This window comes from Lepus europaeus, chromosome 16, assembly GCF_033115175.1.
Source record: "Lepus europaeus isolate LE1 chromosome 16, mLepTim1.pri, whole genome shotgun sequence".
Classification (NCBI taxonomy): Eukaryota; Metazoa; Chordata; class Mammalia; order Lagomorpha; family Leporidae; genus Lepus; species Lepus europaeus.
In genome coordinates this window covers 9,937,763-10,000,555 of record NC_084842.1, presented here as the reverse complement: position 1 = coordinate 10,000,555, position 62,793 = coordinate 9,937,763, and the positions used below count along the sequence as shown (strand labels likewise).

The 62,793-nt window shown below is 48.0% G+C and overlaps 4 protein-coding genes and 1 non-coding gene across 6 annotated transcripts; 3 read left to right on the top strand and 2 right to left on the bottom strand.

Annotated features, from left to right (window-relative positions):
• Positions 1 to 2,132: 2,132 nt before the first annotated feature.
• Positions 2,133 to 13,342, top strand: MAK16 (MAK16 homolog). The gene is made up of 10 exons (XM_062213657.1): positions 2,133 to 2,217; positions 4,157 to 4,206; positions 4,297 to 4,406; positions 4,513 to 4,577; positions 5,143 to 5,294; positions 6,674 to 6,728; positions 9,720 to 9,794; positions 10,529 to 10,642; positions 11,015 to 11,080; positions 11,213 to 13,342. Exons 1-10 carry the CDS (start codon positions 2,203 to 2,205, stop codon positions 11,411 to 11,413), a joined length of 903 nt encoding a protein of 300 aa, XP_062069641.1. The 5' UTR covers positions 2,133 to 2,202; the 3' UTR covers positions 11,414 to 13,342.
• On the bottom strand, positions 11,892 to 22,120 carry TTI2 (TELO2 interacting protein 2). 2 transcript variants are annotated; one of them, XM_062213655.1, is made up of 7 exons: positions 21,114 to 22,120; positions 19,666 to 19,852; positions 18,079 to 18,171; positions 15,949 to 16,136; positions 15,729 to 15,872; positions 12,666 to 12,828; positions 11,892 to 11,996 (listed from the first exon to the last, which is right to left on the bottom strand). In XM_062213655.1, exons 1-7 carry the CDS (start codon positions 21,710 to 21,712, stop codon positions 11,892 to 11,894), a joined length of 1,479 nt encoding a protein of 492 aa, XP_062069639.1. In that variant the 5' UTR covers positions 21,713 to 22,120. The 2 variants fall into 2 exon arrangements, with proteins under 2 accessions (XP_062069639.1, XP_062069640.1); XM_062213656.1 differs by having other exon boundaries at positions 15,949 to 16,130; positions 18,112 to 18,171.
• Positions 22,121 to 22,427: 307 nt separating this feature from the next.
• On the top strand, positions 22,428 to 22,534 carry LOC133775517 (small nucleolar RNA U13). Its single transcript, XR_009868260.1, has one exon. It is a non-coding gene; the product is annotated as a small nucleolar RNA U13 (small nucleolar RNA).
• A 19,639-nt stretch (positions 22,535 to 42,173) lies between these two features.
• RNF122 (ring finger protein 122) lies at positions 42,174 to 58,576 on the bottom strand. Its single transcript, XM_062213549.1, has 6 exons — positions 58,254 to 58,576; positions 51,238 to 51,394; positions 44,785 to 44,830; positions 44,509 to 44,550; positions 43,447 to 43,529; positions 42,174 to 43,203 (listed from the first exon to the last, which is right to left on the bottom strand). Exons 1-6 carry the CDS (start codon positions 58,276 to 58,278, stop codon positions 43,089 to 43,091), a joined length of 468 nt encoding a protein of 155 aa, XP_062069533.1. The 5' UTR covers positions 58,279 to 58,576; the 3' UTR covers positions 42,174 to 43,088.
• Positions 58,518 to 59,837, top strand: LOC133775486 (skin secretory protein xP2-like). The gene is made up of 3 exons (XM_062213824.1): positions 58,518 to 58,571; positions 58,670 to 59,107; positions 59,250 to 59,837. The coding sequence occupies exons 1-3, from the start codon at positions 58,518 to 58,520 to the stop codon at positions 59,454 to 59,456; spliced, it is 699 nt and encodes a 232-aa protein (XP_062069808.1). The 3' UTR covers positions 59,457 to 59,837.
• The last annotated feature ends 2,956 nt before the right edge of the window (positions 59,838 to 62,793 follow it).

Sequence of the window (62,793 nt, the reverse complement as noted above, 5' to 3'; positions counted from 1 at the left end):
GGCGTCGGCATCCCATTTGTGCACCGGTTCTAATCCCAGCTGCTCCTCTTTCAATTCAGCTCTCTGCTGTGGTCTGGGAAAGCAGTGGAGGATGGCCCAAGTCCTTGGGCCCCTGCACCTACGTGAGAGACCTGAAAGAGGCTCCTGTCTCCTGGCTTTGGATTGGCACAGCTCTGGCCATTGCAGCCAATTGGGGAGTGAACCAGCGGATGGAAAACCAACCTCTCTCTCTCTCTCTCTGCCTCTGCCTTTCAAATAAATAATCTTTAAAAAAAGAAGAAGAAGAAAAAGAATAGAGATCCTGAGTGCCATTTACCTAGCTTCCCTCAGGGTAACATCTTGCAGAAGTCTAGTACAATGACCCAAGAAGGGTATTGACATTTGTGCTATTATGATACATGAGCTTCATCTACAGCCACACCTGTTTCCCTCTTGGCTCCATCCCTTCCTTAGACACAATCATTAGTCCATTCTCCATTTCTACAATTTTGTCTTTCAAGAATGTTACATAGGAGCTTGCTCTGTGGTGTAGAAGATTAAGCGTCCTCCTACAGTGTAGGCATTCACTCCCCAAATGACCCCAGTGGCCAGGGTTGGGCCAGACATAAGCCAGGAGCCAGGAGCTTCATTCAGGTCTCTCACATGGGTTCAGGGGCCCAAGCACTTAGGCCATCTTCCACTGCTTTACCAGGCACATTAGCAGGGAGCTGGATCAAAAGTGGAGCAGCCAGGACTCTGACCAGCAACCATATAGGATGAGGGCATCGCAGGCGGGTACTCAACCCACTAAGCCAAAGTGCCAGCCCATTTTCAAGATTTTTTAGAAGTTTTAGATGTTTAATGAGGATCTGCTTTAGTATGGATTTCCTTGGGGTTTTCCACACCAATGACCCAACTTAGGCATCATTCATCCACTCTCCACTAATCTGCAATTCCACTGTGTCACACACCATGGTTTCTGGTTCTCTATTCTGGTCTGCTCGTTAATAGGAAACTAAGACAGTGGTGTGGTCAGAACAATCACAACTACCTTTTCCAAGCCAATTTTTTAACTTTTTAAAAATTAATTTATTTGACAGATAGAGTTAGACAGTGAGAGAGAGAGAGAGAGAGAGAGAGAAAGGTCTTCCTCCCGTTGGTTCACCCCCTAAATGGCCGCTACAGCCGTAGCTACGCCGATCTGAAGCCAGGAGCCAGGTGCTTTCTCCTGGTCTCCCACGCAGGTGCAGGGCCCAAGCACTTGGGCCATCCTCCACTGCCCTCCCGGGCCACAGCAGAGAGTTGGACTGGAAGAGGAGCACCCGGGACTAGAACCCGGCGCCCACATGGGATTCCGGTGCCACAGGCCGATGATCAGCCAAGTGAGCCACGGTGCTGGCCCTCGAAGCCAGTTTTAACAACTATGTATTTAACGTGCCTCTGGTCCTCACATAGCTCCACTTTTCCAAACGGGGCAGCTGGTGATAAATGGTAATTTGCCTGGATTTAATGCATAGCAGTGGCCTTTTATAATCTAAATTCAGCTCTGTGCTACATCAGCGGTTCTCAATCATGGTTTTCGCCTGCATGTGGCAAAAAAAAAGTTATTTATGATGTCTTGGATCATTTCTTAACATGATAGGCATTCAAGTTAAAAGTTTGTCCTTATCAGGAGCCTGTGCCTTTGTCCTCCTTTGGTATTCACATGGCCTTTCTTTTTGTAAAACCACATAACCTGCAGTACAGGTTTTCTTTCTCCGCTAGCGAAATAAAAAGTAGTAAGGCGTTGTTGACCCTTGAGATTTTTAAAGAAATGTTATCTGACCAGTAAACGCCAAAAATCAGGCCCCAGCGCCGCAGCAAACACGAGTCTCTGGAAGGCAGAGAGTAAGGGTCCCAGGCTAGAAAAGACGGACTCGAAACCCAACTGAGGCCCGCACACTCGCGCCCAGCCCGGCCGGTGCGGCGCCTCGCCCGGGCTCTCCCCCGACCAACACTGCGGGGACGGCGCCGGGCCGAGCGACGTCAGAGTGCACCTGCCCGCCCCGCCCCAGCACGGCGAGGCGCACGCGCAACTTAGACCGCCAGGGGCCGCTGCGCACCGCCCGGAGTCTCGGAGTTTCTCGCGATGGCAGAGGTCGGGCTTTCCGGAAGTGATTCCCCGGAAGGCGTGTGCGTGCTTCCCGGATCCGGCCAGGCGCCGCACGCTGAGCGGCCGCCGCCATGCAGTCGGATGATGTGAGTCTTATCCCGTTGCTCTGCCACCGCCGGGGTTTGCGTGGGTTGTTATTTTTTTACCCATTTAAGGAGATACTCGGGTGGTCCGTGCGCTTCCTGAACCCCAGATTTGATAATTGGGGTCCTCGTGCTTGTCCACCCCTGGTCTCCAGGGTTTCAGGGGCCAGCACGGAGCCACCTGAATCCACGGGGCCGGCGTTTCCAGTGCGTGGTGCCCGGCCGTGAAGGACTCCGTGCCTTGCCAGCTGCCGTAGGGCTCCTCGGGGCTTTGGGGGCGGCGGGCTGAGCGCCAGGGGAGTATGGCGAAAGTTAGACTTCCGAGTTACGGACACTCTCCTGCGAGTGCACGTTCGCCTTTCGTTCCGCCTTTCCTGTGGCGGGTTTTCATTCACATCTGCTCTTCTGTGCGCCCGAGTCGTCATTTTGCAGGCTTCCGATATTAAGTTCTTTGCTTACAGTGTGTCAGGCTTTGTAGGGGTCACTGGGACTTCGGTGTTAAGGAGCAGGACCAAGTACTCTTGCGGGGGAATCGGAGAGTGGAAAGCGAGGAAGTGGGTGCTTGCCGGCTGCAGTGCCGTGAGGGAAGGGAGACGTGGCGTGTGGTTCAGAGGCCACTTCAGGGAGAGTCTGGGAACAGAGTTGGAGCTGAGATGGGAACAACCATCCAGGCAGCACTCTCACGCGCCTCTCCGTGGCTCTTTGACTGTTATTCTGTGATGCTTTGTTTATGTACCTGGTCCCCTAGTTAGATAAAACTTCTAGGACTGTTCTACAGGAGCGGGCATTGTGGTGCAGCAAAGTAAGCACCCCACTTGGGATGCCTCAGCCAGCTTCCCACTGATGGGTGATGGCGCAAGTGCTTGGGCCTCTGCCTCCCAGAGGAGACCCAGATGGAGCTCTGGGCTCCTCGATGCTGCAGACATCTAGGGAGTGAACCAGCACATGAAAGGTCTCTTAATCTTACTATCCCTTCATTCAACAAATACTTGAGTATCTACTGTGTGTCAGGAGATGTCAGTGTCTTAATAAGCTAAGTATGGGGCCATATGGATATGGGCTTGAGTCCCGGCTGCTCCACTTCCAGTCCAGCTCCCTGCTAATGTGCCTGGGAAAGCAGTGGAAGATGGCCCAAATGCTTGGGCCCCTGCACCAAGAAGTTCCTGGCTCCTGGCTTTGGACGGGCCCAGCTCTGCCCATTGCAGCCATTTGGGAGTGAACCAGCAAATGGAAGATAGCTCCCCTCAACCCCCCAGTTCTGCCTTTCAAATAAAATAAACACATCTTAAAGAAAAGTTACATATATAATTAATGCTGATTGAATAAAGAGTACATTAGTGGAGAAAAAATAGATAATTTTCCTTGCCCTCAAAGAAACAAAGTTGTGGTATGTATATCCAAACATTAGTACTGTGCTGCCTTTAACAATGGTTAATGAACATTCTAAGTGAAAAAGGGAAATTGCTAGGTATATATAATATCATTTTTGTTAAAGATATACACATAGACATAAGCATTTCTTCCTTATTCTTTAATTCCTCTTTTTAAATTTTATTTATTTGAGAGAGTTACAGAGAGAAAGTCTTCCATATGCTGGTTCACTCCCCAAATAGCTGCAACGGCCAGAGCTGGGTGGATCCGAAGCCGGGAGCCTGGAGCTTCCTCCAGTCTCCCACATGGGTGCAGGGACTCAGGGATGTTGGACGATCTTCTACTGCTTTCCCAGGCACATCAGCAGGGAGCTGGATCAGAAGTGGAGCAGCTGGGGCTTGAACTGGCGCCCGTTTGGGATGTCAGGACTGCAGGCCAGAGCTTCAGCCCGTTGCACCACAGTGCTGGCCCTGTCCTTAATTCCTCTTAAGGCAGGTGCCTTGTCTTTTTGAATAAATGTAGCAACTGTTCCATCAGAGCAACTGAAATGGGCTTTCACTTTGTCTCACAGGTTATCTGGGATACACTAGGAAACAGGCAATTTTGTTCCTTCAAAATAAGGTGAGTAGATTTGGGAACACACACTACAATTTCTTGCATTCCCTCCTTGGTGACCACCTTGTAATCTTTGTTTTGTTCCTCCCGTTCTAGAACCAAGACTCAGGGCTTTTGCAGAAATGAATACAGCCTGACTGGACTGTGCAACCGGTCATCCTGCCCCCTGGCAAACAGTCAGTATGCCACCATCAAAGAAGAGAAAGGTAACTCCCTAGGTTTAGCTCCCGTGAGAACTACTCAGCAGCTTTTAAAAAGATGTTTCTTAGTCTCTTGGTAAACATAGTAACGATGTTTCACTTTACTCTTCAGGACAGTGCTACTTGTATATGAAGGTGATAGAACGAGCAGCTTTTCCAAGGCGTATGTGGGAACGGGTAAGACTTAAGGCAGAACTACAGTGACTGTTGATTTCAAGATCAGAAGTGCCACGTGCTTTTCCCGCTTCCTTGGCTATCTCCAGGTTAAACTTTCGAAGCCACCCTCCTTAGGGCTGAGAACTGTCCCTAACAGTGAAGACCTAGTAAGTCATTTACCCTTGCCCCTTAAACTTCCTTTTTCTTTTCTTTCTTTCTTTTTTTCTTTTTTTTTTTTTTTTTTTTTTGACAGGCAGAGTGGACAGTGAGAGAGAGACAGAGAGAAAGGTCTTCCTTTTGCCGTTGGTTCACCCTCCAATGGCCACTGCGGCCGGCGCACCGCACTGATCCGAAGCCAGGAGCCAGGTGCTTCTCCTGGTCTCCCATGCAGGTGTAGGGCCCAAGCACTTGGGCCATCCTCCACTGCACTCCCGGGCCATAGCAGAGGGCTGGCCTGGAAGTGGGGCAACCAGGACAGAATTAGACGCCCCAACCGGGACTAGAACCCGGTGTGCTGTCACCGCAGGCGGAGGATTAGCCTATTGAGCCACGGCGCTGGCCTAAACTTCCTTTTTCTGTTTGGTAGGTTCGGCTCAGTAAGAACTATGAGAAAGCACTGGAGCAAATAGACGAAAATCTCATCTACTGGCCCCGTTTCATTCGACACAAATGTAAGCAGAGATTCACCAAGATAACCCAGTACCTAATTCGAATTAGAAAACTTACACTAAAACGACAGTAAGTATTTGGATTGTTATTTTTACGTCTTGTCTTTCATAGCTTCATAACCTCTAATAATGTTTTCTAAGAAATTCAACTTTGTGTAATTTATTTGACGAGCAGAGGGACAGACAAGGAGAGTCAGAGAGAGGTCCTCTATCCACTGGTTCACTCCCCAAATAGCAGCAGTGGCCAGGGCTGGTCCAGGGCAGAGCCAGGAGCCTGGAACTCCTTCTGAGTCTCCACAGAGTAGCAGGAGCCCAAAAACTTCGGCCATCAGCTGCTGCTTTCCCAGGTGCATGAGCAGGGAGCCGGATGGGAAGCAGAATAGGCAGGGTTTGACCCTGCACACCAGCACTTTTTCAGTATTGCAAGCAGTGAGTTCAGCTGCTGCACCATAACAATGGCTCCTTGTAGGCTTTTATAAATAGTAGAGTACAATTTGGTTGTCTTCCTCCCTGCCTAAAAATCTGCTTCAGAAAATTTCCTCAGCTCAGAGAATCTTAACATTACAGATCGAAAATTACCCAAAAATATAAATAGGGATGTAAAAACTTTAATCCGGATTTATTGAAACTTATTTTAACAAGTGATATGAAACTAGCTGAATTAATAGATTCCATTTTTAAGGAGTGTTAGTCCCTAATGCTTCTTTTTTTTTAAAGATTTATTTATTTGAAAGAGTTGGTGGGGGTGGGGGGAAGAGAGTCTCATTCCATCCACAGGTTCACTGCCCAGTTGGCCACAACGGCCAGAGCTGCACTGATCTGAAGCCAGGAGCCAGAAGCTTCTTCCTGGTCTCCCATGCGATGCAGGGTCCCAAGGACTTGGGCCATCTTCTACTGCTTTCCCAGGCCATAGCAGAGATGGGATCAGAAGTAGAGCAGCCCAGGCTGGCGCCGCGGCTCACTAGGCTAATCCTTCACCGCCAGCACTCCAGGTCCTAGTCCCGGTTGGGGCACTGGATTCTGTCCTGGCTGCTCCTCTTCCAGTCCAGCTCTCTGCTGTAGCCTGAGAAGGCAGTGGAGGATGGCCCAAGTGCTTGGGCCCTGCACTCGCATGGGAGACCAGAAGCACCTGGCTCCTGGCTTCGGATTGGCGCAGCGTGCTGGCCGTGGCGGCCATTTGGGGGGTGAACCAACGGAAGAAAGACCTTTCTCTCTGTCTCTCTCTCTCACTGTCTAACTCTGCCTGTCAAAAAAAAAAAAAAAAAAAAGTCTGATTTGTAAGATTAAATTTCTAGAAATTTCCAAGTACATTTGTTATATATATAGCTGAATCCTACAGAACTGATACCGCTCTTTTTTCATTACCTTTTAAAAGGAGCACATTCCTTTTAAATGGAACATATAACACCTGAGCTTGCATTTTCTGATAATGTGTTTTATTTCCTGTAGGAGGAAACTTGTTCCTTTGAGTAAGAAGGTGGAACGTAGGGAGAAAAGAAGAGAGGTAACTTACTCCGTTATTCATTGCTTCTGTATTTTCACTGGGGAGGGCTATGCAGGTAGGGTTCTAAGATTTGGTCACCATCATCTGTGTAGACGGTCAGGTCCGGACAGTGTTCGCTAATGGATAACAGTGTTAATTGCCCAAAAGCATCTGATTTTATCTTAAGATTATGACTTTGAAGTCAGGTTATAACCTGGGTGCTTTGGAGATATACGTAATCAAGGGCAGAAAAAATATCGTAAGTTGAAGTCTGTATCTCCTTAAATGAAATTCTTGAGGTCAGATGTTACAGAATTCAAATTCTGCCTCTCACACATATTACCCTCAGCAGAGTTTGAGCATTCTAATCAAATACAGTAGTATTTCTGAAGTAAAATATAATGTTCACACAAGTATGTTTTTCTTTAATGCTTTTAAGTAGCCTCATATCTGTTACAGTCATAGCTGCTAATTTGAGTTTGGGAATATTAAAAGTTCTGGTAAAGAACTGGAAACTCTGTTTTGATCTAGGACTGTTTGCTTCTTTGTAGTAAACTAGATAGTTTGTTAGTAAAGTAATAAATATATAATGTTGGTAATAATATTATCCATTGAAAATATACTGTAGTCAGCGATCTCCAACCTCTGTCCCAGAGCAGTCTGCCTCACTTACCCCTCACTCAACCTGAATTTTCTTATGCTTCAAAACCCAGAATCAGCTGTTCCTGATAAGTTCGAATTTTTAGCCACTCTCGGTATTTGCTTTGCTTGCCTCCCTTTCACCAATAGGTGTTTATTTACCAGGTAGTTTGTCATATTGTGCTAAGAGATAGCTTTAATAATCTTTGATGCTTTGTTCTCATTATATACAGGGTTTTGTATCTCAAATCTATCTTTACTATTGACTTTCAAACTTCTTTGATTTATTTACCTCATCAATATTTTTGAACACGCACCCCCTCAATATTATACTTTGTACACTTTCATGTTATATATATTATAAATAGTAGTTTGTGGTGTAGCAAAACACAGTTCTCATTCTTAGCTGGGTATACATTTGTCTTTAAAGGCTCTCCTAACAAAGACATCTCAGAGAGAAGTCAGGTTAGATTGCATTAAATATGTGCTATTAGCTTTTCATTCTCCTCCACGTGTTAGCACAGGCTTTAGTTCAAGTACAGTTAGTTTACATATTCTGATTGTCAAATAGTGTTCTTACAACCGTTTCAGAAGAAATTAATTTTTCTATTTTTACCAATGAGGTTGAAGCCCTCTGAAAAACACAGGTGTATAAGATTTTTACAATTTTTCAGTTGGAAAAGTGTTTCCAAATTTTTAAAGTGTGTGGTTGCAGTTTTTACAGAGGACATGCCTTCAGCAATGCCACACATGGATATAATCTACTTTGCTTTTTAAGATATTCAGAACTTTGTTTTTTAAGATTTATTTGTTTGCAAAGCAGAGTTAGAGAGGGGGAAAGATAGAGAAATTTTCCATCTGCTGGTTCACTCCCCAAATGGCTGCAACAGGTAGGGCTGGGCCATACCAAAGCCAGATGCCAGGAGCTTTATCCTGGTCTCCCAAGTACTTGGGCCATCTTCTGCTGCCTTCTAGGCACATTAGCAGGGAGCTGGATACAAAGTAGAGCAGCCAGGACTCAACCTGTGCCCATATGGGATACTGACATTGCAGGAGGCAGCTAAATAATAAAATGTTGCCTTTGTCTTGAAGAATATATATTAAGTAAGTGTATTTACTCTTTAAAAACCATTAGATCACAGCATACCTTTATAACTAGTCTGTACTTGCCAAATGTGTCATCAGGAAGTCCACTTAAGCAACCACACATGAAGAGTTATATGCTGGAATAGTATAAATAAAGGAGCGAGACCACCACTTTTCAATATATCTTGCTCAATATATGTGACATTATATGTTTTATGGAGTCAAGGCACCAGTGAGTGTATGCATGGGAATGTTACTTAATGTACGAAATATAAACACACACACACGTTTTGAGCATTTTCGTCTTACACCTCTGTGGATCACTCTGGATGTGATTGCACACTTCAGAGAATAACGTAGGTCCCTGTGGCCTCATAACTGATCCAGGTGTCGCCAGTCTACCCAGATTGTGATTCACCACACTGTGTAGGTTGATCATTTGAACACAGCTTCCATATGTTAGCGTTTAAAACCCTCTCTGACTGTCAAATTAAAACAAAATCTGAGACTAGAGAAGGAGGGTGAAGTTAGATTTTCCTGTTTTAGTGGCGAGTTGCTACAGGTTCATATCATGGATCAGATGTTATGAGATCATTGGAGGCACAGATATTCATCTGTATTTCTATCAACCACGTGGAGTCTCACATGGTTTTAGAAAATATAACTGGATGAAGCTCTCTGCTCCCTTTCCTCAGCTTTTATAAAGTTTTATTTCAGGGTTGTTAATTTTCGGAGATACTTAAATGCTTCCCATATAGGTACCAGGGACCTAGGTTCTTGAGTCATCATCTGCTACCCCCCAAGGTGGTTTCTGGGGTGGGGGTTGTGGCATTGTGGGTTAAGCTACCACTTGGGATATACTCACAGGCAATTCCACATCAGAGTGCCAGTAAGAGTCTTGGCTATTCTGCTTCTGAGCCAGCTCCCTGCTAATGTACCTGAGAAAGCAGGCTCAAGTACCTGGGTCCCTGCCACACATTTAGGAGACCCTATAGAGTTCCTGACTCCTGGCTTATGCCTGGACCAGCCCTGGCTGTCATGGCCATTTTCAGGAGTGACCCAGCATGGAAAATCCCTTTGTCTCTCCCTCTTGACTCTGCCCAAGAGGAAAAGCCAGGACTGAAACCCAGGTACTCCAGTATGAAATGCAGGCATCTAAGCAGTATCTTAACTGCTCCACCAAATGCCCATCTCTATATCATCCTTAAAAAAAAGGGGGGGGGGAGGGGTTCTTTTTATGGACTAACCACTAATGAAATAAATGGGTTTGTTTTTTGTCTGTTACAGGAAAAGGCATTAATAGCTGCTCAGTTGGACAATGCCATTGAAAAAGAATTACTGGAAAGACTGAAACAAGATACGGTGAGAGAGCTAGTAGCTTTGGGGTACACATTTTACTTTTTCAGTTGGTACTATGATGCTAGGAAATGTGAGAACTGTATTTTATACTTAAAGATTCTAGAATGACCCCCCCATTCTTATATTTTTCTTCAGAATAAGTACAGGCCTGGCCTCCTCATTTTAATTAATTAATGCAAGTGGATAAAATGCCATGGTTTCCCTTGCTAATCCAGTCACTCTAAGAAAGCTTTCCCTTTTTGCCATTAATTATTCCCAGTTCTTGTTCCTGTTCCCAAATGCAGCAATTCCAGATGTATAAAAGCCTTAGGGTTTAGCTCCTCCTACATACCACTCCAGTCTTTTAAAGTTCTTTAAAATTATTTTTATTCTTTTTTAAAAAATTAGCTTCAAAATTTACATAGACAACATGATCGGAATATAGTTTTTCCTTATTTCAGCCTTGTCAGAAAAATTCATTTGTTTCAATGTATGGGTTTTATAGACTACTATCATCAGATTCCATCCTCCATAGAAGTGATCTATTTGATTTTATCTAGTGGTTGTTTCAGATCTCAAAAATAGACTTTAAGACACTGCCAGCTCTGAGTTTATAAATAATGTAGAACTACAGCTCAGTAAGCTAAATATTCTCACTTAAATCACTGAGGAAAAAAATAATGTGCTCGTAGCACAGTGGAACTTCAAGTGTTGATGTCCAGATGTGATGAAAGGTCATTTGTGTTCATATTCTCCAGTATGGCGACATCTACAACTTCCCCATTCATGCCTTCGACAAAGCCCTAGAACAACAGGAGGCAGAGAGTGACTCTTCAGATGAGGAAAAAGATGATGAAGATGATGATGACGACGTAAGTTTTTGGTTTGGTTTTGTCAAACAGTAACTAATAAAACGGGATATATTTTATGTCATTGAGAGACCCTTAACCAAAACTAATTTGATCATCTTTTTTCTGATACGCATATTTTTATTTGGCAGTGGCTGCCTTGTTCTGTAGGTGAAACCAACAAACTAAAAACAGTTTTAATCTTACTGAGTGGCATTCTAAAATTTCTCCTACAAGGTTCAAGTCACTGCTTGTGTATAGATTTTAACCAACTAAAATAAAGATGTGAAGTCTTTTAAATTCAGAAGTATTAAACCTGGGAGTAACTAAACCTTGGTGGCATACCAGATGTCTACAGTGCTGTATTTTGAACCTAACAGTCATGCTTTATTTTAGGATGTGGGAAAAAGAGAATTTGTGGAAGATGAGGAGGTAGACGAGAGTGACATAAGTGACTTTGAGGTGAGTTCTATATAGAGGGTTTCTGAGCATACAGAACTAATTTCTAGTTTGTTCTACCTTGAGGGAATAACTAGGGGAGTTTGAAGAAAGCTAGCATTTCCTTTCTTTTTGACCCTTTCTCTCCCTCTACAGGATATGGATAAATTGGATGCCAGCAGCGATGAAGACCAGGATGGTAAATCCTCCAGTGAAGAGGAAGAAAAGTCCTTTAATGCAAAACACAAAGGCAAAACACCCTTGAAAGGACCTCTGCGGAGAAAACGAGCCTATGTGGAGATAGAGTACGAGCAGGAAACAGAGCCTACGGCCAAGGCCAAAACCACAACCACCTGAAGTCCCCTAGGCAGTTAGGAAACAGGACTGAACTGCTGAGCTTTTATCTTAAACACACTTCCAGTTTTTGTTCTTCATATTGTACATAACACAATATTTGTGTTTTTAATATTTATGCCGCTTAAGTGGGCAAGACATCTGTAGTCAGTGGAAGAATGCCTTAATTTGGGAACAGAGTATTTTTATAGCATATGTGTTGAATAACAGTTCAAGCCCACAAAGCTTAAAAGATCAGTTCTTGAAGCTGGGCTGAGACTGTGAGTGTAAATAGCTCGAGATGTTCAATGCTGAATTCCTTAGTGTCGTTCTTCCTGCCACAGCAGGACTTCCATTTCCTCTTGTTCTCTTTTCCCTAGTCCTCTGGGGGTACAAGGAAACAAAAAAGGAAGAAGAGCCTCTGACTTACAATGTTCAGTATAAGAGGCTCCATTTGTGCCATATGAGATAGGAAGGAAATCCTTTCCTCTTGAGAAACATCTTAAGTCCCATGGTAGTGAGCACCTTCGGGAGCCTGCTGCACTTTTCTGAGGCAGCTTACCACCTTGCTGTCTTCACAGCTTTGGAGAATCTTGGCCAGGAGATCCTAAAACATGAAACCAAACAGGTTTTGACTTGTTCTCCCACTCCAACCCCTTTTACCTGGAGTTCTTGGTTCTTAACACTCAAGAAGGAAAGTGTAGGTGTTACTTTAAAGCTTAACTGTCCAAGACTTAAAGAACTAGGATGAAATCTGATAAAACAGCAAACCCTGCACTAGCTCCAAATATCTGTAGTCATGATGCCTTCAGTCTTTGAATTAGTTCTCATAGCCCACCCCTTGGCTTCAAGGCCTGGCTCTACCCTAGTCCAGCTCCCTGCCACCAACGTGGGAGACTTACATCAAGCCCTGGCTGTTGCAGGCATTTGTTATTACTCCTTGGTGGCTTATAGGTTATTTCTCCATTTTAAATTCAGAAGACTAGAACAGAATGTATTTTTTACCACCTCTTTATCATGATGCTTTTGCCCATTATCTCTTATCTTAACTGCAGTGACATCTCCTGATCCTCTTTGTCTAAATGGTTCTGAATAACTATAAAAAATAAAGTATTTTATCAAAGTCTACTGAGGCTAGAGGGCACAAAGGTAGAGACCTAAAACCCTCTTGTGTTCATTTCCTGACTTGGTCAGGCTCATGAACAATAAACCACAATACATCACAGGAATTACCTAATGGGGCCCAACTGAAACCAAGCTGCAGCCTCTGTCTTACCTTCACCTGTCCTTGAGAGCAGTGGTCCAGGGTAATCAGGCAGTCTGTGGCCTCCTGCAGCAAGGCATTCTTAACAGGTTCAGGTGTAAGGGTTGGGTCCCTTGCTACATCGCATATGAGTTTCAAGAGAGCCTTCAGAAAGACCACAAGTCTGCATGGAATTCTGGAATCAAGAAAAAAAAACATAGAGCTAGAAACCGAATGAGAGCAGACTCCAGATTTCTTAATGTCATTTCCACAGCTCGCTGGCTGTATACTGGCCTCCCCAGCAATACCCTTCCTTCCAGAAGCTCAGTTCTCCTGTAAGGAAACAGCTACCTCATCAACTGAAAAGGAAATCCAAATTCTTCCTTACTAAAGGAAATCAGAAATAATGCGATGGAAGGGTTAGTGTTGTGGCTTAGTGGATAAAGCCAGAGTATGGTGTTGGCATCCCATGTGGCCATCATTTCATGTCCCAGCTACTTCACTTCCAATCCAGCTTCCTGTTAATGGCCTGGGAAAAGCAGCAGCAGGTGGCCCAAGTGCTTGGGCCCCTTCTACCCATGTAGGAGACAAGTGAAGTTTCTGGCTCCTGGCTTTGGCCTGGCCCAGTGCAGGCTGTTAGACCATCTAGGGAGTGAACCAGCAAAAGGAATGTCTCCTTTGGTAACTTTTTTTTTTTTTTTTTTTTGAAAGCCAGTTACACAGAGAGAAAGGTCTTCCTTCCATTGGTTCACCCCCCAAATGGCCGCTACGGCCAGTATGCTGCGCCGATCCGAAGCCAGGAGCCAGGTGCTTCCTCCTGGTCTCCCATGCGGGAGCAGGGCCCAAGGACTTGGGCCATCCTCCACTGCCTTCCTGGGCCACAGCAGAGAGCTGGACTGGAAGAGGAGCAACCAGGACTAGAACCTGGAGTGCTGGCGCCGCAGGCAGAGGATTAGCCTAGTGAGCGACGGCGCCAGCCATCCCTCAGTAACTCTTTCAGAATAAATAATGCAAGGGAGATAAGCTTGGCTTCTGGGATGGGAAAATGATTCATTTCAGATCCTACTTTGCCATCAGTTAAGCCCAGCTTATTTCCAATTACTAACTTTTCTAAAGGTTTTCATTCCCTTGAAAGAAGAGTTCTGGAAATGGATAGTGATGATGGTTGTGTAACATCATGACTTGTACACTTGAAAATAGCAAATTTTAACACAGTTTTTACTGCAATAAAAAACTTAAAGCTGGAAAATCATTTAACTTATGTTAAAACACAGTAAGCTGTATTTCTTGGCAAAAATGTTGGAGGGAAAAGTTTTCATTACTTCATCTAAAAATATTTGGCATTTTCCTGTGGTTGCTATGCCTTTCAGCATTCCATCTGTTATTCAATTTACAATCTGCTCTTTTCATGTGCTCTGCTCCCTCACACAAAGACAAAAAGACTAACCTCTCAACATTTATTCACCTCTTCCTTCGACTTGCAGCCTTGGTCTCTGTTATTTATAGGCCTGACAGAATTTTTTTTTAAATATTTATTTATTGATTTGAAAGGTGGAGTTACAGAGAGGGAGAAGCAGAGAACTCTTCCATCCACTGGTTCACTTCCCAGATGCTTGCAGCAGCTGGAGCTGTGCTGATCCAAAGCCAGGAGCTTGTTCCAGGTCTCCCATGCAGGTGCAGGGGCCCAAGGACATGGCTCATCTTCTGCTCTCCCAGGCCATAGCAGAGAGCTGGATTGGATTGGATTGGAGCAGCTGGGCGCTCCAACTGGAGCAGCTCGAACTGATGCCCATATGGGATGCCTGCACTACAGGCGGTGGCTTTACCCACTATGCCACAGCGCCAGCCCCTGACACAAATATTAATTCGTTTCATTCATCCATTCTATTCTGGTCCATTCATTCTTCAAGTATTTGTGTACCTAACACCAGGTACTGAGTATACCTTGGGAGACTAACAGATATAGTCTTGCATTCTCCTGGAGGTTACAGTTCAGTAAGGAGAAATATGGTAAGCAAACAAATGCATTCTAGTTACAAATATGACTAAGGGAAAGACCCAGGAGCAAATGTCACTCTGGGTTCCTTGTACAAATATAAAAGTGAAAAAATAGGAACCAGAAGATATTAAACATTGCTGGGGGAAGGGACTCTAGCTGAATTAAATTCACAATTAATTCAAGAAAGAAATCCTTTTCTGACTCAACAGTCTGCGCTCCAGTATAACCCTGACAACTACCTCAAGCCACAGCTGGAATTCCTTCTGGGCAAGCATAGCCTACATTAACATTCTCCTGAGCACCGCTCTGCAGATGTTAGATGATGTGCTATGAAGTACTGCATTCTCAATTACATCAAGGAGCATTTAGATGAACAAAAGCTTGTCTTTATTGTAGCACTTCTCTGAGGTCTTATATCCTAATATACCTTATAAATCTAGAAAGCTATACAACTTGTAAGTCTCCCCAACTTAGATATCATTCATAATAGAGTACCTGGGTGGATGTTCTTCAGAACACCAATCTAAGCCATCCATCGGATATTGGAGTTTAAAAGGAAAGAACTGGGGGCCGGCACTGTGGTAGTCAGTTAAGCCTCTGCCTGCAGCGCTGGCATCCCATATAGGTGCCTATTTGAGTCCCACTGCTCCTCTTCTGAGCCAGCTCTCTGCTAATGGCCTGGGAAAACAATGGAAGATGGCCCAAGTGGTTGAGCCTCTGTGCCCACATGCTAGACCCAGAAGAACCTCCTGACTCCTGGCTTCAGATTGGCCCAGCTCCAGCCATTGCTACCATTACATTTGGGAAGTGAAACAGCGGATGGAAGACCTCTGTCTTTCACACACTCTGTTCATAACTCTGCCTCTCCAATCAATCAATCAATAATAATAAAAAAAATCATTGGTATCAGAAACATTCAAATGAGTATTTGAAATAAGTAAATATTTCTAATGCCATTTTCTCTGTTCAAAGTCTACAGCTGTGTAAAAATGGGAGGTATTCAAATATATACCATATTTGTACTGAATGTGTATCTAGACAAATTCTAAAGAGAAAATTGGCTGAGTTTTGCTCCATGGTCTGCTTGATTACTATACCTGGGCCACGTGTACTGCATGAGAAGTTTTAGGGTTTCTAATATCTTCAATCTAGCCTCTTCCTCTGGTCCATCATAAACCTCCAGATAACCAATAATGACTCGCTCCAGCCTTTTCATGTGCCGGACAGTTAGGATCCCCAACCTGAAACCGAAAGAGAAAATAAGATACCAGCAGTGAAGCAGGGGAGTACGGCCAGAGCAGCAGCTCGGAGACTCACCTCTGGACAAACGCTGGCAGGTTTCTAGCATAGGTCCTGCGTAAGAGAATGCGGTGCTCTGGCTCCATGTGGGTCAGGATCAGCTGCAGGACCTCATCACAGTGTGTGGTGGGTCGTGCTGCATCTCCCTTCCAGTGCAGGCCTTTCTCAAGGACAGGGAATAAATCCAGCAGACACAGGAGCACAGCCTGGGAAGAGGGAACCGGAAAACAGTGTATCGTTCACCTATCTGCATTCTTAACACTCCTTATTTTTCTAAAGACTTTGATAATCTTCTGTCCTCGGGGTCCATGCCATAGAACTGTAAAAGACACTACCAAGTTAAGTGCAGATCACTTGGTATTTTCAAACACTCTGTATTCTTGATCTCCATCTGATAGTCCCAACTGAATACTTTCTCCTCAGGACTACTCTACTCATTTGTAGAATGAGAAGAATGGCAAAGCTGGGACCTTAATCCAGACTTGAGGAATCAGTCTACTGTCACTAAGACATTAAGTCTAAGTCTTAGTGATATATGATGTTTACCTGTGCTTGCTTCTGAACAGGGTCTAGATGGTACAAATCTGCATCAAGTTTGACCACCCTATCTGAAGTTTCAGTGTGTGGGTACTTCATTCTAGCTCTCCTGGGAGCTCTCGTTTTTCTCTTCGTGTTCTGGGTTTCTTAAAATCTCTTTCCTCTACGGTCTTCAGAACCTAACCTTTTTAACTGTTAGCCCCTGCATTCTCAGTACTCCATTAAAAAGGAAAAGAGAGGTAGCAGGGCAGAATAAGGGGAGAAGTAGGGAAGGTGTAAAAACAGTGTAGTGGTTAAGATGCCATGCGGGATGCCTGTGTCCATATTGGACTGAATGGCTTCAAGTCCTGGCTCTGCTAATTCCAGCTTTCTGTTAATGTATACCCTGGGAGGCAACAGGTGATGGCTTGAATACTTGGGTTCCTGCCACCCACGAGAGACTTAGTTTGAATTCCTGGTTTCTGGCTTTAGCCTGGCATAGCCCTAGCTATTGTGGACATTTGGGGAGTAAGTCAGCTAATGGACAACCTCTTCCTGTTTGTCTCCCTTTCAAAAAAATTAATACATAAAAAAGAAACAGGTTTATACCTCTAATTTTATATAACTTGATGGTTCTGACTTCAGAATAGTCTTCACTTTCCTATGAAATTCCTGTTCTGGGCTGGTGCTGTGGCATAGCAGGTTAAACTGCCATCTGCAGTGCTGGCATCCCATGTGGACGCCAGTTCAAGTCTCAGCTGCTCTACTTCCGATCCAGCTCCCTGCTAATGTGCCTGGGAAAGCAGCAACAGATGGCCCAAGTGGTTGGGCCTCTGTACCCATGTGGAAGACCTGGAAGAAGCTCCTATCTCCTGGCTTTTTGGCCTTGCCCAGCCCTGGCCTTTGCAGCCATTTTGAGAATGAACCAGCAGATGCAAGATCAATCTCTCTGTAACTCAGCCTTTCAAATAAAATAAATAAATCTTAAAGAAAAAAGAAATAAAAATTCCTATCCATCCTTCATAAGCAAGAAACACCCCTTTGCCAAAGGCTCATGAGACCCCACACCACCCCCAGCCTGCTTAGCAGTTACTGCTGGACACTTGCTGCACTCGGTACAAACCTCTTCACTGCAGCCTCACTCAGTGCTGCACCTCTACATACAGACATATATGTACATCTGATCACATATTTCAAAAACATCTCTCCAGAGGGTTTCTGAAACCCACAGACCCACACTGACTTATCCTCAGAACCACATGGCCACTGGCACTCAGGAGGTACTCATTGTCTTTTGGATGAAGCAATAAATGACACTAAAATATCAACATACAAAGAGTTTCAAGTGTGTGTTAACGTAAGGCAGCACAGAAAGAAACACATTTAACTTAATAAAAATGGAACTTTTTCTGACATAAAGCTACCCCCACGTGATGCAGAAGTGTCACTGACCCTCTTGGAGCCAAAACCCAAGAATGTGCCCGCCTGCTGACTGCTGAGATAGTTGTAGCTAGCACAGCCATCAGTCCTCACTTTCACTTTCCTGGTCTCTCACTCTCCTGTTCACACAATGCCACCCTGTGCTCACGCTCAGGGAACCCAAACACAGCTAGGAGCAGATCTTACAGTCACCTGGATGAGGCTGTGCTCCGGCGTGTACAGGTGGTTGAAAAGGGCATGGTATAGCACCTGGGCTCTGTTATACTGGAACAGATCGGCAGCTGGCTGCAATGAGATAAATTTCCAATTAAAAGTGTCTCAAGACTGGCAAACGTTCAGAACTTCTGAAACTGGATTACACAGGTACATGGAGTCATTACACGCTCTCTACTTGTTTGTGTGTGTACATACATTTTTAAAAATTACTTACTTAAAAGAGGGAAAGACAGAGCAAGCTCTTATCTGCCCATTCGCTCCCCAAATGGCCACGATGGCTGAGGGGCCAAAGCCAACAGCCAGGAATTCAATCCAGGTCTCCCACATGGGTGGCAGGAATCCAAACACTTGAGCCATCACTGCTGCTGCCCAAGGTCCACATTAGCTGGGAGTTGAGCCCAGGCATCCTAACCATCTTAACTGCTGGGCCAAATATCCACCCCTACAGGTAGATTTTAACAGTTCATAATACAAAGTCTAAAAAACAAACTTTCCTCCAGGCCACTGTTGTGACATAGTGGGTAAAGCCACCACCAGCAACACTGGCATCTCATATGGGCACCAGTGCATGCCCTGGCTGATTCACTTCTAATCCAGCTCCCTGCTCATGGCCTGTGAAAAGCAATGGAGGATGGCTCAAGTGCTTGGGCTCCTGCCACCCACATGGGAGACCCAGATGAAGTTTGTGGCTACTGGCTTCAGCCTAGCCCAGTCCTGGCCATTGCAGCCACATGGAGAGTAAGCCAGCAATGGAAGATTTCTCTTTGTCTCTTTCTCTCCGTAACTCTTTCAAATAAACAAACAAATCTTTAAAAAAAAAAAAAAAAACACCCACAATTTCCTTTAGTGATAGCTTGCACATTAGAATACTGGAATATAATCAAGTTTTGATTTTTTACCTTTCTAAAGTCAAATGTTAATCATTGAAGGTTTGATTGTTCAGTTTGATAATTATTCATGCCTTCCTGTTTCTCCTATAATTATGCTATTAGTATACAACCTATAAGAGGGCCCCAGTATTGTGATGTGGTGTGGTGGCTAAAGCTGCTATCTTCCATGCCAGCACCCCATATCAGAGTGTCATTTCAACCCATGGGTCTACTTTTTCCAATCCAGCCATTTGCAGAGAACCAGTGGATAGAAAATCTCTGTCTCTGTTTCTCCCTCTGTCACTCTTCCTTTCAAATAAATAGATGAATAAATCTTTCAAAAAAATTTTTATTTATAAAAACAAATTTCATATATTTCATATATATAGTTTTAAGAGCATACTGATACTTTCCACCATACCTTTCCTTCCTCCCTTCCTCCCTCCCTCCCTCCCTCATCCCTACCCAAATAAATCTTTATAGTACCTATGAGATACAATTTCTAACAGGTTGGCAGAAGGAAAATAGAAAGAGAAAATATATAAATAAGTTATCTTAATGACTTAACAGTGTCATCAGAATGCCAGTTCATAAAAGAAAGAAGCATAAGGAAAAATAAAGCAGTGATATCATGAATGGGGACCAGCCATGTCTGTCCCATCAGCACAGATGACAGTGGGCAGGGGTTTCTTACCACGTTGAGCACAATGTGATGCAGGCAGTGGACACCCAGGATTTTGTTCTCAGTTTGATAATCATCGGAGATTAGCAGTGACGGGGGAAGCACCCTTTCCAAATGTTGGTTCAGCCAGGGTCGGGTGACCTGCTGCAGAGTCCAGAAGAAAACATGTTTGGTGGCTGGATTATTCTTCCAGGATTCCCTACATGGACATATGAAACCACATTAAATGACATGACATGTTAAGTAACAAAGAAATCTAACCAGTTCAAATAAATAGATTACTTTCTTGTCTTTGAAAAAAATACATCCCTCTTAAGATAACTCTGGATTTTTTAGCATACAATTTAATATTTGAATTAAAATGACTTACACTAAGTACACTGAACAATCATTTCAGGGCTCTGAGGCTAACGCTTATCCAATGAAGCTTCATAAAGGACCTGTGGTGGTGGCTGCAGTGACGATGTGTTAAGCATAAACAGAAGCAAATGAGGCCGGCATTGTGAATTAACTAGTTCTGCATCCCAGATGGGCATAGGTTTGAGTTCTGGCTGCTCCACTTCCAGTCCAGCTCCCTGCTCATGCACCCCAGAAAGCAGCAGAGGATAACCCAAGTCTTTAGGGCCCCTGCACCTACGCGGGAGATCCGGATGAAACTCCTGGCTCCTGGCTCTGGCCTGGCACAGCCCCAGCCATCGCAGCCATTTGGGGAGTAAACCAGAAGATGGAAGACCTCTCTCTCTCTCTCTCTCTCTCTCTCACTCTCTGTCACTCCCTTTCCCTGTCTGTAACTCTTCCTCTCAAATAAATAAATCTTAAAAAAAAAAAAAGTAAAGGAAATCTCTCAGTATTATCTTCGTTTTAAAGGAGCAAATGAATCAATATTTGAGCACTAATCTATAGCTTATAAACTGAGTGTACACACAGGTTAAGCCTCAAAAGAACAACTATGCAGTAGGCATAGTATCCTTGTAACTGAGACTGGTTTTTCTCGGAGCATTGAAAAGAAACACCCGACTCAAAACCAAGCATTCCCACTCCAAGTTCCTGGTAAAATGACAGTTCTGAACATTTTCCCTCCTCACTCCAGTTCTCCAAACAAGAGGAAACTCACAGAAAGACATCTCAAACATCGCTTCCCTATGTAGCACCCATCGCTGTGTAACAACTGGTGATGATAATGTCAAGACCCTTAAAATTTAAATTAAAATCACAAGTTCAACTTCCCACCTGCACCCCCGCCTACCTTCAGAAATAAACGAACAGGAAAGAATTCCCCATTTTCCAAGGCAGCTCTCACGAGGGCTGGAGAAAGCGCAAGAAAACTCCACCTGAAGCCCGGTCCCCATCTCGGATCTGCCAACAGCGAGCGCCGCCCTGACCCACTCTGAGCCTTGGGGGTTCCCTTAAATCCTAGCATGCCCGGACGCGAGGCTGGGGTTGCGGCCGGCCGTACTCACTTGTTCAGGTCGGCTTTGAGAAGGCCCAGGATCCCGGCGAACCTGCCCTTGTCGTCTTCACGCTCTCCGCGCAGGAACCCCGCCACGGAGCCGCACTCGGTCGCGCCAAGCAGCGAGGCCAGCACCTCCCCGGCCACGTGGCGGGACCTCGGGCTGCTCCACGGTCGCTCCGCGCTGTGCGTGACGGCAAACACGTAGATGGGTGCCGCCAAGTGCCGCAGGCCGGCCCTGCCCGCGGGGGACCCCGGCGAGCGCCTGGCGGCCTCCGCTTTCCCCAAGAGCTTCAGGAACACCAGCCCGACCCGCGCCGCTCTCTCGGCCACCCCTGGGCCCGCCTCGTCCTTGCGTGGGGCTGCACACTTCTCCAGGGCTTGCGCCACCTGCGCCAGCACCCCGTGCAGCGCCCCGCCACCGCCCTCCAACAAGCGCTCACACGCCGGGGCTTCCAGGAGCGCGCTGAGCTCCGCCAGGGCCCCCTCGCTGTTGTCGGCCCGCCGTGCCTCCTGGCCGGTGAGACGGGGCAAGATCCTGGAGAAAGCCTGTGCGAGGGCGGCGGGGGAGCCGTCCTCGGGCGAGGCCGGCCCGGATGGCGGCTCCATTCCGCCCACCGCAGCCCGACCCGCTCCGCAGGGAGGGAGCGCGCTGCAGGCCGCAAAAGACTAAGACAAAATCCGAGAAGACGACCAGACGTCCTGGGGAAGCGACGAGTCTGACGGGGATACGAAAAAAAGAGAAGGGGAAGGGAGCCGGAGAGGAGCGGAGGCGCCTCTGGTACTAGGAGGCGCACTTATAGCCGGAAGTGGAGGCTGCGCTGGTCTTCCTGGTCACTCAAAAGGGGGCGCGGGGGGGGGGAGGGACAAAAACTAAAGAAACCAAGTAATCAACTGCCGAGCCCTAACAGGAACGCCACCTCCGGTCCCTGCCGCCTTTCCCGCCCAAGGCCTGGGCCTGGCAAGATCCGGACCGGGCTAACACTGTTGCCGCAAAGCACAGGCTAGCTGTGCCGCAAACTGCCGCAACACTACGTCACTTCCCGACGTGCGGTCGTAAAGCAAATGAAGATCCGGGTTCGGGATCGACCTGCAATAGGTGGGGCTGTAAGTGAATATATTTGCATAGAAAATAAGGCGTGCTAATTTTTGCTTCTGGTTTTATTTTTAGAGTAGAAACGAGAATGATCACGAATACCAATGTGAGTTTAAAGGTATACTGAGTTTTCTGTGTCAATGCGCTTTCTGTCGCCATTCCGTGAGTCACTCTCTGTGTAAAATGAGTGGCGCATGCTTGGGGCTTTTTAACAATTACTCGCTTTCGATCCTTTTCGTAGTTCATAAGCGTGATGATTGGGTTGTTCACGCGGTTGCGTGAGATGTGCCACCCTCGAAACCTTGTTACGACGCCGGCACATGACCCGTCTGACGTGAACTCTGAGGATCTTTACGCTATGGGTGATGTTGGAAGCTTAGCAGTCGTGAAGATGGATGTTCTGGTGTGGTCTGCAGGTGGCCCCGGGAGCTCGTTCTCTGCCGGCACCAGTCAGGAGGTGGCCACTTAGGGGCCAGGGGGACTTGCAGTACTTTGTTCCACCTCCAAGTGCACGCAGTCTGGGTAAACCGCTGTGTGCGCGATATCCAATCCTTGCCCTTGGGCAAGAGTTGAGTAACCCCACATATGGGCGCCGGTTCGAGTCCCGGCTGCTCCACTTCTGACTTCGGATCGGCGCAGCCCTGACCATTGTGGCCAATTAGGGTGTGAACCCATGGATGGAGGACCTCTCCCTTCTCAGCCTCCCCTTCTCTCTGTGTAACTCTGACTTGCAAATAAACAAATCTTTTTTAAAAATCTTTACTGGTGGTGATTGGGGGTCTAGATGCCCCGTAGGACTGTTGGGAGTGATGAAGGAACTAGCTATACTTAAACTGCTGGGAACAGTGAGCGCGGGCGACACCTCCTGGGTTAGCTTAGCTTCCTATTTCCAGGGTAGCCCTGTGGTCACCCTCCCCTAGGCCTCCTTCCTTTGGCTCTCCCTTCTCTGACCTATTGGGGGCACTCAAGATCTCTCTCTCTCTCTCTCTCTCTCTCTCTTTAAGGTTTATTTATTTGAAAGTCAGAGTTACGAACAGAGAGAGAAGGAGAGGCAGAGAGAAAAAACGAGAGGTCTTCCATCTGCTGGTTCGCCCCCCCAAGTGGCCGCAATGGTTGGAGCTGCGCGGATCAGGAGCCTCCACCCCCTCCACCCGGGTCTCCCATGCGGGTGCAGGGGGCCCAAGGACGTGGGCCATCTTCTGCTTTCCCAGGCCATAGCAGAGAGCTGGATTGGAAGTGGAGCAGCCGGGACTAGAACCGGCGCCCTTATGGGATGCGGTTTTACCTGCTACGGTGGCAGCTTTACCTGCTACGCCACAGCGCCGCCCCTGCATTCGGATTTTCAATGTCAACCACTGATAAGTGTCTTCTAAAGGATGCCCTGCTATAAAGGCCCCAGGGCAGCAAGCTGCCAATCGGTAGACAATGACTGTACAGCCTTCCCTGTTCTCTGTGCGGCCCTGTGCTCAGCGGATCCGGGCTCTCACCGCGATGTGAGGAAAGGACGTGTGTTGTAGCAAGCACCGGAGCTGCACTGTTTCCTGAAAGCAGACACCATGTGCGTCAGGATGGCCAGTGCGTGGCACCATCAGACAAGCAGGAGCCGGCTGTGGAAGCCGCACGCCGAGGGAAAGGAACCGAGGGAAGGAAGCAGCCATGAAAATTAAACTTCTCTGTTAATAAAGGCATAAGGCTACAGACTGCTTTATGGTTTTGGAATCATGTAAATGTTTTATATTATAAATTTCTTTTAAAAATAAGCATTTAGGGGAAGAAAGAAATCCATATATAGATTCACTGTCATCTCCACAGAGAAAAATAAGATACTGACTTTATTATTCGGGTTTTTAATTTTGTTTTGTTTTTAAGATTTATTTGAGAGGCCGGTGTTGTGGTGTCGCAGGTAAAGCTGCTACTTGCAGCTCCGGCATCCCATATGGGTGCCCGTTCAAGTTCTGACTGCTCCACTTCTGATCCAGCTCCCTACTAATGGCCTGGGAAAGCAGCAGAAGATGGCCCAAACGCTTGGGCCCCTGCACCCACTTGGGAGACCCTGATGAAACCCCTGGCTCCTAGCTCTGATCTGGCCCAGCCCTGGCCATTGCAGCCATTTGGGGAGTGAGCCAGCAGATCAAAGACTTCTCTCTGGCTCTGCCTCTCCCTCTTGGTAATTTTGCCTTTCAAATAAACAAATAAAATCTTTAAAAAAAAAAAAACAAAACAATAAAAGATTCATGTGAAAGGCAAAGGGAGTTACAGAGAGAAAGAGGAAGAGACACAGAGAAAGATCTTCCATTAGTGAGTTCATTCCCCAGATGGCTGCAACAGCCAGGGGAAGCCAGGGTCTTGGAACTCATCAGGGTCTTCCACATATACTTGGGACGTCTTCTGCTGCTTGGTACATATGCATCTTAGCCAGGGGCTGGATGGAATTCAGAGCAGCTGGGACTCAAACTGCTGCTCTGATTGGAGACGCTCACATCACAAGGGCCGCTGAACCTGAGACACTGGCCCTGAAACTGACTTTAAAACTCATAAGCTTGACACTTATATCCTTGGTATGAGATGTCCTAAGGACAAAATAAATAAATAAAAGGCAAGTAAATGACAGCATTAATAATTGTATTGTCAGTAATAATACTGGTACTGTTAAATAGATGTATAGTACATATTATATAATATATATGTATACAAAATAGCAAGTAAATATCTTTATATCATTAGAACTCAGGGTTATTAGTTAAAGAAAGGAGATACATGTGCCAAAGCAGTGAAAGTAGATATAAATTTTATAATCTGAGATTTGAATGGGCAAGGTCAGTCTGAATTCCTCATTAATTTTTATCATTGTGTAAATATGTATGAGTTACATCTAGCAGTGTCCACTAAAAAGAGCAAGAAGCATGGGCTGAGCATGGGCCAGGCACTGTGGCACAGCGGGTTAAGCCTAGGTTTGGGCCAACTACACCCCGTGTCAGGGTGCCTAGTGCGAATGCCAGCTACTTTTTTTTTTTAAGATTTATTTATTTATTTATTTGAAAGGCAGAGTTACAGAGAGGCAGAGGCAGAGAGAGAGAGCAGTCTTCCATCTGCTGGTTCACTCCCCAGATGGCTGCAACAGCCATCTGAGCTGTGCCACCAGGAGCCAGGTGCTTCTTCTGGGTCTCCTATGCAGGTGCAGAGGCCCAAGGACTTGGGCCATCTTCCACTGCTTTCCCAGGCCTTAGCAGAGAGCTGGATCGAAAGTGGAGCAGCTGGGACTCAAACCAGTGCCCATATGGGATGCTGGCACTGCAGGCAGTGGCTTTACTTGATATGCCACAGCACGAGTCCCTACCCACACCCACCCCCCAACTACTCTTTCAATCCAACTTTCTGTTGATGTACCTGAGAGGCCCAAGTACTTGGGTTCCTACCCAGGGAGACAGGAGACCCAGATGGAGTTCTGGCTCTTGGCTTCAGCTCAACCTAACCCCAGCTGATGTGGACACTTGGGGAGTGAACAGCAGATTGGAAGATTCTCTCTCTCTCTCTCTCCCCCCCCCCTTCTCCTCCCCCCCCTTCTCTCTTTTTTTTCAAATAAATGAATAAATCTTAAAAGAAAAAATCAGGAAACAATGGCACAAGCACTTCTAGTTTCCAAATTCATAGTCTAAGTGCCATTTTCCACTAAAAGAGCCAGAAATCCTTTAGGAAATGAATCAATTTCCGAGCTGGGGCAGAATTTGTACAAGATGAGCCTGCGGCATTGTGTTATGCCAGAAGGCACGGTAGCTATCAAATACTACTGAGATTATGTCAAACGAACTGGAGTCAAGATGAAACAATTTAAGCATGAAAAAGAATCATGATTGTCACGAAGTGCAACACATCAAATATGCAACAAATCAATGAATTCATAGTGATACCAAAAAGAAAATACCTCCTTTTTCACCTCTACATCAACTAATGAATTAGCTTGATTTTGAAAATTGGTAAAGAAAAGGACAAAATTAAGCATTTATCCTGCTGGATTTGTCAATGTTCCCAAATAGTCTGTAAGGATAAGGAATGCAACAGTACTGGTAGAATTAGAAAGTCACTACCCATACCTCTTATAGCATTGGAACAAAGCAATCATCATCCACAGCTGTGAAAATTAACAGAAAAGATTGATGGGAAACTTTTTTAAAAAAGATATTGATTTGAAAGGTAGAGAAAGAAGGAGAGACAGAGAGAGAGCTAGCGTCCATTTGCTGGTTCACTCCCCAGATGGCCTCAATGACCAGGGCTGGGCCAGGCTGAAGCCAGGAGCCAGGAGCTTTATCAGGGTCTCCTATGTGGTTGCAGGGGCCCAAGCACTTGGGCCGTTTTCTGCTACTTTCCCAGGCACATTAGCAGGGAGCTGGTTGGAAGTGCAGCAGCCAGGACTCAAACCGCTGCCCATAAGGGATGCTGGCATCATAGGTAGCAGCTTAACCCACTATGCCATAACGCTGCCCAGGGATAACTATTAATAGTTATGTGGGTTCTAAGGTTTTGTAAATTTGGTCTCTCCTAGGTAAACGTGATTACCTGGAATTACACAATTTTGTGTCAGTATTGTGTGGATTGGTAATATTATAGGTGATATGATGATATGATTTGGATATTATTTTGGGGGTTCCCTTAAAGGTCCAGTGTTCAAAGTTTGATCCCCAGAGGCCAGTGTTGTGGCATAGCAGGTAAATCTGCCTCCTTGAACACCAGCATCCCATATGGACACTAGTTCCAGTCCTGGCTGCTCCACTTCCGATCCAGCTCCCTGCTGATGCATCTGGAAAAGCAGCAGATGACGGCGCAAGTGTTTGGGTCCTGGACCCATGTGGGAGACCAAGATGGGGCTCCTGGCTCCTGGATTCCGTCTTGCCTAGCCCTGGCTATCTTTCCCTCTCTCTCTCTCTCTGTAACTGTGCCTTTCAAATAAATAAAAATAAATCTCAAAAAAAAAAAAAGATAAAGTTGATTTCCAGAGTGGTATTTTTGGGAGACATTGGAAGCTTTAGGGGTCGGGACCTATTGGGAGGTTCTTATATTCTTCAGTGTCTGTGCCCGCAGGAAGTAGTTCTCAAGACCTTGTTGCTATGAAACTCCGAGTTTCTCTCTGCTTCCTGGCTTCCCGTGTGACCTTTCCTCCTCTCAACTCCACCATCATGACCTGTGGCCCTTACAAGGCCAAACCCATGGGACTGCAAGGTCTTGGACTTGAACCTACAAAACTACAAGCTAAAGAAACCTTCTCTCCTTATAGTTAGATACCTTGGGTACTTTGTTATAGAGATAACAAGTTGATTAACATTTTTTAAAGCTATTTGTTAGAAAAGCAATTCTCAAATTTTTGGTCTCAAGACCCCTAATAATGTTAAAAATTATTGAGGCATACTCCCTAGAATGACTAGAATTGAAAACACTGAAAATAACAAATCTGGACAAGGATGTGGGGAAATTTGAAGTGTAAAATGGTACATGCAATGTGGAAAACAACTTGACAATGTCTCAACAAATTAAACAGAGTTAAGCGTATGATCCAGTGATTCTGTTCCTAACTCTGCAGTCAAGAGAACTAAAAGCATCTTTTCATATAAAAACTTTGACGTCAGTGTTCCCAACAGCTCTACTCATGGCAGCCGGTAGAGGTAACCCTGAAGCCCGCCAACTGATGCATGCAAAATGTGGTGTGTACCTGCTATGGAATATTACTGAGTCGTAAAACGGAATAAGGTTCTGAGACACACAGCAGCATGGATCAGCCTTGAAGATATTGTGCTAAAGGAGATACGCTGCCTGTTGTGTGATTCCACTTGCGGGAAATGTCCAGAGTAGACAAATCAGTAGTCAGAATGTAGATTAGTGGTTTTAGGAAATGAGGGGAAGGAGAATTGGGAGAGACTGCTGATGGGTGTGGGGTTTCCTTTTAGGGTAATGTGAATTCTCTAGAATTAGCTAATGGCAGTTGCCCACTGTTGCAAATACACTAAGATCTACTGAGTGGTACACTTTAAAATGGTGCTTCTTATGGTTTGTGAATTAAATTTCAATTTAAAACAATTTTAAAAGAGCATTGAGGACCACGAAGAGATTTCCTTTATTTAAGATAGGTATTTAGATACACTCTTTTCTATATTAGAAATTGGGGTATTCCTTCCTTAGAGCCCCACTGCTGACTGGGAGGCAGTAGGTTTCCGACAAATAAGTATTGCCTTGTTAAAAAAAATTTAAAACATAAAATTTTAAAGTACTCACTTAGGGACCAGCAATGTGATATAGTCAGCAAAGCCACCACCTGCAAACCCAGCATCCCATGTGAGTGCCAGTTTGAGTCCTGCCTGCTCCACTTCCGATCCAGCACTCTGCTAATGGCCTAAGAAAAGCAGTAAAAGATGACCTAAGTGTTTGGGTCACTGCTACCCTCAGGGGAGACCTGGATGAAGCAGAGCAACAGAGAGAGAAGGAAGAATGTGTGTGTGTGTGTGTGTGTGTGGGAGAGAGAGAGAGGGAGAGAGAGAGAGAGGGAGAGAGAGAGAGGGAGAGAGAGAGAGAGAGAGAGCCTGCATCTGCTGATCCATTTCCTGAATGGCCACAACAGCTGGGGCTGGGCCAGGCCAAAGCCAGGAGCCAGGAACTCCATTCTTGTCTCCCACATCCACTGCAGGGATCCAACTACTTGGACCATCTCCTGCTGCCTTCCCAGGCACATTAGCAGGGAACTGGATCAGAGTGGAGCAGACAAGACTCTAACCAGCACTCTGATAAGGGATGCCCACGTGGCAGGTAGTGGCTCAACCCACTGTACCCCAATACGGACCCCATAATGGAGAGACCATATAAAAGATAGAGGACGAGTGTTCTCCCTACCTCCCTGCTTGCTGGCTGGCCATGTGGTAGTTCCTCCATTACAGCCTCTGCCAGATGCCAGGCTATTGTGGCTGCCTGAACTTGGACTCTGAACCTCCAACGGCAAGCAGCTGAAATGAGCTTCATTCCCTCCTAAGCTGCTCCTCTCAGGTTTCGTAGTGAAAACAATAAAAGGCTGACAAATACATTGCTCCTATTTTAATCAACGATTACATCACTGAGTGATCGACTGTGGGGTAGTCAATAGTAGGGAAAACCAAGGTGGAGAGTGATGAATTGGCTAGAGTTCTGGCCTTTGACAGGTTTTCATTTACTGGGAACACAGTGATACACAGGAGCCATGGGAAAGAGCTATGATGAAGGCATTTGACAAATAATCTCCCACAGTTAGTAAGCCCCCAGACACTGCTCCGAGCCTTGCACAGGTTTCTTCCTCACAGCAGCTGCCTTAGGTCTCTGATTCTAAAATAGCTCCACTCTTTTTTTTGTGAACCTCTCAGTTATACAATCCTGAAACATGGCTTCCCCTGTACACCTTATGAATGGCACTCAGCAGAGGCCCAGGCGGGGACCTCAGAGAACCTCCAGTGCCTAGGAGAGCCAAACATAGTGGCAATACTCCTCCTGTCTCCACTCAGTCCACGTGACTTCAATTCATGGAATTGGAGGCATTCTTACCAAAATGTGCTTTCCAGTCTTTATCTCTTCCTTCAGTTTTTGGAAAGTAATCTGGCAACGTCTCTTAAAAGAATAAACCAATTCAATGGCATCTCTAGTCCTGAGACCAGCTGTGCCCTGGGTGAGCCTTCACCCTGGGGAACTTCTCCAGCCATGTTATTTTATGTATTTGAGAGAGAGAGAGAGATTGGGCTCACATCCGGTGATTCACTCTCTAAATGTCCACAATGATCAGAACTGAGCTGAAGCCAAGAACTCAGTCCACGTGGGTGGCAGAAACCCAAGCATTTGAGTCATCAACACTGCCTCCCTCTGCATTAGCAGGAAGCTGGAGCCAAGAGCAGGTTACAATGGAGCCCAGGCACTCTAATATGGAGTGTGGGCTTCTGAACTGTCAGGCAAATGCCCACCCTGCAACCATGTTGGCTTAAAAGAATGACATGGAGCTTTAAAAAAAAAAAAAAAAAAAGGAACTTTCACTCCACAACTGGTTATTTGATCATTATGAAATACAGCTTGTACAGGAAAAGCAGGAAACATGCTTATTTCTTCTCCTTTATTTACTGATTTTTAGATTAATGAATTTAGTGCCTTAGCAACTTGTGATGAATACCTGGTATTTTGGTGTTGTTCTTGTTCTTTCCTATGATTTAAAGACATTTTATAATTGTTATGAGCTTCATTCCTTTTCAGACTCAACTTGTCCCATCTTTGGCTTATGGGAGTCTTTTCTTTTGGCCCCTGGGTTTCAGTAGTCTTGGATTCTTGCTTTCTACAGCAGAAAGCTCAAGTCAGCGTTTCTCCAAAAAGCCCTTCTGGGTAAAAGCTACCACCTGAACAGAGAGAGACCACTGGTCCTGAGATTTTATAGATCTAAGTCTTCTAGGCCGAATCAGTCTACCTGGTGGGCACATCTGGAAAATGGGTATTTTTCATAAAGAGAAAAGAAATCATGACTTCATGTTGATATTTCCAACTCAGAGTTAAGATTTTAGGCTTTTATTTCTTTAATATGAGATATAAAATCTCTTGGTTTCTAATAATTACTTCTCATAATTATTTGATTTATCTTTAAATATACACATGTATGTATTAAACTAGCAATAGTGTCACTACTAAGCATAAGATTACTGAAAGTAGTTTAAGATTTCTTTGCCATTCTTTATTTTTTAAAAAAATTGAGAGAGCTATTGTCTCCTGATTCAGGCCTCAAATGCCTGCAGTGGTTGGTTCAGGGCCAGGGCCAAAGCCAAGAGATGAAAACTCAACCCAGACCTTTCCCATAAGTGGCAGGAACCCAATTAACTGAGCCATCACTAAACTGCCTCCCTGCACTAGCAGGCACCTGAAGTCAGGAGCTGGAGTTGGAACTCTAACTCAGGTTCTGACAAGGGATGTGGTTATCTTAACTGCTAGGCTAAATGCCCCTCCCCCCTCACTCTTCTTTTTGGTCTTCAGCATGTACCTAGTAAGATGACAACTTGACCAGGTTAAGGAAAACCTAGATAGTTGATAAAGCATTATTTCAGGGTATGTCTTGTGTTTCTGAAAGAAATTGGCACATGAATTGGGGAACCAAGGATGGAAGATGAATCTCACTCAGTGGGAGCATAGACCATAGAAACCAGTGGAGGGTCTAGAAAGAACCAAAAGGCAAGGAAAAATGAACTCATTGTTCTCTTCTGGCATTGGGGTATCGGTTTTCTCCTGCCCTTGTACATCAGAACTCCAGATTTTGGGACCTTTGAAGTCTGGAACTTCCACAAGTGGCCCTCTGGGTTTCCAGGCCTTTGGACACAGGCTGATTTATGCCATTGGTTGTACAGCTTTTAGTGGCAGATGGCAGGACTTCCCAGCCTCTCTAATCACATGGGTTTTCTGAAAAAGTTCATGGAAAATGCATGTAATGAAAATAACATGCATGGGTTCAAAAATTTCTGCATCAGGGTAAACTTATCTTCCAATTCCATTTTCCATGAACTTTATGAAGTGCCTTTGTATTTCTATATCCTAGGATTCTGTTTCGTTGACTAATATGATAACTATATGACCTAATTCTCATTTGAGGTTATTCAGATTCACTTGTTTTTGCTTCTTTTCAATTTTTAGGAATGGCTGTTTTCTTCCTCCTCATTCACTTTCTAACATAATCAATTCTTCCTCCACCCTACTAATCTGGCAAAGCTGCTCTTGCTCAGGCCACCGATGGCCTCTTTATTGCCAGATTCAGTGGACGTTTTCATAACCTTCTTATTTACTTATTTACATTTGACCTGATCGAGACCTCCTCTTTTCTTGCTTGTGGTGGACCCACTTGTTGCTCATTCCCCTTCTACACCTCCATCATGCCTCCTTTCCCAGGTCCTCTGCTTCCTCCTGGTCTTGAAAGGTCATGGCTCCTTGGGCTTTGTCTTGGAATCTCTCCTCATTATCCACCCTTCTCTCCTGAGAAGGTGACCTCATGCCTCCCACGGCCTTCAATATCACCTGTATGTTCAGCCCCTACTTTGGGTCTCTTGTCCATACCCATTGCTAAACTTCATAATCGTATGTCCAGATTCTTACATAGTATCTCCTTTCATATGCCTCATATGTAAATTTACCATGTCTAAGTTTAAGTCTTAATCTTCCCCTCTAAAGTGTTTTCTTCCGGAAGTTTCTCATTCTCATTGAACAACCCTTTCATCCCCCTAGTTATCCAAAACCTGAATGTCATCATCACTAATTCTCTCCTTCTCCGTAGGCAATCTGTCAACACATCCTTTCGATTTTGTCTCCGAAATATATTTTGAATTTTTCCTTTTCTGGTGCTAATATCACTGTCTCAGCTCAAGTCCACTTCACCTGAACTGCTCCAATAGCCTTCTAAGTGTCCTCTCCTTCTTGTCCACATTTCCATTTCCATTAAAAACTTAACTGAGATAATGACATTTCTCTGCTGAAGTCCAAGTATCATAAATTAAAACTTCTTACTATGGCAACTGAACTTTATATTATAGGCCCTGCCCTGTGTCCCACTGACCTCATCCTTTTTTTCTAAAATTTATTTATCTATTTTTTAAAAGATTAATTTTGGCCGGCGCCGTGGTTCAACAGGCTAATCCTCCACCTTGAGGCGCCGGCACACCGGGTTCTAGTCCCGGTCGGGGCACCGGATTCTGTCCCGGTTGCCCCTCTTCTAGTCCAGCTCTTTGCTATGGCCCGGGAGTGCAATGGAGGGTGGCCCAAGTCCTTGGGCCCTGCACCCCATGGGAGACCAGGAGAAGCACCTGGCTCCTGCCTTCGGATCAACGCGGTGCGCCGGCCACAGCACGCCGGCTGCGGCGGCCATTGGAGGATGAACCAACGGCAAAAGGAAGACCTTTCTCTCTGTCTCTCTTTCTCTCACTGTCCACTCTGTCAAAGAATAAAAAAAAAGATTTATTTCTTTATTTATTTGAAAGAGTTATACAGAGGGAGAAGGAGAAGCAGAGAGAGAGAGAGAGAGAGAGAGAGAGAGGTCTTCCATCTGCTGGTTCACTCCCCAAATGGCCCCAGTGGCTGAATCTGTGCCCATCCAAAGCCAGGAGCCAGGAGCTTCTTCTGAGTCTCCCACGCAGGTGCAGGGGCCCAAGGACTTAGCCATCTTCTACCACTTTCCCAGGCCATAGCAGTGGAAGTGATTGGAAGTGGAGCAGCCAGAACTCAAACTGGTGCCCATCTGGGATGCTGGCACTGCAGGCGGTGGCTCTCATACTATGCCTTAGCACTGGCCCTTATTTTTAATTTGAAAGGCAGAGAGAGACCTTCCACCAGCTGATTCACTCCCCAAATGCCTGCAATAGCCAGGGCTGGGCCAGGCTGAAGCCAAGAACCAAAGAATTCAATCTTGGTCCCCTGTACAGATGGCAGGGACTCAAGTACTTTAGCCATCACTGCTACTTCCCAGGGTATACATTAACAGGGAGGTGGAATTGAGAGCAGAGTTGGGATTCAAACCTAGGCATCCCAAGCAGCATTTTAACTGCTACACCAGATGCTGGTCCCTGACCTCATCTTATACTTTCCCTCACCTGCTCTCACTCAGCTCTTCCCACACTAGATGTGTTTTCCAAACATCCAAGCTCTACTCTGCCTCTAAATTTTTATGCTCTTTTATCTAGTCTCTTCTCACTTTGGTCATTCTTTTGGTCTCAGTTTAAATACCTCTAGGTCAGAAAGGTGTTTGTGGCCACTCCTCCCCCTTCCTGTTTAATTTATTTTTAAAAGATCTATCTATTTATTTAAAGGCAGAGTGATAGAGAGAGGAGGAAGGGAGAGAAAGGGGAGGGAGAGGGAAAGAGAGAGTGAGAGAGAATCTTTCTTCTGCTGTTTCATTCCCCAAATGCCTATAATATCCAGGACTTGGTCAGACTGAAGCCAGGAGCTCAGGATTTCATGCAAGTCTCCCATGTGAGTGGCAGGAACCAAAGTACTTGCACCATCTTCTGCTGCCTCCCAGGGTATGCATTAGCAGGAAGGCGGATTGGAAGCCGAGTAACCAGGACTCAAACTGGCACTCCAATATGGGATGCAGGCATTTCAACCAGTGGCTTAACATGCTGCACAACATTCATCCCCTCCCTGTTTAATTTATGTAGGCCCTGCCTACCTTATGGTGGTGCCTGCTTGTGTGTGTATGTGTTTATCTCTCCCAGCAAACTGTAAACATCTTGGGAGCAGGCACAATTTCGGTCTTGTCCATTGGCACGGTGGCTGGCACAAACTAGCACGTCCTGGCACATACCAACTCAGTATGTTGACTATTGAATTCATTTGAAAAGTTTGGACTCTAGGTACAGTTATCTATATCAGACTTGGCTGTAAATGGCATAGTCAGTGGATATCAGCTGCGCTCAAAGAAGTGAAGTAAACCGTGTGACAAAGTACACGCCCTACAAAGACTAGCTGTGTTAATTAGGATGGTGATGATAAGGGAAGGTGGGAAAACACAAGCTTTCTTGTTTCTTACAGACTTTCTTTCACGTCCTCCTTTGGCTGCACAGCCCCCTATGACTTTAAGACAAAAATAGCCCATAGTTAATATGACCTTCAGTCTTTCACAGACGTTTTTTGTGTGCTCTTCTTAAGCACGCCCAGAGGCAGGTACTATTATCTCCATTTTACAGAGTAGACAAATGAGGCTTAGAGAGAGTGCAGCACAAGGCTGGGGTCTCCCAGCTAATTAGAAGCAGAGCTGGGTTTACCACCCATTCTTTGGATTCCAAAGCTGGCTTTGTTTATTCTCCTGTACAAATTAATCTCATAATGAGCCATAGAAGGGAAAGTCTCCGTGTTTTCCTAAAACACGGCCATGTTTCAGCACAGCCTCTCGCCAGAGAACCTTTTGTTTCCCGAATACTGGGCCCTTCTCCTTTTAAAACTGGTAACTATGAACAAAACTCATTCATTCCAAGCTGTTCTTTCTTCGTCTGTGCTAGTTTCGTGCCTTTCTGTTTGTAAGCAAGACTTCCAAGAAATTACTTCTGCTTGCTGCCTTCCACAGGCACAACTCACTTTAAGAAAAAGCTATTTTTATATGCAGATGTTAGTGCCTCAAAGTCTATAAATTAAAAAGTGCAGAAATCCTTACATCCTGTTTGAAAGAACGCTTTAGTCATTAAGAGACACCACATAGAGTTCCTTTGAATAATGAAATCAATGAAATCCCCTGGGCATGTTGAAGGCAATTATGCAATTCAGTGTGCACAACTTGCAGAAAGCATAAAGCAGCGACTCCTGTCACTCATTAGCCTGGCAGTGGAGCCTGCATTTCTCAAGGTTCTCAAACTGGACGTGTATGTTTCAGATCTTGCAAACCTGCAATGAGTTTGCGGGGTTACGGTCTTTGCTATGTCACCAGCGTATAATAATAACAATCTGCTTTTTGCTCGAACGATGAAGTCAAGGGTATGGCTTCCTACCCATGAGGAAACACAAGTCTGCTCCCCCCTCCCCTCGCGGTTGGCAGACTTCCTTTCAAAAAGGTTGCTTAAAGTGGTGCTTAAAAGATAATTCTAGCTTGCTAAATTTAGGGTGTGGAAAACACCCAAAATGAGACTATCCCATGGGTAATTATGCAAGATGTTAATATGTGCAGTAAGGGGAGCATGCCCTACCCTCCTGAAGCCTCCCTCCATCTCTTTGTCTTGACACACAACATGTAATTTTGCAAGGTTAAAAGTTAACTGAGACAGCGAAGAACTCTTTACCGCTGTCACCGCACTTTCAATGTAAAATGATTTCATGCCCGAGTTACTCGCAGAGCACCCTGAAGTCAGAGCAGCTCTTCAACATTTATCAGCAAGTCATCAGCTTACCTGCACACTCAAGGCAGATTTCTGGTAATCCTCAGTTCACCAACCAAAACAAGCTGTGTATAAAAGTGGATAGAAGGGGCTGGCGCTGTGGTGTAGCGGGAGAAGCCGCTGTCTGCAGTGCTGGCATCCCATATGGTCGCCGGTTCAAGTCCCAACTGCTCCACTTCTGATCCCACTCTCTGCTATGGCCTGGGAAAGCAGTAGAAGATGGCCCAAGTGCTTGGGCTCCTGCACCTTCATGGGAGACCCGGAAGAAGCTCCTGGCTCCTGGCTTCAGATTGGCGCAGCTCCAGCTGTTGTGTGATCATCTGGGGAGTGAACCAGTGGATGGAGGAAGACCTTTCTCCTCCCCCCTCCTTTGCCTCTGCCTCTCTGTAACTCTGCCTTTCAAATAAATAATTAAATCTTAAAAAATAAAAAGTGTACTGGTGTCTGAAGCCTGCTTTGGAATGTGTGTGTGTGTGTGTGTGGTTTGTTTGTTTGTTTGTTTGTTTGTTTGTTTTTTTTGACAGGCAGAGTGGACAGTGAGAGAGAGACAGAGAGAAAGGTCTTCCTTTTGCCGTTGGTTCACCCTCCAATGGCCACCGCGGCCGGCGCGCTGCGGCCGGTGCACCACACTGATCCGATGGCAGGAGCCAGGTGCTTCTCCTGGTCTCCCATGGGGTGCAGGGCCCAAGGACTTGGGCCATCCTCCACTGCACTCCTGGGCCACAGCAGAGAGCTGGCCTGGAAGAGGGGCAACCGGGACAGAATCCAGTGCCCCGATCAGGACTAGAACCCGGTGTGCCGGCGCCACTAGGCGGAGGATTAGCCTATTGAGCCGCGGCGCCGGCCTGGAATGTGTTTTTAAAAACCCCACATTGGTTGAGGGTAGTATGTGGTAAATAGAGCAAAATGTTCATGGCAGGATTCTGGTGGCTTGTTCTCCAGCACTTCATTTGCAAAGGGTGAAGATGGTGGATCCCAAGATTAGTGGGGACCCGCCCTTTAACTCTTAGGTAGCACCAGAGGTTGTACCAGTGGGGGCAGCTGTGCAGCACCTGGACAAATGGGGCCCTGGACCCTTCAGGCTCCACATATCAGACCAGGCACCAGGGACAATAGACAGGGGGTCTTTTGGGCCCAGAGGAGACAGAGTTTAATGGTTCAATAGTGTGTGCAGGGTGGGTGTTTAGCCTAGTGGTTAGAACATCTACGTCCTATATCAGAGTGCCTGGGTTTGATTCTCAGCTCTAGCGCCTGACTCTAGTGTTCCTGCAGTAATGAGGCTCAGATAGTCAGTGTGATCTCACCTGCCCCCGGAATTTGGGCAAAGGACTTCAGCAGAAGATTCACCTGTCAATGAGAGACAGTCACAGGCACTCAAGATGCCCAGAGAGACAGAAAAGAGTGAAGGGTCAGAAGGCAGAGGTTTGGTCTTATCTTGGGGGAATGCTACAGCAGAATTAGGGAGAAATAAAGAGCCCTGGGGAGAACTGGAAAAGCCTTCCCTGATGGAAGAGAAGGGGCACGGGGGCTTAATGCTTCAAGGCACCAAGTCTGCCTCTCTGGCAGTCAGGGAGTTTCAAATTCTGCCCAGTGGGAGCTCATTCTCGTTGCAGTGACCCATTTTGCAAAGCATGGTTCCACGTTAGAGTTCTATAAAAGTCATACACTGGTAGTGCCAGTTCAAGTCCCAGCTGTTCCACTTCCTACCCAGTTCCCTGCTAATGTGCCCTGGGAAGGCAGTGGATGATGGCCTGAGTACGAGGGACCCTGCACATATGTGGGAGACCCGGAAGAAACTCTTGGCTTTGGATTGTCCCAGCTCCCAGCCATTTGGAGAGTGAATAGTGGATGGAGGACCTCTCTGTCTCTCTTTGTAACTTGCCTTTCAAATAAATGAATAAATCAAAAAAAAAAAAGAAAGAGAGAAAGAGAGAAAGAGAGAAAGAAAGAAAGAAAGAGAAAGAAAGAAAGAAAGGAAGAAAGAAAGAAAGAAAGAAAGAAAGAAAGAAATCCACTGTGGCGTTAAACACCCCTAGATAATGCAAGCACACAAATCATTTGGCAATTACCTGGGCTTTGTCTTCCCGGACGGACACAGCAGCCCAGGGGTTAACAGCACCTGGGGCTTTCTAGTGTCTTCACCGAGATCTGTTTCCAAAGCTGCAGGGGTGGCAAGGCCAAGCTTGAACTTAGATCCTCACGGCCTTGGTTTGTGCCTTGTTCCTGATTGTTATTATCGTTGTCATTGGGGGTGAGCCTTGTGCTTTTCTCAACATGTTTTCCCCTAATCTAACACTCAGAGAGGTATATTCTGAAGAAAAAGCAAAATGTCTTTGGTGGGAGAAACTCTGCAGGTTAAGTGCTCATTATCTTTGCAATGACTGAAGGGTGTTTGGCTGCCACAGATAAGATCATTGAGGTTGGAAGCCTGGTGTGTAGGATGCTTACCCAGCTTCCTTCAGGTGTTTACCCTTTGAAACACGCTCAGGATGCAAATTCTTCAATAATGAGAATAGCGCCAGGGTTGAGGTAGCTGCCTATGAACACTGGGAGAAGGTAACTTTCTCTGCTCTCAGATGTCCTCAGGTTAAAGTCCGATCTAGAGTAATTTCTTGTTGAACATTTTATCAGCTTCCTGGCCCCACACAGAACTTACCTAACCCCCAGCTTTCCCCCACAACGACATACTAAATTGTTAGCAGCGTCTGACCCCAAACAAGCTGGTGCTTCTGTGGCTTTGCCTATGCTCTCTGGAGACTCGGGTATTACATCCTGGCAGGTGCACTTTGCTGTGGCTTCCACGTGGGTTGCACAGAGGTCTCTGTGTTATACAAATGTGCTTCCTCCGAGCATAGCACTTGTGCTGCTTCCTCCAAAGCGAGGCTCATTCTGTCTCCGAGAGCTTGGCAGAGTGCCCGGTCCTAGTAGCAGGCACTCTAGAAACCTTGAACACTTAAGACTATGAATTTGGACTTGTGAGTTTAAGCTTTGTTTCTGCTGCTGCCAAATCATCTCTGATCAGCTAAACAATATCTAGTTTTCTACCCTGGAAATTGTACAAGGCACTTTTCCCTTTGTCTATTTTGATGTGGATTTGAAACTTGTGAACACGGCCGGCGCCGTGGCTTAACAGGCTAATCCTCTGCCTTGCAGCGCCGGCACATCGGGTTCTAGTCCTGGTTGGGGCGTCGGATTCTATCCCAGTTGCCCCCCTTCCAGGCCAGCTCTCTGCTGTGGCCCGGGAAGGCAGTGGAGGATGGCCCAAGTGCTTGGGCCCTGCACCCGCATGGGAGACCAGGAGAAGCACCTGGCTCCTGGCTTCGGATCAGAGAGATGCGCCAGCCGCAGCAGCCATTGGAGGGTGAACCAACAGCAAAAAGGAAGACCTTTCTCTCTGTCTCTCTCTTTCTTACTATCCACTCTGCCTGTCAAAAAGAAAAAAAAAAGAAACTTGTGAACAGGTGTTTTATTGCTAACACTGTCATCAGCTAACATTGAGGGTTTTCCTTAAGAGGAAGGAGAGAGGGCTGATGTGGCACAGCAGGTTGAGCCTCTCTTGGGACACCAGCATCCCATGTCAGAGAGCTGATTTGAATCCCCGCTGCTCCACTTCCAATCCTGCTCCCTGCTAATGTGCCCAGGAAGGCAGCAGAAGATGGTCCAACTACTTGGGTATCTCCCACCTGCCACCCCAGTGGGAGATATGGAGCTCTACGCTCCTGGCTTCAGTCTGGTCCAGCCGCAGATGTTGAAGCCATCTGGGGAGTGACCCAGTGGACAGAAGATGCCTCTCCCTATGTTACTCAGCCTTTCAAATGAATTTAAGGAAAGAGGGTGGGGAGATAGTGAAGCAAGAGTGGAAAGCTACTGATTACTTGTGTTCCCCACTGGATCCCAGCAAAACTTCCACCATGAGGATGCAACAGCGGCTTTGGGGATGGTTTCTGTGTTACTTAGGAAATGCATTTTCCTCTCCACACTAAGGAAAGCTGACAGTGCTAGATGTGGTGCCCCCAATAAAGACCAGGCTCCATAGGCTTGGCAGCAAGAGGTGGGGTGTTGGGGTTTTAAAGAGCAGGGATTATCCCTTAGAGTGTGAAGGGGGAGAGGTAGCAAGAACAAGGGCACCCTTGGGCAAAAGACCTTATCAAGGAGAAGCGCCAGACTTTGGTTGCCCAGCTGCACCTTGAAGCTGTGTAGTGTGAGTGTAACCTGTGCAGATAACCTCAGTGCTGATGACACAATCATGGGGGTGGGAGGGTCTGGCACCTCTGGATGCCTGGGTATCTGTTGCACATCTGACTGATTGACACACTATGCAGGATCTTCAAATAATTCACAGAAGATGCATGGGAAAACTGTGTGGATTTAAAAATTTTTTTTTTGACAGGCAGAGTGGACAGTGAGAGAGAGAGAGAGAGAGAGAAAGGTCTTCCTTTTCCATTGGTTCATCCCCCAATGGCTGCTGCGGCCAGCGCACCGCGCTGATCCGAAGCCAGGAGCCAGGTGCTTCCTCCTGGTCTCCTATGCGGATGCAGGGCCCAAGGACTTGGGCCATCCTCCACTGCCTTCCAGGTCCACAGCAGAGAGCTGGATTGAAGAGGAGCAACCGGGACAGAATTCGACACCCTGACCGGGACTAGAACCCAGGGTGCCGGTGCCGCAGGTGGAGGATTAGCCTAGTGAGCCGCGGTGCCAGCAGTAAAATATTTTTTTTTTGTTTCTCTTATTTTTTTTTTATTTTTATTTTTATTTTTTTTTATTTTTGACAGGCAGAGTGGACAGTAGAGGTAGACAGAGAGAAAGGTCTTCCTTTTGCTGTTGGTTCACCCTCCAATGGCCACCGCGGTAGGCGCGCTGCGGCTGGTGCACTGCGCTGATCCGAAGCCAGGAGCCAGGTGCTTCTCCTGGTCTCCCATGGGGTGCAGGGCCCAAGGACTTGGGCCATCCTCCACTGCACTCCCTGGCCACAGCAGAGAGCTGGCCTGGAAGAGGGGCAACCGGGACAGGATCGGTTCCCCGACCGGGACTAGAACCCGGTGTGCCGGCGCCACTAGGCGGAGGATTAGCCTACTGAGCCGCGGCGCCGGCTGTAAAATATTTTTTAAACCAAAATAAATGTCTTGATTCCACTTTTCCCATGGACCTTTTGAAGGATCCTTGTATGCTGTGTTTAGCACCCCAAATGGCATGGATGCTGCTGTGTTCCACCAAGCTGGGGGAACCATGACTCAGCTATTCTATACTTTTGATGACCAAGGAAATCTCTCAATACTCTCAGTTCATTTCACATACCCATAATTGATCAGTAACCCTTTGGGTTAACAAAGTTGGAGGGCATGAATGCAAGGTCTATGAGGCCATGAAGTGTTACCATGCACGTTGGAAATAACAGCAATTGTCAGCTGGTAGGTAAGAGAGATCAAGCCTCTAAGGTAGCAAACCTGGACCTTTCCAGTTGTGTTTGGTGGTGTAAAGGGGATCGAAAATTACTTGAGTTACAAGCAGAATTCTATTAGTTCTTAGTTGATGGAATGCCATGGTTGGAGCTATCAACTTTCCTTATCAATATTCCAGAAATCAACTAAACAAGACTGGCTCAGTCAGGCCTTCATGTACATTGGTGTAATTCCTAATCTAGGCCGCACAGGTAATGATATAATATCAGTTTGTCTTTAAGGATTAGAAACACGTGTCTACTTTGGCTTTGGATGTGGGGAAGAGAGAAGAGGCAGTCAGAAAGCTTTGTTCCCTCTACTGGCAGAAAAGGCCAAGAGGAGGCAGGTGTTTAGCCTGGTGGTTAAGATGCCTGTGTGCTGTATCTGAGTGCCTGGGTTCAGGTCCCAGCTCCAGCATTCCTGCTAATGCAGCCCTTAGGAGGCAGTTGGGATGACCCAAGAGATGGGTTTCCTGCTACCCATGTGAGAGACCTGGGTTTGAGTTCCCAGCTCTTGGCTTCAGCCCTGGGCCAGCCCTAGCCACGACAGGTATTTGGAGAACGAATCAGAGGATGGGCGCTCTCTGCTTCTCAAATACACACAGAAATAAGAAAGAAAAAGGCCAACCAGCACAGGCCACAAGGTTAGAGAAACATGTTATTAAATTTAATATTCTTTAAATACATAAACTTTCTCCCACCCCTCCCCCACCTTGTTCCGGGGCATCCACAAGTAAAGCCTGAGATGGTGAGGAGGAAGTAGAAAAATACTATTTACAGGGTAAAGAAGGCGTCTGTGCCTCCATGGCCTGCAGACACCCCCAGCCCCCAGCCCCTTTTGTTCCTTTAGAAAAAGCCCCTGGGAATCCGTTTGAGTGTAGACCTTCCCCTAGAGGGGCACTCAGGCCCCACACAGAATAGAAACTCTGAGAGGAGGAGGGAGAGAACTGATAGCACCTCAGATCCTGGCAGGAGAAGGAGTCTCCCCTGCCAGCTTGTAGTCGGCCAGCCGGCAGGCCAGCCTTTGTTCCAATAGTCCCATGTAAACATCGACTTTTTCCTCTTGTCCGCCCCGCTCTTCCCTGTTCGACACAGAGCCTCCTGTGCCCCCAGGGCGGGTCCTTGGTGCCTTGTTTTTCCTTCCTTCCTTCCTTCCTTTCCACCCTTCCTGTGGAAGGAGTTGGGAGAGGATGGGGGACCAGAGGTCAGTCAGGGCAGCTTGTCCTCCTAAGGGGAACCTTGGGCAGAGACGCTCCATGCTCCTGGCTAGACCGGAGCAGACTCCTTCCCCCAGAGCAGGGACCAGGCAGGGAGGTCGTCCAGTACCAGGAAACAGCGGCCTTGGTGGTGACAGCATCAGGGCTGAGAGGAGGGAAGAAGGCTTCAGGAGGTGGAAAGGTGGGGTGTTCTTGGCAGTGGCCTTGCTCTCCCTGAAGGCGGAAGACCAGCCCTGGCCTGTCCTCTCCTCAGGTGAGCGTGACCACTCCCAACAATCTTTCTCATTGTAGCTGCGCAGGGGGACCAGGCACTCCCAAGGCAAGAAGTCTCCTCCAGGTCTGGGTGCAGAAGCAGCCCTCACACCAGCTCATCCAGAAGGATCCCAATGCTCTGAGAGGCCTCCGAGGGCCCGGCAATGGGCTTGTTGCACATCGGGCACACACAGCGCACTTCCAGCCATTTCACCAGACACCTGCGAACAAAGGAACCGCTGTTAGCTCTAAGAGGACAGCCCAGGCTGCTGCTGTCTCTCACAGACCCCAGCTGCTGCTCCAGACAAGGACAGCCCTATCCCCACCCAGCCTGCCCCCTCTGCTTGCATGCGGGATCTAGCGGATGGAGGGCAGGGGGCCGGGTGGCAGCGAGGGGAAGTTCCAGAAGGTGCTCCCTGACTGTTTCTCCTCTCAAGGGAACCCCGCACGCACCCACCACGTACTTGCGGTGAAAGGCGTGTTGGCACGGGAGCACGCCCAGCTCATCCTTCCCCTTGAAGTCTTCCAGGCACACCGCACAGGTCTGCTGTGGAAGGAAGCGCTGAATGTGAGAGGAGATCGGGGAAGCTCCTTACTCCTCCATCCCCGACTTCCATGCTCTCAGCCCCAGCCCAGCGAAGTCCTGGCCCAGCCTGCTCTATCAGCCCAAGGACCTTCAGCCAGATTGTACCATACTGCACTGGCGGGATGGCAGCCATTACAAACAAGATGAAATTATATTTTTAGGGGCCAGTGCTGTGGCGTAGTAGGCTAAGCCTCTGCCTGTGGTGCTGGCTTCCCGTAGGGGCACCGGTTCACATCCTGGCTGCTACACTTTGGATCCAGCTCTCTGCTATGGCCTAGGAAAGCAGTCCTGTCCCCTGGTTTCAGCCTGCCCATCCCAAGGCACTGTGGCTGTTGGGGTCAACAACCAAAGAATTGAAGATCCCTGTCTCTGCTTTTCTAATAAAATGAAAATAAATTTAAAATATGTTCCCTGAAAAAAGAATTATAAGTTTACCTTGGTGTAAAAATTCTTGAAATCCATTTATGAGGGATCTTCCAAAAGTTCATGAAAAATATATTAGGAAAAAAGTGTGCAAGGACCTCAAAAACAATTTTGCACCTGAATAAACTCATTTTTAAATTGCATCTTGGATTAACTTTTTGAAATACCTTCACCTAGGAGGACTATCCCCTATCTGAAATGCTTCCAATCCAAAGCATATCAGATAACAGAATTTTTAGATTTTGGAATATTTCGTAGATTTTTACCTGCTAAGTACACACACTTTGTAAACCTGAAATCCAAAAACCCAAAATGCTTTGGACATCATGTTGGCACAACATTTCCAGTTTTGTATTCTTAGACTGGGATGCTCAACCCCACCTGGACTGCTGGTATGAGTCCCTTTTATTTGACCCAAGGAAATACGAAGGACTGAAAATCTTCCTGCAGGAGCCAGGACTGAGAGCTGGAGGAAAAGTGCTATTGGCCCTCCTGCTGGCTGTCGCAGCACACTTACCCCATATAACTGTAACTTCTTGGCATCACCTTTCAGCACCACCTGGGAAGAAAAGGAGAGGTATGATGTCAGCAAGAGCCACAGGGACCAGGAGGGATCAGCCAATGAAAGGAGTCCCTTCACAGGAGAGCCTGCCTCTCCCCCTCCAAGGAGGAGGGCAGTGGTCAGCTTGGGGCAGGAGCTAGCCTCATGGCTGCCTAAGCTTGTCCCTGCCCTGCCTCTATCAGAGCAAGTAGCAGAGGAAGAAGTCTTGGAGGGAAAGATGTGGCACTTTACCTCCTTGTATCCGTATCGTTCACTCTGTGCCTGGTTCCGGAGTTTGCTGGGGGAGAGAGAGCAAGGAGTAAGAGCGTGTTACTATGCCTCTGCCCAAGCAGAGAACTCAAAGCAAGAGAGGCTGGCCAGCTGCTCACCAAAAGACACCGCCACGGTTTGTTCCTACACAGGCACACAGAACTAGGTAACCACCAAAGCTCTTCCTTAGGCTAGGAGTCTTGAAACTTCCTGGCAGGTGCCAGGCCCAGACTGCATGCTCCTCTGGCAGAACACCCCACATAGCTCCTTTACTCTCTGTCCTCTCCTAGTAGGCAAATTCCTCCAGATACCCAAACTATATGACCCAACGGTGCACTTACTGACTACAGAAAAGCTAGACATTCCAAGAGATATTGCCATTAAGCCAGGGTAGCTGGATATGTAAGTCTCTTGACCCTGGGGAATTTTCCACCAGGAGAATCTAAGTGTTCTGGACCCATAGCACACTCTCCTTTCCCAGCCCCAAACACCACAAATGACGCCTTCTTTGTTTCCTTCTTTTCATTTTAAGCTGGTATCCCGCATACAGCCAAACTCTCAATAGTCAAAACACAGCGTGTTGCTACTGACAGCAATAGCATAAAAGCTCCTCGGCGTTTGCTGTGTGTTGCCCGGATGCTGACACAGTCACATAGGTTCTCACGGAAGCCAAGCAACTTGAAGAGTGAGATACGTTCCCTTTCACAAATGAAGCAAACGAAGCTCAACAAAGTAACCTGCCCAAACTCCACAGAGCTCACTGGCGGAGTCCAGATTTGAGCCGGAGTCTCTGTGCTTACAGAGTTCGTCTCTTACCACACAGTATGACCTGCTCCACCAACGAGGCGGAGCATATCATAGGGCTGGGGTGTTGTCTGGTCTTGGGAAGCACCCTACATTTCATCAAGTCTGTGACTTGCAGAGTGGCCAGGAATATAATCACGCACTGATTTTCTGCTTCATTTTCAGGGAGGCAAACTTTTGTTATGAATTCTGCAAGCAGTTTTAGATGGCCATCTATGTGTGGGCTCTAACAGGGTACTGGATGGGGCTTTCTCTCTCAGGGATTTCTTTTTCTTTTTTTAGATTTTATTTATAAATTTGAGAGGTAGAGTTACAGTGAGAGAATGAGAGAGAGAGTGAGTGAGTGAGTGAGAGTGAGAGAGAGAGAGAGAGAGAGAAAGAGAGGTCTTCCATCTGTTGGTTCACTCCCCAAATGGCCACAACAACCAGAGCTGCGCTGATCTGAAGCCAGGAGGCAGGAGCTTCTTCCAGGTCTCCTATGTAAGTGCAGGGGCCCAAGCAGTTGGGCCATCTTCTACTGCTTTCCCAGGCCATAGCAGAGAGCTGGATTGGAAGAGGAGCAACCGGGACTAGAATCGGTACCCATTTGGGATGCTGGCACCGCAGGGAGAGGCTTAACCTACTATGCCACAGCACCAGCCCGTCTCTCAGTGATTTCTAACACAGGCCTGTGTCATGGCAAAGGACCATCAGGAACTCAGCAAGTTAGGGTGCTGGTGGCCAACTACGGTGTGCGGGTCTAATCCAGCTCACTACCCATTTATATATAGTCCATAAGCTAAGAATGGCTGTTTGGCTGATGTTGTGGTACTAGCAGGCTAAGTCACTGCCTGCGATGCCAGCATACCATATGACTTCCAGTTCGAGTTCCAGCAGCTCCACTTGTGATCTAGCTCCCTGCTAACGTGCCTAGGAAAGCAGTGAAAGATGGCCCAAGTACTTGGGCCCTTGACTTCCACATGGGAGACTCAAATGAAGTTCCAGGCTCCTGGATTTGGACTGGCCCAGCCCTGGCTGTTGTGGCCATTTTGGGAGTGAAAAAGCAGATGGAAGATTTCTCTGTTTCTTCTTCTTCTCTGTAACTCTGCTTTTCTTTTTTTTTTTTTTTTAAGGTTTTATTTATTTATTTGAGGGGAAAAGACAGAAAGAAAGGTCTTCCATTGGCTGGTTTACTCCCCAAATGGCTGCAATGGCCAGAGCTGGGCTGATCTGGAGCCAGGAGCCAGGAGCCAGGAGCCAGGAGCCAGGAGCTTCTTCCAGGTCTCCCACATGGATGCAGGGGCCTAAGTGCTTGGGCCATCTTCTACTGCTTTCCCAGGCAACAGCAGAGAGCTGGATTGGAAGAGGAGCAGCCGGGACTAGAACTGGCACCCACATGGGATACCAGCACCACAGGCAGAAGATTAACCTACTGCAACACAGCACCAGCCTCAAACTCTTTTTTTTTTTTTTTAAGATTTATTTACTTACTTGAAAAGTAAAAAAGAAGAAGAAGAATAGTATCATGTGATGTATGCAAATTATATAGAATTCAAATTTCAGTGTCCATGATGTCTCTGGTACCCAGCAGAATTCAGTTCACATACTAACTGTGGCTGCTTTCGCACTCCAAGGAAGAGTTTGCTAGCTGTGATCCAGACCTCATGGCCTGCAAAGCCCTCTACAGAAAAAGGACTGCTGTCCTGAGCTAGAAAACAGAAGCTGAAGTCACAGAGAGTGCCCAGCCCAGGCACACGGCACCAGCTCTGGGACCGCTCCCTGGGTGGTGGAGAAGGCAGAAGGTAGGGACAGATCCAGGCCCACAGTGTGGGGCAAGGCAGATAAGAGCAGGCTGCCAGCTTCCTCTGTCCTTCCTGACGGGAAGTCAGGTGGCCTGGCCTGGCTGGTGGTTCCTGGCATCTCTAGGGAAACTGCAGTCCAAGTGGATTCCTGCCATGGCTTGAGGCTGGGGTTGCACACCCAGTGTGTCCCCTTCCCGTCTCTCTCTGCTCGCAGCAGGGCTGGGCTGAAGGCCTAACTGGGGCTCCATCCTTAATTTGCAGAGAACTGCTTTGTCTAGAAAAGAGTTTCCCACATACGCACACCTCTTCTCTAACCAGCAAGTGAGAGAGACGCAGGGAAGGATGTAGCGAAGCTGACGTGAGCTGCTGCTACCTGACACGGGCGGAGCTACAGAAGGAAGCATTCCCATCACTAGGGAGCCAGACACTGCAGCTGCGCTCCGAGGTCCATGCAGAGCACATCAGGAAGTGGCAAAGAGACTGTGTGTGTAACCCTGCCCAGGGCACCACTGTGCATGCTCACAGGCCTTGTCTGCCAGGTGGCCACCCTTAGGTGCTGTGTGGCGTCTTCTGCTTGCTTTACCTGGGTGCCTAGTGCGCCCTCTTCTCCCACGTTCACCCCTGCTGTCCAGCTGGCTCCCCTGAATGATGCCACTCAGAAGTGGGGGCCTCTCTTCTGCCAAGGGCCATCTAGATATTCATGACTTCATTTGCGGGCCATGCAAAATTATGAACTTAAAAATTAGCCCACTATAGATGTTTTGACTTTCAAGTCGCAGCACCAGACCAGGTGATTCTGCGGGCCTTGTACAACCTCTGGGCTGGATGTTCCTATCTGTGGTCTAACTCAAGGGTCTTCTAGAATTTCTCAGAAGAGGAAAGGGCTCCGGTGCTGCCCCATCAGCCTGCATACGGATTTCAGCTCAGGAAGGATTCGATCACAATGAAATGGGGCTGAAAGGTTGCAAGGAAAGCAGAGCTTACAAAGCAAAACCCCAGGGCCATCCCAGCTGAAGTTGAAGTGCCAACAACTTTGGACAGGTGGCCTTCTCAGCTGTTGGGTGACCAAAACAACTAAAAATACCTCCACTTCCATGAAGCCAGTGGGCTCTCCCGTCCCTCTTTTCCCTTTTAGGACAAACAATGCAGCCAGATCCCGAAAATAATTGTCCCTTTCCTGTCTATTTGTACTACCCTGGCCCCTCCATCCTGTGTGGGGCAGAAGTCAGCTCTGCTGGGGCCGGGGAGTGGGGGAGGGAGAAGCGAGGGCACGCCGGGGGCGGGCGGAGGCTGGCTTTGGCGGATGAGATCACCGGGTCAGGAGCAGAAGTCAGGGGCCTATTTTGGCTGAGGAGGAAACCGAGAAGCAGGGAGAGGAAGTGGCGTCTGCAGTTGTGTGTCCTTCTATATATAGACACACACAGGCTGCCAGTGGGTGTCTGGATCCACAGAACTTCACATCAACTGGCTGCAGGCAGGTTGCAGGACAGAGGGTGGGTGACAAAGGAGCCGATTCCCGCAGAAGGGACAGGTGGCCCCGAGCGGCTCCTCAGCTTTCACCATCATGTGCTGACTGCTATGTTCTCTCATTCCAGCCAGACAGACATGCCAGCAACGCACAGCCTGCCCTAGGCAGGAAACCCCTTGCCCAGCTCAACAGAGGTGGCCATAGCAGCTTTTCCAACTTCCACTCAAGGATTGAGACCCACGGCAGGCAACGTCTGCGAGACGCCTGCAAAACTAGCCCGTCATTACCAGGCGCGCCAATGGGTCTCCCTGGATGGTGAACGTGGGCAAATCCTAAACCATCAGGGCATTGGTTTCTTCCTTTATAACCTTTATAACCTGGAGGGTGGGTCTGAGGAATAACGGAGCTAGATGATTTTAAAAATGCTGACCACAATGCCTGACGTACAGGAGAAAACCTAAGGTCATCCCTATTAGTGGCACAATCAAGGAAGGAATCCTGTTCACCAACTTCCTAGCCCAGAGTGATTTTCTCTTGATTTTCTCTGCTTGACCACTTTTGCCATTTGGGTGTGTGTGTGCGTGCCCGTGTGTGTAAGGGACCAGAGTTAGCTTTGCAAACCCCTCCAGCCTCATCATGAATCCGTCTTTGGAGTCTCTCTGCCTTCAGCCTCCGCAGAATCAAGCCAAGTGCTTGGTATGGAGACGGAGGAAAGGGTTACAGGGCAGAAGAGTTTGGAGGAGAAAACGCAGACGTCAGGAGAAGTGAGAGGATGGAGAGGGGAGGGGTGGGGAGACCCTGGACAGCTACCCTCACCTCCACTTCACAGACAGATGTAGACATCACACTCAGTTGTACAACAGGGAGAGTCAACCCCTGTCTTCTCTGCACAGGCCTCAGTGAAAAAAATCCGAGTTCCATGGGGGGGGGGGGGGGGCTGGGGCCGTGGCTCACTTGGCTAATCCTCCGTCTGCACAGCCGGCATCCCATCTGGGCACCAGGTTCTAGTCCTGGTTACTCCTCTTCCAGGCCAGCTCTCTGCTGTGGCCCGGCAGGGCAGTGGAGGATGGCCCAAGTGCTTGTGCCCTGCACCCGCATGGAGACCAGGAGAAGCACCTGGCTCCTGGCTTCAGACTGGCGCAGCTCCAGCTGTAGCGGCCATTTGGGGGGTGAAACCAGTGGAAGGAAGACCTCTCTCTCTGTCTCTCTCTCACACTAACTCTATCTGTCAAATAAATTAAAAAAAAATTATAAAAAAAAAAAAATCCAAGTTCCAAGGGACCTGTTTTGAGAAGTTCTGAGGAAGAAGAGGCCCAAGGTGTGACATCCCCAGGGAGTAGGACTTCGGGCAAAGCCCGAGGGGACAGCCTTTTCTTAGAGGGCCTCTCCCCGGCTGATAGAATACAGAGCACTTTTGCCCTGGCCTTCAGGTTGAAGCACTCAAACCCAGCAGGGCTTCTCAGGAGGGAGCCTGTGCTCCTTAGCCTTAATCTCCTTAAAGGATTTGGTCAGACACCAGCCTGGACTCCGGCAGATGTCTCCCTGGGTATTAGCAGTGTGTGGGGGAGGCGGGGGCAGGCAGAGCCAACTGTGACAATGGCTCCAAGTATAACTAGCATGTTGGTCCGGTCAGGGATGTCCAACACTCTCCCGGCCGCAGGACAGTCCCACCCACGGAGGAACTGCCCACGACAGCAGCACACCCCAGGCAGGCACACAACTACTTTGATTTCACTCAAAATGCCAACCATGCCTGACAATTTTTTTTAATGTTATGTAGAAAACAGCCACCAATTCCCACACCCTTCAACAGGAGCATGGCCAACCCTGCCAAGTTCAAGTCCTTCCCTGGATCCTTAAGCAATTAAGAATAAGCGACATATTTAGAATTTCTTTCTGCACTCTCAAAAATAAGAGCTTACAAGGCAGAATAAACACACAGCTCTCCAGACACCAGCTTGCTAACATTAGCATCTGGAGGACTGACAACAGGATTCCCAGGAGGGCAAAGGAACATGCCACTGGTAACAGATGCCCCCTACTCCTAGTCTCCCAGAGAGCATGGGTGGGCAGTGCAACAGGACAATTAAGAGACCACCAACTTTCCTACTCAAATACTAATTCTAGGCTACTGGAGACGAGCCGGCCAAGAAGTGGGACGCAGTCCAACCCCTGATGACCCTGGGTCACCTCGATGGACTGATGCAAATAGAAACACCAGTCTTCAGGGGCCCCCTAGGAGGGTAGCTAAGCCATTTCCCCAAAGCAGTGGCTCCAGCGTGCAGCCAATGACCCTGTTGTGGGACTGTCACTCAGCTCACTCTGCCCCTGGCTTTTTCCCCCCGTGACTTCCACATCCCAGTCAGCCAGTGAACCACTCACCTGATAAAATAGCAGCAGAATATGAGGCTGAGCATGAAGACAAAGATGCCTGTGCCGAAGATGACCATGTAGATGTTGAGAGGAAGGTCTTGGAAACTGATGGGTGGCATTGAGCAGGACTTGTTGGTGCTAACCAGTCCCAAGCCACAGAAACACCCTGCAAAACAAGAGAAATAAGATTAGGAGTTGGAAATCTACCATCCTGGCTGATGGCACTGTATATGTGTAAGCAAGGATGGTGAAAAGAAAGAGCAGGCCCAGGACATCAAACCCTGCCTCAGTGACAACAGCTTATATCCCAGCTCTAACACTGGCTAGCAAGCAACGTGATCCGGGGTGAAATTTAACCAATCTAGCCAACAAAATACTACAGCAGCCTTCCATCTAAGGGACCAGGGGTTCCAGCAACGGGCAGAAAATGAAGAATTCTAGTTTTAGCAGGTAGAAGCCCAAACAGAACAGTGACAAAATGAAGAGTCCTTTTTTAAATGTGAGAAAATGTATTATTTGAGTTCAGGTTCCACCTCTCCCTAGCTAGCTAGTGACCTTTAAGAGTTACTGCTCTCAGTTTCACTTTGTCGTATGAAAACAAGCAAAATACAGAGGAGGGAACATGATGGTGGAAGAAATATGCTTTGTAAATTACGAAGTGTAATTGCAAAGGTCATTTGTCATTATTAAGCCACCTGCTCTAGAAGACAAGCTGTGCCAGGACTAGAATAGAAATTGTTCACTCCAAGACCCGGTCAGCATTCCAAAGAGCAGCAGTGCAGATGGGGGTGGGGAACTGCAGCCTCCCTCACTGGTCACCTTCCCCCTTTCTACCCAAAGCCTTGCTACGGTGCCCAGGGAGCTTATTAGAAATGCAGACTCTCCCTGGCCCTCTCTCTAGATGAATGAATCAGAATCTACATTTTAACAAGATCCTCAGTTGATTCCTGTGCACAATCAAGTTGAGAAGCACTGGTGAGCCATTTCTCAAAGTGGCTACATGGGGGCTGGGCATTGTGGCACAGTGGGTTAAGTCACTGCTTACAGAGCTGGCACCTGAGATTGGAGCCCCCAGTTTGAGTCCCTGCAGCTCTGCTTCCAATCCAGCTCCCTGCTGGTGTTCCTGGGAAGCAGTGGAGGATGGTTCAAGTACTTGAGCTCCTGCCATTCACATGGGAGATGGGGATGGAGTTCCTGGCTCCTGCCTCCTGGCTTTGGCCTGGCCCAGCCCTAGCTGTTCCAGCCATCTGGGGAGTGAATTAGCAGATGGAAGATTCTCTTTCTCTTTCTGTAGCTCTGCCCTTCAAATCAATCAATCAATCAACAAACAAATAAATAATAAAAAGTGGCTATGTACTTCCCTTTTCACATAAGTCAGGGATAAATCCTGACTGGTCACCAATTACAGTAGTCACCCCTCACTTGCCAGTATTTGATGTGAAACCTAAGTTCTGGGCAAAGAGACAAAGACATTTGCTGGAAAGATTTTCAGCCATGTCATCCCAGGGAACCTAGAATGGTGGTGGCAATGTTGTGGTGAGAAAGAGAACAGCCCGAAAGAGAGACAGTGGCCGAGATAGCAGGAGAGAGAGAATGAGAAGAGTCTTTGGGGCTGGTGCCGTGGCATAACAGGCTAATCCTCCGCCTCCCGGCGCCGGCACACCGGGTTCTAGTCCCGGTCGGGGCGCCGGATTCTATCCCGGTTGCCCCTCTTCCAGGCCAGCTCTCTGCTATGGCCCGGGAAGGCAGTGGAGGATGGCCCAAGTCCTTGGGCCCTGCACCCGCATGGAAGACCAGGAGAAGCGCCTGGCTCTTGGCTTCGGATCAGCACGATGCGCTGGCCACAGTGGCCATTGGAGGGTGAACCAACGGCAAAAAGGAAGACCTTTCTCTCTGTCTCTCTCTCTCACTATCCACTCTGCCTGTCAAAAAAAAAGAGCCTTTGGGGCCAGCGCTGTGGCGTAGCAGGTAAAGCCGCTGCCTGCAGTGCTGGCATCCCATATGGGTGCCAGTTCGAGTCCTGGTTGCTCCACTTCCAATCCAGCTCTCTGCTATGGCCTGGGAAAGCAGTAGAAGATCGCCCAAGTCCTTGGGCCCCTGCGCCAATGTGGAAGACCTGGAGAGACCTCCTGGCTCCTGGCTTCAAATCGACGTAGCTCCCACCGTTGCGGCCATCTGGGGAGTGAACCAGCAGATGGAAGACCTCTCTGTCTCTCTCTGTGGCTCTTTCAATTTCAAATAAGTAAATCTTTACAAAAGATTTTTGGCTAATGAGAAAGTAAGAGTTTACCATACATACACCTGCTACATCTTGAGCACATGCTACCAATTTAATCTTTAAAAAAAAAAAAACATTTTAAGATTTTATTTCATTTTATTTAAGAGGTAAAGTTACAGACAGGGAGAGGGTCAGACTGAGAGAGAGGTCTTCCATCCACTGGTTCACTTCCCAGATGGCTGCAATGTCCGGAGCTGTGCCGATCTGAAGCCAGGAGCCAGGAGCTTCTTCAGGGTCTCCCACGTGGGTGCAGGGGCCCAAGGACTTGGGTCATCTTCTACTGCTATCCCAAACCATAGCAGAGAGCTGGATCAGAAGTGGAACAGCCGGGACACGAACCAGCTTAGCCTACTACACCACAGTGCCAGTCCCCAAATTTAATCTTTCTGACGTCACAGTGAGAACACTACTTCCCCCCACTAATGGGAAAGTCTCAATCACTAAATAATCTTCACCCAGCTAAGAAGGCCTCACTCCAAAAGCCTGTGCACTCAGGCCTGGGTCTAGGTACTCCCTGCCATCTCTGTTGGGAGCCATAACCCATCAACAGACTCAGAACTCTGCTGTGTTTACTCTTGCCACCACGGCTCAGCAGAAGGTGGCACCAAAGCCTGGAAGTCAATTTTTTTTAAGATTTATTTTATTTATTTGAAAGACAGAGGAGTTACAGAGAGAGAGAGAGAGAGGTCTTTCATCTGCTGGTTCACTCCCCAGATGGCCACAATGGCTGAAGCTGCGCCGATTCAAAGCCAGGAGCCAGGAGCTTCTTCTGGGTCTCCCACACAGGTGCAGGGGCCCAAGGACTTGGGCCATTTTCTACTGCTATCCCAGGCCATAGCAGAGAGCTGGATTGGAAGAGGAGCAGCCGGGACCAGAAATGGCGCACATATGGGATGCCAGCGCTGCTAGGCCAGGGCTTTAACCCACTGCACCACAGCGCCGGCCTCTGGAAGTCAACTTTCACATCATGCATCTCATTCCTCTTCACACCTTGCATCTACCTGGTGACTGTACATCGAGCCTCCATTCAAACCTCTCAGACCACACACACCCATTTCACACACTGATTACATATTATTGTATCCCCATTGATGTCCTGTGTCTGGCTCCTTCTCCTCCCACTTAACCTGTACACTGGACACATTCTCCATTCAGTTTATCACATATTTTTCAGTCCTCCCAGACATGTCCCCTGTCCCCTTGCAGCTTCACACTCCACATTCTCCAACACCACACCATGTGTGTCAGTCTCCGTGCCACTGTCCACCCAGCTCTCCCAGCCTGGAGCTCCCTCTCCCTTTCTGCCACCGGCCAAGCCTGGCCTTTTGTAAGAGTCCAAAGACCCCTTGCTTCCTTCCCTTAAGCCTACAGCTCTCAAACCTGCACTGCTTGTTCTGGCTCTTGCTTACTGTCTTTACATTGCCAGTGCTCTCAGCATCGACTTAACTTGAACTCAAACATGCATTAAGCATCGATTATACAATGGCATGATGACAGACGAGATAAACAAGCAGAGAGGAATGACTGGGTGATCTTACCACGAAGGGAAGCAGACAAAAAGGTTTGCATCACGGGAAGTGAGGTGCCCTAGAAGAGATGCGTGTATAATCCTGAAGACAAAGCTAAGAGCCACTAAGTACGCTCCACCCTTTAAACCAGCCTGAATCCTCCAAGGTCCGAGGACGAGGACTCCGACTTTTCTATTCTCCGTGCCTCGCCTCGCCTCGCCTACTGTTTTGGCTTGTTTTCAATAACTAGTTAATAGATAAATAACTCCCCGTTTTCTCAAAACAACCTGGTCCTCTGGACAAAAGCTCCTATTTCACACTAAGGAGGCTGAGGTTTGGGAAAACTGCCCAGAAGCTGCCCTCAGCGAATGGGTCACCAGTCAAGCAACAAGCTTTGCTGAGAGCCTGCTTTATGCACAGATCCAGACACGGGGGAAAACAGAAAGTAAAAGAAGTGCTTGTTCCGAAAGACTTTCTGATGGATTTGAAATTAAAGAATAATGACCTGCTAAACTGTGCTGTGTCCAACAGGAAGCCCTTGCTTCTAGGCTCCTGCAGCAGTTAGAAAAGTAGTTTTCAGTTGGGGAAGGTGGAGGGCGTTATGTCACAGAGGGTGAAGCCACCCATGGTGATGCCCATTTCCTAGGAGTACCAGTTCAAGTTCTGGCTGCTCCATCTCTGATCCATCTCCCTGCTAATGCACCCAGGAAAGAAGCAGAAGATGGCCCAAGCGCTTGAGCCCCTGCATCCACGTGGGAGACCTGAATGGAATTCCAGGCTCTTGGCTTTGACCTGGCCCAGCCCCAGCTGTTATGGCCATTTAAGGAGTAAACCAGTAGATGGAAGAGCTCTCTCTCCTCTCCCTCGCCCTCGCCCTCTCCCTCTCCCTCTCTTCTCTTTAACTCTGCCTTTCAAGTAAGATTTTTTTTAAAAAAAATTTTAAGTAGTTTTTGCCAGCCTTCCCCACTCAAACAATTACTCTCTTTGCAAGCCTAAGAAGACCCATTTTTTCATGAAGACACAATAGTGAACTGGCTAGAGAGGGAAGACCTTCAGCGTATACCAAGAAAGGGTCTCATCACCTCCTTCCCAAAAAACTAAATTCTCAACACCAAAGAGGCCCTCGGCCCCAGGGTCTCTGCATCTCCTGCCTCAGCAACATCTGATGCCACAGGATGGCAGAACCCCTTATCTGCCTAGGGTCTCCCGTGCACCTTCTATGAGCTGGATCTTGGCATCTTCCTGGTCCCAGAGAACCGTTCTCGATTTCCGGTTCTGCACCTGCAGTGCAGTGGCAGTGGGCCCTGCAGAGGGGATGTGTGCGTACTTTGCGGACACACTGGGTCCTGCAGGCATCAGCTCACTCTATCTCTACCATCTTGCCCTGACAGCAGCTTTCTCTGGGACTCCAAGATTAAGCCAGCCTGGGACTTTATGGGATAAAGAGCTTCGAGAGTTCAGAGGAGGTATCCACTTACAGGTTGAGTATCCCTTTTCTAAGATGCTGGAATGTTTCAGATGTTTGAATTTTTTTCCCCCAGACCTGGGGCTATTTGCATATACATGATGAGACCAAAGTCTCAGCAGGAAATTCATTCATGCTTCATCTACACAGAGCCTGCAGGCAATTTTACACACAGGGTTTCAGTGTTGTGCATGCACCGAAGTTTCATGGTGTGGAATTTTCCACCTGTGGCATCAGGCTGGATGCTCACAAAGTTTCAGGATTTTAGAGCATTTGGAGTTCTGTGATATTCAACTTGTGGTATTAAAGAGAAATGGAAACAGGGTGTACTGTACAAAAGCTGACAGTGGAGTAACTTTTCCCTGTAAAGCAGTTAACTAAGGGGGCGGCCTCACGTGTTTTCGGAACGGAGAGGGACAGGATCTCCCCAGCTAAAGAGACAAAGCAGCCAGCCTGGAAGGGGTGCGCAGCAGTGTGGCAGACAGCAGCCCCTCAGTCCTGCTCCCCTCGCCCCGGAGTCTGTGTCCCATTGTCTTGCCAACCTAGGAAAGCCTTGACATCAGAACTCTCCCTCAGCTGGCGGGCTGGGAGCAGAGATGACGTCAGAGAAGGGCTGGCCAAGGAAGGCCAGTGGATCTGGGAACTGCTGCTCCTTCCCAGCCAACGGGAATCTTTCCCAGGCTGGGATGCACCCTGCCGTCCTCCACCCCCAGCCCACTCCCCCGCCCCCTCTCCCACATCGCCCGCCTATCACACACAGCTTGGGTCGTTTTCAGGAAATTAGATCCGACCAGCAAAAGGAGGAAGAAGGGGGGATGGGGACACTCACACACATGCTGCCCAAACCTTGCCCTAAAACAAAAGCCTCTTGAAATAATTAATCCAAGATCTGGCAGGAGTCGACTCTCTAGAATGGATTTTTTTTTTTTTACCCCGTAACTAGCCAGGCTGCCTCACTCAAACAGAAGGCCAGCTGCTCCCCCGACCCCCCCCCCCCACGCCCCACCCCTCAACTAGCCAAGTGCTGGAAAAACGGACTCCAGGACCCTTGAGAGAGAGGGGCTGGCGGGTTAGGAGTATTCGCGGGTCCGGAGTGAGCCGCAGGAACCAGACCCAAGCCTAACCCGTGTCACCTGGACCACTAAAAGGCCTCAGGTGCCATGCACTAACTTAGCAGCACTGCCCAGGCCTGGGGGCGGGGGGAGGCGGAGCGGAAGCGCGGGCACCCACGGGGCTCAGGAACACACCCAAGCCCCCGCCAGGCCGGCGTCCCCGGGAGAGCCGCCGCCGGTGCGAGACCCCACGCGTGCAACCCAGCGGCGCGCTCTCGGCCAGCGCCTTCCACGGGGCTGCCCGGACACAGGCAACAAAGAGCGCGCGCGGACGCCCCCGCCGCGCCGGGCCCGCACGCCGCTCGGTGTATATGTTTAGAGCAGCCTGCAAAGTTTCGGGCCGGGAACTTGAGCTCCCTCTAGGAGATCCCAGCCCCGGCGCGGACTTCACTCGCCGACAACCACAACAAAGAACCGAGTTGGAACGCACAAAGGCAAGGGGCAGCGGGTGTCGGAGCCGAGCCGGCCACACAAAGGCAAGGAGCCCCCCGGCTCCCACGCCCCCCGAGCTCCGCCGCCAGCCCGGAGACCCCCAGTAGGCGCCGGCTTCCCCCTCCCCAACGTTGTCTCTGAGCCCGCGCTGCACACAGCAGCGCCGGGACCCCCTCCGCCGGGCGTCCAGCCGCGCCGGGAACCCTGGCGGCCCCCAGCCCGGGACTCACCGTTACACCACTGGAATGGGTGCATCAAGGAAGTGTCCGCGAGTTCCTTCGGGCAAGCGGGCGCGGGCGGCGGGCGACGCGCGAGTCTGCAGCAGGGGCCGGTGCGGGGCTCGCGGCCGCCTCTCCCGGGAGCCGGGGGCTGCGGCGAGGCTGGGGTCCGGAGTCCCAAAGCGGGAAGAGGAGGCAACGGACGGCAGGGAAGTCCGCGGAGGGGACTCACGGAGGGCTCCGGGCTGGAGTGGCCGGGCTGGGGCGGGGGGTGCGATGCGGAGCGCCGCGGGCAGGGGCTCCTGGGCGGCTCGGCGCGGAGGTGAGCCGGTAGCTGGGATCCCGAAAGTGACACCCGGCCGCGCACGCCCCCGTCCTCTTACAGCCACCCCCCTCCTCCCCGGGAAACTCCGCCCCCTGCCCGTCAGCCGCCCTCCGGCCAATGGGAGCCTTGCTCCTGCCCGCCCCCCACCCCGGGCGGTGTTTCCGCCGGGCCGGCTCCCGCCCCCAGGCTGGGGAGTCTGTCGGCGCTCGGGGCGCTTCCCGGCTCCCGGACCCGGGAAGCTCCCGCGGACGCTGTGGGAAGCGGGCCGCTAGGGCTTCCCGGTCTTGCGCCCGCAGACCCGTCTGCACCTGACCTTCTCCTAGCTCCGGCAGCAGCCGAGTCCCGGGGGACGGCCGGCGCGCTCCCACGCTCGCCAGGTCTGGAACCGGCTCTGTCCGAGGTCCTTGTCCGGGCTAGCCCGGCGTGCGGACTAGGGGAGGCGGGCCCCGGGCTGAAGGTGGTCGGCTTGCCCCAAGCAGAAGCAACCCAGTGCCTCCGGGCAGGCCCTGCAGCACCTGCCACCTGCTTCGGGATTGACCAGGTCTGAAGTCCCTGGCCGATATTCTGTTTTTTGTTTTTTTTTTTTTTTTGTTTTTTTTTTCTTTTCTTCTTTTTTAACGTGATGTTGCATCGTTTGTTTCATTTTTGTCTTACGGTGTTTTGTCGTCCCCCCCTCCCCCCAGAAAGCACTGGCCTTGAGCTTCTCCATGGGAAACACACTCGCCCAGAAGCTGCATCGGGGTCGTCGGAGCCAGCAGGTCCTGCTCTGGGGGAGTGCGGGAGGAGACCCTAATCGAGCATGCAAGCCCTCGCAAACAAACACATACAAGCACATGCAAGAATGCCACGGCTCTCCTGCGAAACTCCTATCTCTCTCCTCAATCTGTTAACTGAAGATAAAGGCTTTATCTGACTGCAGGAAATCCGGGACACCCCAATGAGGTTATGCACACGCCTGCCTTGCTATTTAAAAGCATTATCTTTAAAGTATCAGACGATTTAAAAAGATCACGGAGAAGGCTGGAATAAATGCAGCCCTCCCTCCCCGGATGTCCCTCAGATATCAAAATCTCTCCATGCCCAAGTTCCTTCTGTAAATGACATTTGCCTGAAACCTGTGCAACCCTCCCCTATGCGTTCAATCATCTGGAGTTTTCTAAGCAAACGTAATACAATGGAAATGCTATGTAAATAGTTGTTATATTGTACTGTTTATGGAATGACAAGGAAAAAAAAGTCTGCATGTTCAGCACACACGTTTTTTCCCCAGATTATTGCAGTACCCTCCCCTCCCCCCCCCCCACAAACATGGAGGCCAGCAGACTAAGTTAGCACTTAATTATTCTTCTTTGTGAGCTAGTCTGCAATAGCATCGGCGTGTACGGACCCAACTCATCTATTAGTTGGACAGTTGTAAAAGCCTCCTAACCCCTAACCGGCCTCTCTGATTCTGTATCAGACTTCAAAGCCCACAGGAATGTCTTTGATGGTAGAGATGTAACATAGGCAGATTTCCCCAGACCTTGAGCCCAGAGTTTATGATCCAGTAGTTAGAGGATGGGCCCCAGAAATCTTCACTTTAATATACGTTGTCCCCCCCCCCCCCCAGTTCTCCCACAGTTATTGAGAGAAATAACGCTCTGATTTGATTTACTCTCAGGTCCATTCTGCATGCCAGCTCCACGGTTATTTCTCTAAGACCTAAGTCTGAATATTAATTCCCTTTGCTCAATAACGTTTACTGGTCTCTGGTGCCGACAGAAGAGAGCTCCAGTCTACAGGGTGGCATTCAAGGCCTTTGAGTCTAGCCTATACTTGTCTTCCCGCATCTCCTCTCCCTATTCATCAGCCCACCAGTGTTCGGCCATGGTCACTGTTCCTTGAGCACTGTGTATTCCCTCCTGACTGTCATTTCCTACATGCTGTTCCTTCCGTTTGGAGTGTCCATCTTCCTTCTGTGCCTGACAAATATTTTGCAAGAGGCAGATTAAAGACCCACCTCTTCTGTGGTCCTCTCTTTTAGCCATTTTCTGTCTCCAAATCTCTTATCACTTGGCATGTACAGTGCAGTATGTGACAGGAATATAAAGACAATTATGATTTTCTGAGCTCAGTTCCTTCATGAGCCCTCTTTCCTAAGAGATTTGTTTTTAAAGGGTGTGGACCACTTTTTGTGGTTCTAGCCTTTGGTTCAATACATGTTTTTGGAACTTAATGTGTTGTGCGTGCATGTGAATTAAGTAACCATGCAACTTAAGCCATGTTGTAGGTACAGTGTAGAGGTGGAGAAACTGTGTAGACTATACACTGTATGATTCCAACTGTATGCAGTTATGGAAAAGGCAAAACTATAGTCAATTAAAAAAAAATCAGTGTTTGCCAGGGGCTGGTGAAAGGGGATAAATTGGTGGAGTACAGAGGATGTTTAGGGCATGAAACTCCTCCATGTGATACTCTAATGGTGGGAACGTGTCATTACACATTTGTCCGAACACTTAGAATGTTCAACATCAAGAGTGAATGCTGATGTAAGCTGTGAACTTGGGGTGAGGCTGCTGTCTGTGTAGGGTCATCAAGGAAAGCAGAAGTACCTCTCCGGTGAAGGGTGCTGGTTGTGGGGTTCGCCATGCATGGCAGGAGAGGTATTGGAGATTTCTGTAACTCTAGTTTTGCTGTGAATCTAAAGCTGCTATGAAACATAGTCTATGAGAAGAACAGGTGTGTGTATTTGTTACTTACCCAATAGTTCTCTCTAGTCATTGGCTCAGGGGAGAGGTGCAAAGGGCGGGCCTGATTTCCTTAAGGCTCCTGCTAGGTGCCAGTAGTGTGAGAGCCTTTGAAGGGGAAATTGATAGGAGGTGGAGAACAGCCACCCTCCGCACTCCTTCTCAGCCTAAAGACAACCTCAGTGGGGAATGTCTTGAAGAGGCTTTCATGTTCTGGAGCCAGAGCTGGACGGGCAGGACAGTGACCTTTCGGGTGACACCTGTGTGCATTGTGACCATTGTCATCAGACGAGCTGCCGGTAAGCTCTCCTGAGGCTTGGAAACACGGTTGTATCCCTCCCCAATCTCTCAGGGGCAGTGCTTCAGATGGTGGCTTAGGCTGGGGTACATAGGACTGGAGGAAGGGCTTTTCTCTGGGTTTCTTTAGAAGCACTGGGTCAGGCTAGCGCCTCCCTCGACTGGAGGTCCTGTTGAAGACACGCTGACTTCTCACATCATGTCAGTCCCCTTAGATCTGTCACCCAGCCACACTCCTGCCATGCCAGATGATGTTCATACACTCAGCTTTGTGTGGGTCAGGAAGAGGTGTCCAGGCATTTTCCTGAGCAGGAAACTGAGAGCCACTGTTGTGGCACAATGGGTTAAGTCTCTGCATCCCACAGCAGAGTGCTGGCTTGAGTCCTGGCTACTTTGCATCTGATCCAGCTCGCTGCTAATGTGCTGGGGAAAGCAGCAGAGGATGGCCCAAGTGCTTGGATGCCACCCACATGGGAGACCTGGCATCAGCATGGCCTAGCCTGGCTATTGTGGCTGTTTGGGGAGTAAAAAAGCAGATGAAAGATCCTCTCTCTCTCTTGCAAATAAATAAATCATTTTTTTTATAAAAGGAAGCTGAAATGCTGAAGTGATTAAAGAGGATGATGGGATAAATATGCAAATACACACAAGAAATAAAAAAATTGAATTATGTTTCTGCATCTTCCCTGGAAAGAGGGAAAGGTAAAACTAAGCCTTGAAAGGACTTCTAATTGCTTTATTCCTGCTGCACAGCCACAGCATCTTTTTTTTTTTTTTAAGATTTATTTGAAAGAGTTACAGAGAGAGAGAGAGAGGTCTTCCATCCTCTGGCTCACTCTGCAATTGGCCACAATGGCCAGAGCTGTGCCAATCTGAAGCCAGGAGCCAGGAGCTTCTTCTGGACTCGGACTTGGGCCACCCTCCACTGCTTTCCCAGGCCATAGCAGAGAGCTGGATTGGAAGTAGAGCAGCCAGGGCCCATATGGGATGCCGGCACTGCAGGCAGAGGCTTTACCAGCTATGCCAAAGCACTGGCCCCACACACCATCCTCTTATATGTCCCTATGAGCCCTCTCGTTTTAAGGCCTTGCAATCATTGGAAAAACCACTTTGGGGAGAGGCAGCCACATCGATGGTAGAACATGGGGCAGAGACCCTAATCGCCAGTCTCACCCTTACTAAGCTACTTTCTTCCATGGGCCTC

Bases quoted from the DNA above. Each gene is read 5' to 3' on its own strand.
- MAK16 (XM_062213657.1), top strand. The intron at 4,207-4,296 runs GTGAGTAGATTT...CTCCCGTTCTAG, and splicing joins TTTTGTTCCTTCAAAATAAG to AACCAAGACTCAGGGCTTTT. The intron at 5,295-6,673 runs GTAAGTATTTGG...TATTTCCTGTAG, and splicing joins AAACTTACACTAAAACGACA to GAGGAAACTTGTTCCTTTGA.
- TTI2 (XM_062213655.1), bottom strand. From the start codon at position 21,712: ATGGAGCCGCCATCCGGGCCGGCCTCGCCCGAGGACGGCTCCCCCGCC. The intron at 19,853-21,113 runs GTGAGTACGGCC...ATGTCCATGTAG, and splicing joins CTCAAAGCCGACCTGAACAA to GGAATCCTGGAAGAATAATC. The intron at 12,829-15,728 runs GTATAGTAATCA...TCTTGATTCCAG, and splicing joins ATGCAGTACACGTGGCCCAG to AATTCCATGCAGACTTGTGG.
- RNF122 (XM_062213549.1), bottom strand. From the start codon at position 58,278: ATGCACCCATTCCAGTGGTGTAACG. The intron at 44,831-51,237 runs GTGAGTGGTTCA...TCTCTCCCCCAG, and splicing joins TTCTGCTGCTATTTTATCAG to CAAACTCCGGAACCAGGCAC. The intron at 43,204-43,446 runs GTACGTGGTGGG...CTTTGTTCGCAG, and splicing joins CAACACGCCTTTCACCGCAA to GTGTCTGGTGAAATGGCTGG.
- LOC133775486 (XM_062213824.1), top strand. From the start codon at position 58,518: ATGCGGAGCGCCGCGGGCAGGGGCTCCTGGGCGGCTCGGCGCGGAGGT. The intron at 58,572-58,669 runs GTAGCTGGGATC...CCTGCCCGTCAG, and splicing joins CTCGGCGCGGAGGTGAGCCG to CCGCCCTCCGGCCAATGGGA. The intron at 59,108-59,249 runs GTCTGAAGTCCC...CCCTCCCCCCAG, and splicing joins CCTGCTTCGGGATTGACCAG to AAAGCACTGGCCTTGAGCTT.